Source organism: Lontra canadensis, unplaced genomic scaffold (assembly GCF_010015895.1).
Source record: "Lontra canadensis isolate GAN:19392208 unplaced genomic scaffold, GSC_riverotter_1.0 scaffold7, whole genome shotgun sequence".
Taxonomy (NCBI): domain Eukaryota; kingdom Metazoa; phylum Chordata; class Mammalia; order Carnivora; family Mustelidae; genus Lontra; species Lontra canadensis.
In genome coordinates this window covers 21,074,818-21,145,723 of record NW_022631001.1, presented here as the reverse complement: position 1 = coordinate 21,145,723, position 70,906 = coordinate 21,074,818, and the positions used below count along the sequence as shown (strand labels likewise).

At 42.1% G+C, this 70,906-nt stretch overlaps 3 protein-coding genes and 1 long non-coding RNA gene across 5 annotated transcripts; 2 read left to right on the top strand and 2 right to left on the bottom strand.

Annotated features, from left to right (window-relative positions):
- Window positions 1–9,370: 9,370 nt before the first annotated feature.
- THRSP (thyroid hormone responsive) lies at window positions 9,371–12,011 on the top strand. The gene is made up of 2 exons (XM_032852982.1): window positions 9,371–9,888; window positions 11,344–12,011. The coding sequence occupies exon 1, from the start codon at window positions 9,420–9,422 to the stop codon at window positions 9,867–9,869; it is 450 nt and encodes a 149-aa protein (XP_032708873.1). The 5' UTR covers window positions 9,371–9,419; the 3' UTR covers window positions 9,870–9,888; window positions 11,344–12,011.
- An 868-nt stretch (window positions 12,012–12,879) lies between these two features.
- On the bottom strand, window positions 12,880–22,981 carry NDUFC2 (NADH:ubiquinone oxidoreductase subunit C2). The gene is made up of 3 exons (XM_032852983.1): window positions 22,688–22,981; window positions 15,948–16,091; window positions 12,880–13,061 (listed from the first exon to the last, which is right to left on the bottom strand). Exons 1-3 carry the CDS (start codon window positions 22,854–22,856, stop codon window positions 13,012–13,014), a joined length of 363 nt encoding a protein of 120 aa, XP_032708874.1. The 5' UTR covers window positions 22,857–22,981; the 3' UTR covers window positions 12,880–13,011.
- Window positions 22,982–34,973: 11,992 nt separating this feature from the next.
- On the top strand, window positions 34,974–47,071 carry LOC116865019. Its single transcript, XR_004382145.1, has 3 exons — window positions 34,974–35,036; window positions 39,897–40,033; window positions 46,985–47,071. It is a non-coding gene; the product is annotated as an uncharacterized LOC116865019 (long non-coding RNA).
- On the bottom strand, window positions 39,075–65,009 carry ALG8 (ALG8 alpha-1,3-glucosyltransferase). Of its 2 annotated transcripts, none has more exons than XM_032852979.1 (13): window positions 64,903–65,009; window positions 60,803–60,881; window positions 54,885–55,078; window positions 52,978–53,087; window positions 51,844–51,911; window positions 48,717–48,843; window positions 48,135–48,238; window positions 47,217–47,337; window positions 44,851–44,990; window positions 43,301–43,440; window positions 41,898–41,995; window positions 41,483–41,555; window positions 39,075–39,707 (listed from the first exon to the last, which is right to left on the bottom strand). In XM_032852979.1, the coding sequence occupies exons 1-13, from the start codon at window positions 64,995–64,997 to the stop codon at window positions 39,476–39,478; spliced, it is 1,581 nt and encodes a 526-aa protein (XP_032708870.1). In that variant the 5' UTR covers window positions 64,998–65,009; the 3' UTR covers window positions 39,075–39,475. The 2 variants fall into 2 exon arrangements, with proteins under 2 accessions (XP_032708870.1, XP_032708868.1); XM_032852977.1 differs by lacking the exon at window positions 64,903–65,009 and adding an exon at window positions 62,735–62,987.
- Window positions 65,010–70,906: the final 5,897 nt, after the last annotated feature.

Below are 70,906 nucleotides of genomic sequence, written 5' to 3'. Positions count from 1 at the left end.
GGAGTCCACAGAATCCGTTCGAAAGGGCAATGGCAGGGAAAAAAGAAATCGCCTTTGTGCTTTCACTTGCCGAGTCGACCCCTTTAATACACAGCTACAAAATATTAATGACGCCTATCTTGTGAGTGGGGTCCTGGAACGATGATAAGATTTTCCTCCCACTCTCCCCGCTATCGGCCAACCCTTTCCTATTAAAACGAGGCGGACAATTATCGCCTGGGAACTCGTGCGTTTCCGCTGGCGACGAGTCCCGGCTCGCTGGCAGGGGTTCAGGACCCCCGCAGCTCCGGGCTGCGGAACTGAGGTCCTCGCCTGCCCTGCAGCGCCCCCTGCTGGCGGGGACTGTCGAGGCCGGAGCCCCGCCCAGCCTTCCCCCAGGATCCCGCAGTCTTCGCCGCGAGGCACACCTTCGTGCGCAAAGCCGCCTGACGGGGGCTGTACCCCGGCAGCTAGGAACCGGGCCCGCCTATCCGATAGGGGAGGGAGCTGATCTGGTCGGAAAGTTCGGCCACCGGTGAGCCCGGGCAAAAGGGGGTGAGGTAGGAAGAGGGGAAGCAAGGCTTTGGAAGTTACTGCGGAGTTAGGAGGGTGAGGGCATATTGAGGAGTCATTAGTATTTTTGCTGTTTTGTGTGTCTGTGTGTACTTCTGCCTAGAAAACATTTCCCACGGTTCCTTTTTTTTCTTTTTTTCTTTTTCTTTCTTTTTTTTTTTTTTGAAGAATTTAAGGTATTCAAGTATATCGAGAATGAATATGAAAATATTCATGTACCCATCACTCAGCTTGAAAAATACCACCCAATAATTATAAAGTACTCTTTCACACCACACCGTGGCTCCTTAAATTTATATTTTCATTCCCATGTAAGTTTTTATTTATTGTTTTTGTATGTATTCACAAATATAGATGCAGGAAATCAGAAAAATTGTAATAGATATATGCTTTCTTCGACATATACTGTATAGAATATATGCTATATACGTATCCTTTCAAATACACTATAGTATTGTATAGTATAGTATATATATATATAGTATACAGTGCATATACTGTGTATATAGTGAGTCTGTATGTATAAATATATATATATATATATGGAGAGAGAGAGAAATATTTACCCTCTTGCCACCCTGCTTTTAAGATTGTTCCCGTCTTTCTCTGACTTGCTGACTCCACAAATTGTCATCCCTTCAGGAAGCTTGCCTAAGCACCTCTCCTCTCTGTGCTCTAGTGATTTTTACCCAGCTAGGTAGAAGTGGCCTGCTTAGTTGTCTGTCCTTCTTCCTCACCAGGCTCTGAGCTTCCTGGGGGCTTGGATTATGCATCTGCTCAGCCCAGAGCCTGGCCTTGAGGTGAGTCTCAGATTTGTTGACCTGATGGCAGAGAATTAGGCCAAAAAGGCTAGTTGAGGCCTTGAAAGCCAAGGTGAAACTTTGGACTTTGTCTTGGCTAATGGCTTTCCAGCTGCGCTCTGTGGAGTCTCGGGTTCTCTGGAGGTGACCCGAGGGCTGATGAAAGATGGTCAGGGGGATGAAGCTGTAGCCCCGCTCATCCTTCTTCAGCCAAATCAATTTCTTCTCAACCTGTTTTATTCATTGGGCTTCTGTACAAAGTTTCATTTGAAGAACTAGCATGATAGGTTAAAATAAAATGGACAGGGGTGAGGAGTGTGGTAGGGGCGATGTCCTAATCCTGGCACCTGGGAATGTGTTAGGTTGCGTGGCAAAGAGGGATAAAGGGTACAGATGGAATTAAGATTGTTAATCAGTGGACCTTGAGATAAAAGGATTATCCTGGATTGCCCCTGGTAGGCCTACGGCTGTAACAACAGTTCTAGTAACTAGAAGAGGAAAGACCAGAGAGGGGGCAATATGAGAAGGCTTTTACTGGCTTTGAAACTGGAGGAAGGGGCCACCAACTGAGAAATGCAGGCACCTCTAGAATATGGAAAAGGCAAGAGAATAGATTCTTCCCTAGAGCCTCCAGAAAGGAACACAGCCTGGCTGATGCCTTGATTTTAGGCCAGTGAGACGCATTTTGGACTTCTGACCTCTGGGACTGTGAGACAGTAAATTTGAGTTGCTTTTAAATCACTCAGTTTATGGTGAATTGTTACAGCAGACATAGGAAACTGATACAAGGAATTACTGAAGGTGTTTGAGTTAGAGAGGGGCTGGTCTTACACAGTAGTAAGATTGTGCTGGGAGGGATCATGGAGAAGCTGGAGCAAGAGTCACTATGGATCTCAGGCTGGAAAGAGAAGGAGGCCCCAAAAGATGACGGAAGGTGGATAGAGGGCTGAGAGGCCTGAGAACCCAGAAGGGGTTCATGGGCTGAGTTTTGTGTAGATCTTATGGCCCTTGATTAGTGTCTCCTCCTTTCCCAACACCTGTCCAGGGTGGGCGGGGAGTCCTTCGTCACCTCCTGGACTCTGGCTGGGTCCCAGTCTAGGGGCCAGGCCTGTGCACAGGGTGAGACGTCCCCCCCACAGTAAGGGGTTCTCCTCGAGTTCCTCCATCAGGGGCTGGCCATCTTGGAAGGAGGCAGCTGAGCCAAAACCCCCTGACCCCTGAGCTCTCTGGAGTCCCGGTGTGGCTGTGTGGCGTTGACAGCCTGCCGCCTGAGGGTTTCCCCTAGGAAAAGCGGGTCAGATGAACAAAATGGAAGAAGGAGTGAAGAAATACCTGGGAAGTACGCCCAGGTAGACAGATCCCCACAGTTTTTTCATGCATCCTTTCAGTCAATAAACTAAGGAAACTTTCTTGAGCTCTTGGGGTCCTGGAGTCATAAGGAAGCATTAGACCCGTTTTTTGCCCATAGGGGATCTTTCTTGCCTGCAGGTAGAAGAAAGACAGACATGTTTTGTGTATGAGTGACTAATCTTGTCTGGTCACAGAATTTTTAAATATTATAGCCCTATTGTAAGTGAGATATATAGCTGCGAAGTCCTTCCAGGGAAGTGACTAAAACATGATTAGAAATATAAATTGGAGGGGTGCCTAGGTGGCTCACGTGTAAGTGTCTGCCTTCAGATGAGGTCATGATCTTCAGGTCCTGGGATTGAGCCCCATGTTGGGCTCCTTGTTCAGCGCGGAGCCTGCTTCTCCCTCTAGCCCCTGCCCCTCCGCCTATTTGTACTCTCCTTGTCTCTCTCTCTCTGTCTCTCAAATGAATAAATAAAATCTTTTAAAAAGGAAAAGAAGTATAAATTGGAGTTTCAGTTTTTTGGTCAGTAAAGTAGAGGTCAGGTTGCAGGAACCCTATAACACACCCAACTCTGGTAATCTGGACCTTTGATCTATTCCTAAGGGAGCACTTCTGCCTCTGTCTCTCACCCAGTGAGCCCAGAAGCCCTTAGGCTGACCCCAACCTAGTTGCATCAGTGGGAGGAAGGACTGGGCCTTCCCAGAACTGAAGGAGGTGTGTGACAGGGAGGAAGTTGGGAGTGGAGGCTGGATGGGAAGACCTGCCAGTTTCCGGGGTCTCCTCTGGTCAGCCATGCACACGGAGCCTTTGGAACAGTGAAGTTTGCGGCAGACTCCCCAAACTGTAGCGATGCCTGTATTCTCAAGTAACAGAAAAGGCCCCGGGCCCCTTGGGGTGACCTCAGGTCTCCAGAGAAGGGACCCTGCCACTCCCTCAAAGAGCTCTCTCTTAGCCGGTCAATGGAGTCTTGATTCCTCAAAATCCCCCATTCAGAAGACAGGGGTATTTTTTTTGTTTGTTTTTTTAGGTTTTTTCTTTTCTTTCTTTCTTTTTTTTTTTTTTTTTTGTCTTTAGCTTAGAAGAGTCTCTACTTAGTCCAACTCCTCAGTTTTGCAGTTGGTAAGCTGAGGCCCAGAGAGGTGGAGTGACTGGCTTAAGCTCCCCCAGGGAGTTAGCCGAGTCTTGAAGGGCAATAGTTGATAATCAGTGGCGCTGGTTGTTCCATCTGCCTGGGAGCTAGATCCTCTGGAAACGAGAGCATTCAGGCCTCAGCACAGATATTTCTTCCTGGAGTAATAACCATGTTTGGAGTAAATGCTTGACCCCCTGGCCATGGACATGGCCTGGGAATCTTGTTGAAACGCAGTTTCCAGGGGTGCCTGGGTGCCACAGTTGATGAAGCGTCTGCCTTCGGCTCAGGTCACTATCCCAGGGTCTTGGGATCCAGCCCCTCAGCAGGCTGCTTGCTCAGTGGGGAGCCTGCTTCTCCCTCTGCCTGCTGCTCCCCCTGCTTGCACTCTCTCTCACTGTCTCTCTGGCAAATTAATAAATAAAATCTTAAAAAAAAAAGAAATATAGTTTCTGATTCAGTAGGTCCTGGGGAGGACCTGAGAATCTGCATTCCTGATGAGCTCTCTGGTGATTAGGTGCTGGTGGTTTGCAAACCACACCTGTAGTAACAGGGCTCTAGCTAATTTATTTAATTTAATTCAATTTAATTTAATTTAATTTAATTTAATTTCTAGTACATGTCCCAATGTGATAGTATCATATTTATCTGTGCATACGTTCACTGTGGCTTTCTCCCCACTCGATATAAACTGCCTGAGCGGGGTGCCTGGTCTGCTTTGTGTCTTGTTATAGCTCCAGGCCCAGGACAGTGCAGACACAGGAAGCTCTCAACATATGAGGTCCCCTGCGTGACAAAGGGGGCCAGGTTCTGGAGGGCGGGGACTAAGGTGTCCTGTTTTCTCCGGCCTCCCCCCGTGGCCCAGCAGGGAGCAGGAATGCACCAAAGAGTTTCAGTGTATAACTGCTCTTGACTCTTGATTCCTAGTATTTCTCAATAGGTCAGGACAGAAGTAATAGGGCAAAGAAAAACAGCCTGAGACCCACAGATAACAAATGACGCGTATGTATAAAAGTCATTTATAAATTAGGAAATCTGTCGCAACCTTAGTCTGAGTCCATTCTCTGGCTGCCTGGACCCAAGCCCAGCAGGGTTGCTTGAACACTGGCAGGCCCAGAGCATTACTTGATCATCTTACCCCCTGCACCACATTCACATGGTATTCCTGGCCAGGCCCTTGGGGGCCTCAACCCTAGTCCCTCTGGGGCCGGATCAGTTTATCCAACTTGGGGCATTCAGATCCCCTGAGGGTGAGGCCACTGGCAGCTTTGCAGAGGTCAATCCAGGAAGTGCCTCACTCAGCCTCAGTTTCCCTACCTAAGAGCAGGGAAGAAGGGAAGGGGAGAGGTGGAAGACTGGGGAAACCCAGTGATGCTTGGGGTCTAGTCTAGCTTCTGCTGCCTCTCCCACCATCCCCCCTGGCCAGAACTTCCTTACCAGAAGTGGCCCAGCTGGACTGGATCATCTCCTAACCCTAGGATGTGGCATCTGGAGAGCAGGGGACCTTGCTGAAGCCCCACCACACCCCGTGAAAAGACCCGTGTTCCTTCTTTCCTGTCTTCCTCCATTCCCCTCCCCACTCCTAGAACTTGTCTGAGTTCGGGCTATCCCCTTAGATCCTGTCTGTCCTCTAATCGGAGATGTTGGGCAACACTTCATCCTGGGCCTTCCATCTGCCAGGTAGACTGGAGGCAGTTTCAGTTTGCAGCCTGCTGGCAAGTTGAGGCCAGTCGCCGTCCTTTCCCTCTTCTCCAGGGCTCCTGTTTGTTCTACACTTGTTGACTCTTGTGGCTCATTTTTTCTCCCAATGAAAGATTAGCTCGCTTTCTCCAGTTTTCACTAATACCCACTCACTCACTCACGTCTGTGGCACTCACTCAGTCCCTCTGGATCAGGTCCAGGAATCCATCTGGGAATGGACTGGCCCAAGATGGGATTAGGATACAAACGCAGAGGCAGAATGACACAGAAGGCGCAGTAGCATGTGCTCAGGTGGAATCCCCGGAAGTCTGAGCTGAGGGGCCCTCACAGAGGTCAGCCCCCTTGTTGAACAGACGGGGCAGAGGAGGCCCAGGGAGGCCTCGGTTGGCCCTGGGCCACTGGGTCAAAGATGAAAAAGCTGACACTTGGGGGGCATTTCTGGCCTTCCCACCATGCCAGGGTTGGCTCTCCCAGCCCTGTCCACATGACGCTTTCCAGTCCTGAGCCAGAGACTGGGGGCCTGGGTTCGAAAGGCAGAGTCATGGCCTCAGGGACCTGGACATGGATTCAGAAGGGGTTATACAAGCAGGGCTGAAAGGGCCATCCCTTCAGAGCTCCCAAGCCTTCCCTCTACAGCCATGGACATCGGAGCCCAAGGAGCCTGCTTGCAAGTGGGCCTGCGGCAGCCCCAAACCCAAACCACAGGATCTAATCTCGTGGTCTTTGGCTGTACTCACCACTCAGCCATTTGGGATGTTTGACTACAAAGCAAGCCCCACTTTGCTGAGGAGAAAACATTTTAGGAACATTTATCCTGGGGGGACATGGGTGGCTCACTTTAAGCATCTGCCTTTGGCTCAGGTCATGATCTCAAGGTCCTGGGATCCAGCCCCAAGTCGGGCTCCCTGCTCAATGGAGAGCCTGCTTCTCCCTCTCCCTCTGCCACTCCCCCTGCTTGTTCTCTCTCTGTCTCTCAAATAAATAAATAAAATCTTGAAGAAGAAGAAGAAGAAGAAGGAGAAGAAGAAGAAGGAGAGGGAGAGGAAGCTCAGTGTGGAGTCTGCTTGTCTCTCTCCCTCTGCTCCTCCCCCTGCCTCCACTCCCTCTCTCTCTAAAGTAAATGAACAAAATCTTTAGAAAAAAACAATGTTGGGGCACCTGGGTGGCTCAATGGGTTAAGCCTCGGCCTTCGGATCAGGTCATGGTCTCAGGGTCCTGGAATCGAGCCCTGCATCGGGCTATCTGCTCAGTGGGAGTCTGCTTCTCTCTTCTCTGCCTGCCTCTCTGCTTGCCTCTCTGCCTACTTGTGATCTCTCTCAATGGTGGAGATAATCCTGGGCTCGTGTGTCTTGCTGAGTTTTGCTTGCAGCAAAGTACTGGGACAGCAACCTGCAAAGGACAGGAGTGGGACACGTCTCTCCTCCCTTGAGGAGTGATTCTGGAAAAGAGGCTCACGTTAGCACCACCTACAGTGGTACCTTCTGGATGTCCAGTTGTGGCTGCAGCTGCTCGTGCTCCCTCACCTGCCAGAGTCCTCACTACTGCCTCCTGTCGAGCTAGGGACCGTGTTTTTCAAGGCGACTGGACATCATGACCAAAGACCCCAGAATGTATGGGAAAAGTGAACCTAATGGTCATTATTCAGCTCGTATCTAGGGAGCATTTGCAGCACTGGGCCCTGGGACAGGTTCAAAATGAACTGAAATGTGTGTAGCAGGTTCTGGAATGGAGGAATAAAAGAGGTCTTGGAGAGCAGAATGGACGAAAAAGTTCCAGGAGGCAGGGCGCCTTTACTGAGGTCTTGCAATAGGCCAGATATTTCATAAACATCATCTATAATCTTCAAAATGACCGTGGGTGGGGGTTATTGCTCATCCAAATCTTCTTTGCCTAAGAACTAATAATGTGATTACTTTACCTCCATAGGCCTCAATGTCCTCCTGGGTAAATGGGGAACTCCTACCACATGCCATTGTTGGGAGGATGGAATTCTGTTTTAAGCACTTTGCTTCAAAAAGCAAGCCCTTAATCAATGTCATCACGACTATATCAGAGGAGAAAGCTGAGGCTCAGATAGGAGCAGTGACTGGTCCAGGGCCATAAGGCCATAGGAAGGAAAAGCTGCCCATGTTCTCTGTTTCACCCAGCAATCTTTGACACAGAAGAGGTTAAAGTGGAAGCTTTGGCCTGGACTTGGCTTCCCTCTCTGTGCTGGAGAAGCAGGCCATCTGTTCAATGCAGGATGACCCCAGCTTTCCATTGGCTGTGTGTATGGCCAGTCCACAAAGGGCACTTGGCGAGAGGGACACCCTTGGTTTTCCTCTGAAGAGCCAAGCCGAGCCGCATCATGGCTGAGAAGTTGGACATGTCAGTCCCATTTCCCTCACCTGAGAAGAGGACTACTCGTGTGTTTCTGCCTCATAGGGCTACTATGGGATTGAGCGAGTTAAAGACTGTCAAATGGATTTCAGGCAACCCAGTTGTGTGCTAACATAAACATGGTGAAGGCAGGCGACCTTGGGGTAAATACTTTAATTTGCTGGGGAGGAGCTAAAGGGAGGTAGAGTTCAGTTCACCATAAAGATGAAGTTTCCTATAGCTCTGGCTGTAGGCATGTGAGAGAGCAGACTAGTGGACGATGGTTGGTCAGGAGAGTACAGAAGGGATTCCTGCCCTGGGGTAGGGAGTGAGGGTGGCTTAGGTGAGATAAGATCCCCTCCCTGTGCTCTCCTCCTCCTCTCTCCCCACTGCTGGGGCGGAAGGTCCCTAGCAGGTCTTTCCACCCAAGGTGCTGCAGTGAGCAGGTGTCTGACCCAGAACTTGGAAGACCTTGTTCTCCACTTGACTCTGACATTTGTTGCACAACCATAAGGCTCTCTTTAGGCCTCAATTTCCCTCGTTATCTCATAAACAAATAGAGCAAATGCAGTGTGTCAACTGTGATAATGGGACTGTGCAATGGATTATTGTCTTCCAAGACTTCGAATCAAAGGACTAGGTCAGTGGTGAAGAAGCATTGTAAGAATTCCATTGTTGTGGAATTACAGGTTAAAGTTGAGAGAGACCTGCATTCATCTAGGATCAGCTGGGAACCACACTTTGTGGTTTAGAAAGCATTTTCATGGGCTTTATCTTCTTCGATCCTCTCAACAGCTCAAATTTACAGCTAAGGATATGGCTCTAGTTTACTTGTGTAATTTAGGCAACCTCGTATACCAGTCTAAAGCCCTGACAGGAGGTGGGAGAGGGGAGGGGCTGGGCTGGCATCTCAGCTCCAACGGGGCCATGGGCAAGTTACTCTTAGTGTAGAACTTGATGTGAGGTTAGGTGTTCAATAAGTGTTAGCCAGCAAACAACCAGAAAACATAGCTGGGAAGCGGTGGGATTGGGGCTTCTGGCTCCTGTGTCTGTGCTTGTTGCCCCATACTAAGCTTCTTCATGTCCCTAGTTCATCTCAAAGCCAGGGCACCCTGGGTTGAACAAGTGTACCGCGCATGAGGAGGCAGACAGTGAAGGGGCAGCTGGGTCTGAGATACCCTGAAAGTGTTCATGACTGCCCTGGGGTGAGAGCCCTGGGCACCAAAGGGCAAGGCTTCCCTCTAACTGGCCGGTCCAGTCCATGAATGAGCGGGCAGGCCCTTGCGGAGGCAGTCTCGGAGTGCTGAAATGACAGATGGAGAGCTGGCAGGTCTGTCTTTGGGCAGACGGATCACCTGAGGCAGATACTGGTGCCCAAGCCCTGGGATTGGCCTAAAGAAGGGTTGTGTTGCCCCACCGCTGGGCTTTGGCATCCTGTCCAACTGCTGTCACATCCAGACATAAAAGTAGCCTCGACGTAGTGCTGGGGCAGTGTGCTGGGCTTAGTGAGGAAGCAGCAGCCACCATGGAGGTGCCAACCAAGCTCTACCCCAAGAACTGCCTGCTGACCATCATGGACCGCTACTCGGCCACGGTGCGCAACATGGAGCAGATGGTGATGATCCCCAGCCTCCTGCGGGACGTGCCGCTGAATGGGCAGGGGCAGCAGGCTCAGGACGGGGCCCCTGATTTCTATAAATACTTCATCATGCTCAAGGCCATCCGCGTGGATGTGGACCATGGGCTGCTGCCCCGACAGGAGTGGTGGTCCAAGGTGGCAGGTGGCAGAGCCCATGAGTCCAATCACGAAGATGCAGAGACAGAAGATGAGGAGGAGAGGATCTTGGGGCAGCTGGACCTGGAAGCTCAGTTCCACCTGCACTTTTCCAGCCTTCATCACATCCTCACCAATCTTACCCTGAAAGCTGAGGAGGTGACAAGGAAATACCAGGAGATAATGGGACAGGCCATGTAGGCCTTGGACTCTAGGGAAGGTAATGCTGGTGTTGGTGGGGGTCAGAGTCTGCTGAGGGGCATTCCAGGGGAGACAACTCAGTGGGAGCGGGACAGCCTGGGTCTGAGGCAGGCACCTTCACTGCCAGGTATTAGGGCCATGACTCAGGAGGGTTCAAGGCCAGGCTTGTCTTACTCTCTTGACCAGGCTTGGTGAGTAATGGCCATGAACTGCGGGTTGATAGCAGGAAAGGTGGCCCGTGAATGCATATGTACGTGCATATGTGTGTGCTTACGCATGCGTGCATTTACTAGTTAAGTATGTGAATGCTTGGTCACCAGCCTGGGTTCAAGGTCTGACTCCACCAGTAAGGGCTCGGTTTCATCAGCTCAGTCAGCTCAGTTCTCTGGATTTCCCTTTCTTCACTGAAGAGTAACAGTACTGATAAAAATAACTACTGGCACTTGAGTGATTTTATAGTTTAAAATCACTTGCATATCAGTTTTCGAATGGAACTATCATTCCCTTTAACAGGTGAAAAAACTGGGGGCCTGAGAAGTGAAAGGAGTCCAAGGTTATTCAGGGAACGGCAGAGCTGACCTGTGAATGAGCCCTGGTCTAACTAGAGTTCAATCTCCTTCCTGTGTGCTAGGGGGCTGCCTTCACACCTTAGGATTCTGCAGCCTGGCTGCAGGTGGGGATCGGGGACAGCAGGGTGGAGAGAAACCCTGCTCTCTGGGCCAACTGTACTTCACTTAAAGAACAAACAGGGGTGCCTGAATGGCTGTCTGTTGAGCATGTACCTTCACCTCAGGTCATGATCTCGGGGTCCTGGGATGGAGCCCAGCATCAGGCTTCCTGCTCAGCAGGGAGCCTACTTCTCCTTCTCCCTCTGCTCCTGCTCTCTCTCTCAAATAAATAAACAAATCTTTAAAACAAACTAGAACAAAAATCCAACTTGGTGTCAACTTTTGCAAAAAAGGAGGAAGGAAGGAAAAAAAGGAAGGAAGGAAAGAAGGAAGGAAGATGGGAAGGAAGAAGGGAAGAAGGGATGAAGGAGAAGGGGGAGGGAGGGAGGAAGACGGGAGGAAGGAAGGAGGGAGAGAAGGAAGGAAGGAAAAAATATTCTCTTTGACCAGCCCAACTCCTTCAGAGACAAGAGCAGCAGTTCTGTGCCATGTGTCAGCACATAGGGACCTGGTTTTTGTAGAGGCGATCTGGTATAGCAGAAGTTAAAAAATCTGGGCTCTGCCCCAGTTCTACCACTGACCTCTGTGTGACCTTGGACAACTAGTCCAGCTTTCTTGTCAGTAAAACGTGGAGGTGAAACTAGCTGTTGTCACAGCTCTGATAACCTCATTCTCGCGGTGCTACTGCATGGCCAGATTTCCTACAGCAACGCTACCGTCGAGCTGCTGTGTTATTTTTCCTACTTCAGTGGGTACGTGATAGGGATTGATACTGACTTGGTTTGTTACATTTCTGCTCTCCACAGATCCCTTCAAGTGACAGAAGGCAGACTGTGTGGTGAGGACATGAACACTAGCTCTGAGGCAGATGGGAATGGTGTGGACCTGCAGCTGGATACGAAGGCGCCTTGGTGTCCTGGGATGCTTTCCTGCCTCCCTCAGAGCGCCAGTTTGTGGACTTGGCACCAGGTCACCTTTAGAATGCTTGTTGCTATTCACAACTCCCCTCACTCCTCTCTCCAGCAGGGGTGGTAGCCAGAGGTTCATGAGGAGCTCGGCATTACCTGCCAGTGTGTGGTACCGTAGACCACAAGTTTTCACAGCTGACCAAGTGAAATTCACATCCTTTCTCTGAGCGGTCATTCACATGATCCTGGACGTTATGTAACCCACTGGAGCCTAAAATTCCTCATCTCTAAAATGTGATAGTATCACTGACCTCACAAGATTGTCATGAAAATTTAAAAAGATGAATCAAAAGCCCCTGGCATGTGAGTGCTATTATCAAAGGCTGATTTTTTTCCCCTCTCCCCTTACCCTTGTATTTACTCTAGCCCTTACTTTTTATCCTCCAGGACTAAGGGAGAACAAAGTCCCTTAGGATGAATGGTTCACTCTTGTACCTGCCAAGCATGAATGAACAATACTTTTTATTTGTTGAAGTAGCAATTAAAGAAAAAAAAACTTGCATACATCTTTGCTTCTAAAGTAATTTTTCAGACATGATTTCATTTTTAACAGGGGAGACCCAAGAGAATAGACATGGGACTCATCTGATTTTGCCCAGAAACCATATGCTTATATTCATTCTAATCTGAAATCATGTAGAGAAATAATCTTACTGATCTCCCAAAACTAATCTGATCATAAAATCTGAGCTTGGAAACTTTTTGGACAAATATGTGAATTCAAAAAGTCATTAAGAGTAAGTTTATTGCAGGTAGATGGGGTTTTTCCTTTTAATGACACCAAGTGTGGCTATAGACCATGTTAGCAGCTGAGCCCACTTTCACCAGGGTGGTCCATCTACAAGCAAAGACCCCTCTGCCGTTACAGTCTTCTGTCATCCCAGTCCTGAGCCTCTTCCTTTTAAACTAAATCTATACTGATTACTGCAGAGAGCTCAGAAATACAAACCTGATCATGTCATTCCACTAAAACCATTTTAGTGACTTCCCATCATCTATAGGATCAAGTCCAAATTATTCTGCATGATTCAGAAAAACCTCCATAATCTAGAAATTGGAACTGGAACAGGCAAACCTTTTCTGTAATGGGCCATATATTAAACACTTTCGGTGTTGCAGGCCATAAGGTCTCTGTCACAACCACTCAACTCTACCCTTGTAGCATGGAAGCAGCCACTGACATGGAAACAGAGAAGCATGGCTGTGTTCCAATAAAATGTACTGGCAGTAGAGACGACTTGGCTCACAGGCTATCCCTTGCCAACTCTGAGCTAAACTCCATTTTAAACCTGTCAAATGTCTTAAAACTTGGTGAATGGAAACTGACCATTCTCTGATGAATTATTTTTCTTACGATAAAAAGGAGTCAGAGTGTTCATGATGACCATTTTAATCATAAGGTGTTAAAACACAGATTAACATAAACTTCCCATATCATGGAAACATGCTCCACAAAACTCAGGAATAACTGGTATCGGTGAAACCAAAGGAAGAATTCTGGAGACTTCAACGCACTGGATGGAATTCTTCAAGCAATTCGCCATACGTTTTCTTATCTGTAAAGGGGAAGATCACAAAAAATTTGTTTCAAAATATGTTCTAGAAATCATATTTCCTAAAGAAAAATTAACACTTAATATTTTTGTAGACATAAACTTCTAAGAATTTCCTTATGTTCTTGTCGTTAACCATAGTTTGGTAACCACCGAGACATTCTGTTTCACCGGATGAAGCGTAACTTTGAAAGAATTTGCGGTGACATCCAGATGGCTCCTTGGAGGGGAAAAGCGCTGCCAGTGGTCCTGCTGAAGGAGTAAAGGAAGGAATGAACAGGGAGGGGCACAGGTCAGGTGGGGGGGCCAGGAGTCGAGGTGGTCAGCTTCCAGGTCCAGGCTGGCAGTGCACACCTGTGGGCACAACCTGCCACTAATCCGGTGCTCAGGGACGGAATGAGGCGGCGAGGCTGCACAAGCTCCTGCTGACAGAGGGCACTGGTTTACAGAGGAGGCAGTAAGCCAGAGGCCTGGGACTGAGGACCGCTCTGCCACTGGGTCTCACTCTCGCTCTTAGGAATCAATATTCCCAAGAATCCGACTCCAACATCCAGCAGTTCTGAGTATTCCCCCGTCCCTGATACATGGTTTTGTACTCTATTTGAACTCTTCACTGGTTAAAAAAAGAAGCTGTACCTTTTTGATCCACCATAAGCATCACATATGTGACTGAAGGCTATGGGAATATTAAATAGAATAATAAAATTTTAGAGCTAAACAGGATTAGATACCATCATTCAGTATAAGGAAATTTAAATGCTTAATATCACACATTACACAAATAGGAAAATCTATTTAAGATCTATATATTTACAAGTTCAAAAATTTTCTACATTCATTCACTCACTCATCACATATGAGCACATCTGTCTTATGTATATTTATGTAAAATACAAACAAGAAAACATTTATATTACAATCAAATTTGTAGTTGAAGAGCAGTTAAGTGGGCTGTCCTGAGGAAATTCCTGTTTGTCGTTGGGCCAGGGCTTCTTTGAGATGATGACTGCTGAGCTGGAATTTGCTCAGTGGACAGGCAGAGATGGAGCAGGAAGAGGATCATGAAGGTACAGGGTGTGCACAAAGTGATACCTGGCAGGCTAAGGACACAGTGTTTCATGAGCCAGGACGCAAGTGACAGGAGATGAGGCAGGTGCTTTTTTTTTTTTTTTTTAGACTTTAGTTTTTTGAGAAAGATAGCGACAGAGATAGCAAGCAAGAGCACGAATGGGGAGGAGGGAGAAGCAGGCTCCTTGCTCAGCAGGAAGCTTGATGTGGGGCTGGGATCATGACCTGAGTGGAAGGCAGATGCTTAACTGACTGAGCCACCCAAGCGCCCCGAAGGCAGGGTTCTGTGTAGATCAGGTCAGCTATTACTTATTGCTTACTAGCAGAGGCTCTGTACTGGAGGTTGGGGAAACAGAGATTAATCTAGTCTACTGAGGGACACAGACACATGCATGTCACGTGGTAGATAAAAGGCATGGGCAAAGTCTAGCAGGCAACTAGCTCAGCCTGGGGAAATAAGCCCTCCTCAGAGTCTGGATTTTATCCTAAAAGCTATGGATAGCTACTGTAAGCAATCCTTTTTTGGCATATCCATATTTGTCCAGAGATCATCTCATTCAGTGAGATGAAGGTAAGTGCAATAGTCCAAACAAAAGATTATCAGGACATGAACTGGGGGAGTGGCAACAGGAGAGAAACAGAAGTTTAGAATTGAAAAATACTTAGGAAATAGAAAAGCAAGTCTTTTTTTTTTTTTAAAGAATTTATTTATTTATTTGATAGAGAAAGATCACAAGTAGGCAAAGAGGCAGGCAGAGAGAGAGGAGGAAGCAGGCTCCCTGCTGAGCGGAGAGCCCGATGCGGGACTCGATCCCAGGACCCTGAGATCATGATCTGAGCCGAAGGCAGAGGCTTTAACTCACTGAGCCACCCAGGCACCCTAGAAAAGCAAGTCTTGAAGGTGAATGAGAATTCAAAGAAAGGGTGGAAGATGCTTCCCAGGCTTCTGGATGGAGTAGCAAGTGCCACTCACCCATGCAGAACACAGAACAGGAAGTCTGCACAGGCAGAGGAGACATAAATTCTATTTGCTGCCTGATGGACACAGAGGTAGCTGCCCAGAAACTGGATATACAAATTCAAGAGAACTCCAGTTAGGCAAAGATGTGGGGGTCACCAGAATACTGAAGGTACCTGAAGCCACATGCATGTGTAAGATTAACTAGGGGCAGAGCGCCTGGGTCACTTAGTGGGTTGGGCCTCTGCCTTTGGCTCAGGTCATGGTCTGAGAGTCCTGGGATCTAGCCCTGCACTGGGCTCTCTGCTCAGCATGGAGCCTGCTTCCCCTTCAACCCCTGCCTGCCTCTGCGTACTTGTGATCTCTCTGTCAAATAAATAAAATCTTTGTGTGTGGGGCGCGGGAGATTAACCAGGGGTGCCTGGGTGGCTCAGTCGGTTAAGCCTCTTTGATTTTGGCTCAGGTCATGATCTGAGGGTCCTGGGATAGAGCCCCAAATTGGGTTCTGTGCTCAGCAGGGAATCTGATTCCCTCCTACCCCACCCTTGTGCTCACTCTCTCGTTCTCTCTAAATAAATACATAAATAATTCTTAAAAAAAAAAAAAGAAAAAGACAAAAAAGGGACACCTGGGTTGCTCAGTTGGTTAAGTGTCTGCCTTCGGCTCAGGTCATGATGCTAGAGTCCTGGGATTGAGTCCCACTACCCAGCTCCTTGCTAGACAGAGAGCCTGCTTCTCCCTCTGTCTGCCACTCCCCCTGCTTAATGCTCTGACAAATGAATAAAATCTTAAAAATAAATAAACAAAAATTTTAAAAGATTAAGAAAAAATGAAAGAGGTTTGCTACAGTTAACTTGAAATACCTTTTTCAGGAAAATCCTCTGAATGTGATTTTACATAAGCAAACATATCATGGTCCTTCACAGCATACACATAGTCTTGACGTTTTAAAAGATAATATCCAATAAAGACAAAGGAAGTAACATATAGGAGCTGGCGATGCAAACCTAAAATTCAAACAAATCCCAAAGAAAGCAAAAATCAGTCAGTGTATATTTAAAATCGGTTTTGCAGTTCAGACATACAATTTATTGTTATTTCTTCTATCGTTCTTTAAAAAAAAAAAAAAGCTCTTCTACATGGTTCTTTCGAAAAAACAGCCTTGACCATGATATATCTTCCTAAAGGAATCTGGCAATTATGAAAAGCAACATTAAATCTACAAACATAACTATTAATGGAACCCAAAGTTTTATAAATTCAGGTTTTATAAATTTCCTCAGGAGAAAAGGTGGATTACTACAAAATCCTGAAGACCTGGGCACTGGCCTGGGTGGCTCAGTGGGTTAAGCCGCTGCCTTTGGCTCAGGTCATGATCTCAGGGTCCTGGGATCGAGTCCTGCATCGGGCTCTCTGCTCAGCAGGGAGTCTGCTTCCCCCTCTCTCTCTCTGCCTGCCTCTCTGCCTACTTGTGATCTCTGTCAAATAAATAAATAAAATCTTAAAAAAAAAAAAATCCTGAAGACCTAAACTCACTTGTATTCCAGGACATGTTCAGGGTGTGATGTGACAGAGATGAAGTCCTTACAAATGCTTGAAAAGAAATTTGGTTTGTCTCCATATACCAATTTATATTTGCATATTTACTGGTTACCAAAGAAGCCAGCTACTCTACAAATATATATCAATATATTTTTACCTTCTAAACTTTGTACCATGTGTTATGAATTACCTATTCAAAAACTATATTGAAAAAACCATCCTATAGGGGCACCTGGGTGACTCAGTTGGTTAAGCGCTGCCTTCGGCTCAGGTCAGGATTCCGGGGTCCTGGGATTGAGCCCCACATCAGGCACCCTGCTTAGCAGAGAGCCTACTTCTCTCTCTCCCTCTGCCTGCGGCTCTGCTTACTTGTGCTCTCTCTGTCAAATAAATAAGTAAAATCTTTTAAAAAAATCCTATAATAATGAGACTTGGGAAGATCAAGTCATATGATCTAGGGAAAGCCAAAATTTGAATTCTGAAGGGAGATCCAAAGGTCTGAACTTTATACATAGAAGCATCTTTTTAAGAAGGTAAACTGCAGGTTTGATTTTCTAGCTATGCCCCAGAATTCTAACCCCAGCCCTCTTCTTATCCCACAAGTATTCCTTTGAAGAATTCATTTATTCCTATAGTTTTATCTTCTGTCCACCTACTGGTGACCTGCAAGTGTGTTCAACTCAAACAACCATGCTGAATAACAGATATATACAAATGTTTGACAGGTATGTTCTCCTGAATATCCCCAAATGAACTTCCTTCCCTCCTAGTCATACCTCTTCCTCTTAATTCAGAGAATGATAAGACCATTAACCCAGAAAGTCAAGTCCTGGGTAATAAACACAGTAATCAACAACCCCCCCCACCCCCGCTTTTCCCCACCCTCATCCCTTCATTCAGTCACTGAGTCCTGTCAAGTCCTTGTAAATATTTCCTCACCTCACTTCAGGGAACTCATCTCTCACTTGCACTAACTGCTCTTTCATCTCATTTCCCATTCCACACTTACCCCAGCCTGTCATTAGAGGAGTTTTTACTAAAATACAAACCTAGCTTGTCAGCCCCTTCTTCTTCAATTATACCCAAGAGGGGACCAAACTCCTATATAATGACCTCCCAGGCCCTTCATGGGCTGACTCTTCCATATTCATTTGACATTCCCTGATATGCACACTGTGCCCCAGCAATGCTGAACTACTTTTAATTCCTCATGCAAATAGACTTCCATGCTTTATGACACCCACCAGTTATTTCTTTGCCCAGAGACCTCCTCAAGATTCAATTCAGATTATCACTTCTGCTAAGAAGTCTTCCCAGAACTTTCCTTAATGTTCTTAACAGGGTGAAGTTCTCCCAATTAATACGTAAACTGCTAAAGAAATTATTTCCATCTACTACCATGCAAAGCAAATGCTTAATTCATCTTTGTGACCCAGCATGCAGATAGCACTTAATAAATTTTAATAAATGGATAAATGGCCTTGGGCAAGTCAATTTACTACCTTTAAACAAAGATAATACTTACCATATCATTCTCACAGCAGTATTATATAAACCAAAGGAAAATGCATGTAAAAATATTTTGGAAAAATGTGTAAAACAATAAAAATGCAAAATATTACTATGATCTGTAACTGGATAGGGCCTAGACTCTTGCATTCTCCCTTACCCCAAACAGCCATCTCTTCCCCTAATGGGCCACCTGCAATTCAGCAAACCAAAGTGTGCTGGGTTCTACTGTGTGCCACTAGACTACACAAAGACCTAGACTCTATGCTTAGCCATATCCCTCACAGAAGACTTCCTGAATGTTTCAGATAATGATGTCAGTGTCCCAGCCCTAAAGGCATGCCTGGCCTCTTACCATGTTCCCCTTTCCCTAAGCTCGTCCCTTCCTCTCAATGGTGGTTTCCCTCCTACCACATGCACAACCCCTCCACAATCAATTTCCCTTTTTTTTATTAAGTGAATCTAAACTTGGAAACCATGGTGCTCTTTGCAGAACACCATAAATTATTGACATATTAAACTAGAAATCAATAAATACATTTAATTTGGTGGACTACACTTAGATATCAACTAACTATAAGTTTAAGGCAGGCAAGTGGTACCAACATGGGTTTTGAACTCCAGATGGGGGAAAAGCTTAAGAAAAAAATTCTACTTAATATTTTCTGCTAACTGGAAAAAGATCTATACAATATGATTTCATTTACAGAATATTCCAAAACTAAATACAGCCTGGTACTCTCCATGGCTATAGTTTTGAAAACCCACTGCATTTTTCTCCTTCCCTGCTCCTTTGTCACACCTGTTAAGCTACATGCATAAACGTGTACCAGTTTGTCTTTTAAGTGGATATGCTAGTCAAGTTATAAATTTCTGGGGGGCTGGGACCAGGTTTTAGACTTCCTTGTAATCTATAGATACTTACTTAGTCAACAAATATTTACTGAATACTGCTATATGGTAATCATTAAATTAGACAAACATAGTATATGTAAATAAATGCTGCTGAGACCCATTTCAATAAATTCCTCAATCCAAAGCAACTCAGGGACACCCAGGGAACTCAGGAACTCTGATGCCTAGCCCTAGATTAAGGGCTTTATCTAGTTTTCACAGCCACACAGAGGTAGATATCCTTATTTCATAGATAGGAAACTGAATTCATAGATAGGAAACTGAAGCTCATGGAGATAAGTAACTTGCCCAGAATCAAATGGCTAGTAGGATGGAGGTGGTGTCAAACCCAAAATCATGTGCTCTTGACTATTATGCTCTTCCTCTGGAATAGTCTCTATTCAATCTATACCTCCTCTGTGCTCCCAAAGTGCTCACTGCTCACCTAATTCTATGAAAACACATTCTTTGCCATGCCTACACCCATTATGGACTATTTAGTTGTCTCTCTGACTCGACTAAGAGCTCTTCAAGGTCAGGGACGGTACTCTTTACCCCATATACCCAGTATGTAACACTGCCTGGCACAGAGAAAGAGCTTAGTAAATGCTGAACAAATATATGGTAAACTGTTTGCATAACAACAGCTAAGAAATGGAAACTTTGTCTAGCACCTTCTTTGTATGAGGCATTTTATCTATAGAATCTCAATTCTCACAACAAATATGCAGATTAGTTATTCTCATTTTTTTTTTTTTTAAGATTTATTTATTTGAGAGTGAGAGCAAGAGAGAGCAAGCAAGCGAGCACTGGGTGGGGGGACGGAGGGGAGAGGGAGAGAGTCTTAAGCAGACTCTGCCCCACAGGGCACTCCATCTCACGACCCTGAGATCGCCACCTGAGCTGAAAGCAAGAGTCGCATGCTTAACCAACTGTGCCACCCAAGCGCTCCAATTATTCTCATTTTACAGATGAAGATACTTTTTGCCTCTGAACTGCTTGACCAAGTAACTTGCGCAAGGTGACAGAGATAGGAGACACTGGAGTTAAGCCATTTAGTTTCAAAATGGAGTTCTTTTCATTACAACAAACGATAGGCTTGGGGAAATGTGGAGTGGTGATGAAAAGGGAGAAAACTTCAACTCCCTAAAGACAGAAATAGACAAAGATCATTCCTTTCTGTGGAGAGGGGTCATACTATTTGAGCACTGGAAATCCTGGTATTTGGTGAGCTGGGAGCCGGCCTTCAAGCACGACCTATAGCTGGAAGGTGGCAAAAAGAGGTACAAGTGAGGTGACTTCTGGTTGCCTGAACCACTGTATTAGCTTTCTTCTTAACTGAGCACCTTGGCTCCAATCAGTGCTTTGCACTGACAAAGCTGACCTTCTCCCCGACTTTTTTTTTCAAGATTTATTTATTTATTTGGGGGAGAGAGAGAGAGGGTATGAGAGCAGAGTCAGGGGAGATACAAGAGAGAGAGAGAGAATCTCAAGCAGACTTCTCACTTAGCAGGGAGCTGGGTGCTGGGCTCAATCTCACAACCCTGAGATCATGATCTGAGCAGAAATCAAGAGCTGGTGCTCAAAAGACTACACCATCCAGGTGCCCCAATTTGACCTTCCTTTTAAAATACAAGTCCCGGGGCGCCTGGGTGGCTCAGTGGGTTAAAGCCTCTGCCTTCGGCTCAGGTCATGATCCCAGGGTCCTGGGATGCTCAGCAGGGAGCCTGCTTCCCCTCCTCTCTCTCTGCCTGCCTCTGTCTACTTGTGAGCTCTCTCTCTGTCAAATAAATAAATAAAATCTTGAAAAAAAAAAAAAAAAGTCAAATGCTAAAATACAAGTCCCCCAGGGCCACCTGGATGGCCCAGGTGGTTAAGCATCTGCCTTTGGCTCAGGTCATGGTCCTCGAGTTCCAAGATCAAGCCCCACATTGGGCTCCCTGGTCAGCGGGGAGTCTGCTTCTCCCTCCGTCTGCTGGTCCCCATGTTTGTGTTCTCTCTCTCTCTCAAATAAAAAAAATCTTAAAAAAAAAAAACAAACAAAAAACCCACAATGCCTGGGACACCTGGATGGCTCAGTCCGTAAAGCATCTGCCTTTGGGTGGGGTGGTGATCCAAGGGTCCTAGTATCGAGTCCTGTGTTGGATTCCTTGCTTAGCGGGGAGCCTGCTTCTCCCTATGCCTGTTGCTACCCCTGCTTGTGCGGTCTCTCTTTAACAAATGGATAAATAAAATCTTAAAAAAAAAATAAAACAACAAAAAATAAAACACAAGGCCCAGGGGTGCCTGGGTGGCTCAGTTGGTTAAGTGTCTGATACTGATTTCAGCTCAGGTCAAGATCTTGGGGGTCGCTCTCTCTAAAAATAAATAAATAAAAAATAAAACACAAGGCCTGGGGGTGCCTAGCTGGACCAGTCGGTAGAATGTTCAACTCCTGATCTCAGGGTGGTGAATTCAAGCCCCACATTGGGGCATGAAGCCTACTCAAAAAAACAAACAAAAAAACAAAAGGCCTGATTTCTATTATCTCCTCCCTCTACCCCCCTCCTAACCCCAACAACTCTCAAAAGCTAAAAAGGTTCCCGTCTGCCTAGAGAATACATTGCTATTATCTACCTAAATCTGCCTTATCACCCTACACTGCACACTCTATCATCAAACTTCTCTCAGCTCAGAGGCCCTTGCCTCCGTTTACTTCCATTAGCCTTCCATGGGCCTGGAAGGCTCTCGCCTGGTATTTGCCCGATAAAGCTAAGTTCAAAGACACTTCTTCCAAAGCTTTCCTCCTCTTTTCCCTTTGGAAATCCACTGCCCTCAGCACAGCTACCATTGCAGCAGCTATTTTCCGACAGGAGGCCACTGACACACTACTAGAGAATACAGCCCAGAGGCACCTGGGTGGCTCAGTGGTTAAGCCTCTACCTTTGGCTCAGGTCATGACCCTGGGGTTGTGGGACCCAGGCCCACGACAAGCTCCCTGCTGAGTGGAGAGCCTGCTTCTCCCTCTCCTTCCCGCTGGTGCTCTCTTGCTATCTCTGTCTCCCTTAAACCACTAAATAATAAATGAACAGATAGAATGATTACAGCTCAGTGGTTCATCCTCTCCTACTCAAAGCAAGTCCCCAGACCAGCTGTATCTGGAAGTTTTTTAACAGCAGGCTTCTTTCCAGAACTTCTGAATCAAAATCCGCATATTAACAAGATCCCCAGATTATTAGTATGCACAGCAGGTTTGAGAAGCACTGACTCTGAATACAGACTTGAGGTCTAAAAACAGGCTTGCTACTTAATGTCCATAAGACGTTGGGCAAGATGGGTTAACCCCTGTAAAGCCGTTTCTTCATTCCCCAAAAGTACTTTGAGGACGAAGACTACAGTGCACGTAATGTCAGTAGTGCATGGCACGAAGTATACACTCATTTTTGCACACACCCACTTGTGGGTTAGTGGGCTGCAATGACCTCAGTTTCCCTAAGTCCACTTTGGCCCCACCGGGTTCTGAAGGCCTCAAGGGACGCAGAGGTCCCAAGGAGGCGAGGCGGGGCCTGCTAGGTGAAAAGGCCCGGAATAGCGAAAGCATTTGGGCGTCCTACCAGGGAACCGGCAGGCAGCCCCCGACCCCCTGCCTCCCAGCCGATCCAGCCCGCGTAGCCCTCACCGGCAGACATCACCGGCCTCCGCCGGATCGCGTTATCAAGTAGGCCGGAACAGTAGCCCAAGAAGCCGATGTAGGCGAGCCGCGGGTCGGTCAGCTTGGGCGGGGGGAGGCTCCGGGCCTCATCCGGCAGGAACTGTAAGGGCACTCGGCCCGGCCTTCCGTCCATCATGGTGACGCCGTTCCCACTTGAGGCCTGGCCTCGGACCAACAATTACAAAGAAAACTAGCAGGACCACCGCCTGGCCGCCCGCCGCAAGCTTTCTCCTCCGAGAACGCCGCTGAAGGGCAAAGCGCAGGGCGGTGCAGCACCCAAATGCTTCCCGGTGCACGCTGCTGCCGGGACCCCGCGCACGAGGTTCCGGGCTCCTAAATGGCCCACGCAGCTCCAGCTCCTGCCCGCGCTAATTCTGGCTGGTAGGGTTTGGAGGCTTGATGCCATAGGTTCGGGGCTACCGGAAATGAGCAAAACTGGAAGAAGACTAGTAGATACTGCTTTTTTTGGTTCAACCCCCCCCCCCCCCCCTCGGAATTGCCTCTCCCTTCCCTGACCCTGAATGGTCCTTCTTCCAGAATTTTTCTCTGTATCCAATACCCACAGGTAAGCTTGATAGATTGTTCTAAGAAACATAATTAAATGAAATCTCATAAAAGCTTGTTTGCATTTCCTGGGTTTCCCGCCTTTCACAGATAGACCTTCCAGAACCTAAAATTAAGGTACAGCCAGCAACAAAGAATTCAGAAGACACCAGGACCCGATCATTTAGCCAAACTTGAAAGTTAGCCTGGGTGGCAGCACCCTAAAATTTTTCATCTGTGGGTCTTCAGGTCCTTGCCCGCGGCTGAAGGAAAAAGCTGTTACCTAAAGGTTTGGGGAATGAAAGGAAGAAGGAATTTATAACATTCTACTAAGTGTCCAGTCTCTGCTTGCTTGCCTCCAGTAATGGGGAGCTTCTACCTTTGAAGAGCTCTCTTTAGAAAATCCTTACTAATTTGAGTGAAGATGTCTTTATTAGTGAGAGCAACATTTTATCTAGATGAATGCTGATCAAACCCGAGGTAATTGCAAAGGTATATTTGTACAAGGTATTGAGCTCTAAAGCAGTAGAATATAATATCAGTTAAGGGAGGTTAAAGGATTGGGGGGCCTGGGTGGCTCAGTTGGTTAAACCTCTGCCTTCAGCTTAGGACATGATCTCAGGGTCCTGGGATCAAGTCCAGAGGGTGGCTTCCCCCTCAGCAGAGGGCCTGCTTCTCCCTCTGCCTCTGCTTCTCCTGCTTATGCCCTCTCTCTGTCAAATAAAGAAAATATTTAAGAAGTAAAGAGAGAGTGGTTAAAGGATAGACCTTTTGTGCCTATAAAAAGCACTCCCAGAGCCATAATGTATCAAGTTAGGATTTCCTAAAATAGTGTATATTGGGAGTTTCCTGGAAGGCAGCAAATGTTTCAAAGTTTCACATTCTTTGATCCAGTAACTAGAGGGCTGGGAATCTATCCTATGGAAATAGTATGACATATGAAAAAGCTGTTCTGCAATTAAAGAAAAAACCCACAGTGTTTATTTTAAAATTACATCAAAAAAAGGAAAACCACTAAATATTTTCCACAGTAAGATTATGTAGATTTCGAATATTAGATGAACTCTTAGGCAAACACTTAAAAATATTTAAATGATGTTTACACATTCTTCTCCCCCACAGTCTTCTGAGTCCAATTTGGGGCCTTTTTTTTTTTTTTTTCTAAAACAAAACTTAAAAGACAAAAAATTACAAAGAACAAGATAACAAATATGCATATTCTACCACCTAATATTAACAACCATTAATATTTTGTCATATTTATTTTTTTATTTTTTTAAAGATATATTTATTTCCTTGACAGAGAGAGCACAAGCAAGGGGAGCAGAAGGGGGAAAAGCAGACTCCCCAAGGAGCAGAAAGCCCTGATATGGGGCTTGATTCCAGGACCTGGAGATCATGACCCTAGCCGAAGGCAGACACTTAACCGACTGAGCCACCCAGGAGCCCCTTGTCTTATTTATTTTTAACCTTTTTTAATTTTAATTTTTATTTTTTTAAAAGATTTTATTTATTCATTTGACAGACAGAGATCACAAGTGGGCAGAGAGGCAGGCAGAGAGAGAGAGAGAGAGAGGAGGAAGCAGGCTCCCCGCTGAGCGGAGAGCCCGATGTGGGGCTCTATCCCAGGACCCTAAGATCATGACCTGAGCTGAAGGCAGAGGATTTAAACCACTGAGCCACCCAGGTGCCCCTAACCTTTTTTTAAAAGGAAATAAAACACTATAGATAAAGCTGTATTCCCCTTTCCTTTCTTTCCCAGAGGACCATTATCATGAGTTTAGTGTATATACTTGCAGTTCACTTTTTATATTTTTATATATATTTAGTATTGTGGTATGTGTGTTTTTAATTTTTTTACCTCAATAGTATAATTCATTGTTCTCTTTTCTCTCACTTTTGTCTCTACACGGTCATTCCTTTTTGACTACTATATAATATTCCATCATATAAATGTCGTATTTTATTTATCCATTACCCTTTTGATAGATATTTAGATTGTTTTCAATTCCCTGAAAGTCTCTACTCCAAGCCTATACTCTAATGTCCAGAGAAACTTTTGCATACATGTACCAGGACTAGGAGATGTATAATATTCACAGGAGGAGTAGCCATTTGTAATACTCCCAAACTAGAAACATCCTAAATGTGCATTTGGAACAGAACAGACGATAAATTATGGTATTTTCATAGAAAGGTGTATCTATGTATTAGTATGATGAATCTCAAAAAAGAGAGCCATGTTAAAAAGTGAATAAACGATAAGGGAACCACAGATAAGTTATAGGGGAATATATAATTCCATTTATATAAAGTTCAATATTAGGCAGAAATACATTGTTTAGAGGCACCTGTGGTTCAGTGTGTTAAAGCCTCTGCCTTCAGCTTAGGTCATGATCTCAGGGTCCTGGGATCGAGCCCCGCATCAGGCTCTCTGCTCAGTGGGGAGCCTGCTTCCCCCCGCCCCTGCCTGTCTCTCTGCCTACTTGTGATCTCTGTCTGTCAAATAAATAAATAAAATATTAAAAAAATACATTGTTTAGAGATACACATATTAGTGGTAAAACTGGAAAGAAAAGCAAGAGAAGGATTAACATAAATGTTCAGAATAGTTATCTCTGGAGAAGAAAAAGCACATAGAAGGCGTTTAAGATATTAATACTATTCTACTTCTAAGCTGTGTGGTGTACATTTTATTATTTTTAACTTTACATATGCATTTTACATACTTTTGGACTTATGATATCTTAACGTAATAATAAATTTATGTTACTAAATTAAAATTTTAGCTTTTTATTATGGTTAAAAATACATAACATTAAACTTACCTTCTTAACCATTTTTAAGTGTGTAGTTCAATAGTGTTAAATATATTCACATTGTAGTGCAACATATCTCTAGAACTTCATCCTGCAAAATGGAAATTCTATACCAATTAAACACTAATTCCTTTTCCCTCCTCCCCTCAGCTTTGGCAACCACCCTTCTACTTTCTAGGATTCTGACCTCTGTAGATTCTTCATATGTGTGGAGTTATACAATATTTTCCCTTTTGTGACTGGCTTATTTCACTTACTATAATGTATAACCTTGAGGTTAACCCATGCCATTGCATGCGACAGGATTTTCTTCCTTTTTGAGGCTATATAATATTCTGTCACAAAATACATATACTACAAGATTTTTAAAAAGATATAGGGGCACCTGGGTCGCTCAGTGGGTTAAAGCCTCTGCCTTCGGCTCTGGTCATGATCCCAGGGTCCTGGGATCGGGCCCTGCGTCGGGCTCTCTGCTGGGCAGGGAGCCTGCTTCCCTTCCTCTCTCTCTGCCTCTCTCTCTGCCTACTTGTGATCTCTCTCTCTCTCTGTCAAATAGATAAATAAAATCTTAAAAAAAAAAAAAAGATGTATTTAGGGTACCTGGGTGGCTCAGTGGGTTAAAACCTCTGCCTTCAGCTCAGGTCATGGTCTCAGGGTCCTGGGATCGGGCCCCGCATCAGGCTCTCTGCTCAGCAGGGAGCCTGCTTCCCCTTCTCTCTCTGCCTTCCTTTCTGCTTACTTGTGATCTCTCTCTGTCAAAATAAATAAATTAAAAATTTTTAAAAAGATTTATTTATTTATTAGAGAGAGTGAACACTGCACAAGTAGGGAGATGGGCAAAGGGAGATGGAAAGAAGCAGATGCCCGGCTGAGGCAAAGCCCCACCCACATGGGCCTTGATCTCATAATCCTGAAATCATGACCTGAGCTGAAATCAAGAGTCCGATGCTTAACTGACAGAAACCCCCAGGTGCCTCCTACATCTTCTTTATTCATTCATCTCTCAATGGACATTTGGGTTGCTTCCACCTTTTATCTACTATGATTAGTGCTGCAATGAAAATAGATGTATGCAAATAGCCCAATATCCTGCTTTGAATTCTTTTAGATATATATGCAGAGATGGGATGGCTGAATTATATGGTAATTTTATTTTTTTTTAATTTTTCTGAGGAACTTCTATACTGTTTTCCATAATGGCTGTTCCATTTTACATTCTTATGGTGCCTAAGGGTTCCAAGTTCTCTCTGTCCTTGACAATACTGTTCTTTTGATAATGGCCATCTTATTAAGTGTGAGATATTATCTTATTGTGGTTTTGATTAGTGATGTTGAGCTGCTTTTTTTTTTTAAAAGATTTAATTTATTTATTTGACAGAGAGAGAGATCACAAGCAGAGCAGACAGAAAGGCAGCCAGAGAGAGAGAGGGGAAAGCAGGCTCCCCGCTGAGCAGAGAGCCCGACATGGGGCTCGATCCCAGGACCCTGAGATCACGACCCGAGCTGAAGACAGAGGCTTAACCCATTGAGCCACCTAGGTGCCCCAAGCTTCTTTTCACATACCAACATGTAGGTCGTGTGTCTATCTTCTTTGGAGAATTGTCTATTCAAGTTCTTTGACCATTTAAAAATCAGGTTGTAGACAAATGGCCATCTTGATTACTATTATTTTGTACTGTTTTGAAATCAGAAAGTGTGAGGTCTCCAACTTACTTTTTAAAGATTATTTTGGTAATGTGGTATCAATAATAGATTTTTTTTCGGGGCACCTGGGTGGCTCAGTGGGTTGAAACCTCTGCCTTTGGCTCAGGCCATGGTCTCAGGGTCCTGGGATCGAGCCCCGAGTCGGGCTCTCTGCCTGTCAAAAAAAAAAAAATAAATAAATAAAAATCTTTTAAAAAAATACATTTTTTCCCTTCCTCTCTCTCTCCCCTCCTTCCTCTTTTTTTCTTCATGTGGTCTCCATGCCCAGCATGGAGACCAACCTGGGACTTAAACTCAGGACCCTGAGATCAACACCTGAGCTGACATCAAGAGTTGGATGCTTAACTGACTGAACTACACAGGTACTCCCATTTTTTTTTCTCTGAAATACATTTTTTAAATAGATTTTATTTATTTATTTGACAGAGAGAGATCACAAGTAGACAGAGAGGCAGGCAGAGAGAGAGGGAAGCAGACTCCCCGCTGAGCAGAGAGCCCGATGCAGGGCTCCATCCCACGACCCTGAGATCATGACCTGAGCCGAAGGCAGAGGCTTAACCCACTGAGCCACCCAGGCGCCCCTTAAATACATTTTTTAAAAGATTTTATTTGAGAGAGCGAGAGTATGATTATTTAATGTAAATATAATGCAAATATGATGAGAGGTTATGAGAAGTCTTTCATATGTTTATTGGTCATCTGGGTCTTTTCTTCAGCAAATTGTAGGGTTTTATCCTTGGCCCATTTTTTTCTTTTTTTTTTTTAAATATATTTTTAAAAGATTTTATTTATTTATTTGAGAGAGAAAGAGCACAAGCAGGGGAAGAGCAGGCAGAGGGAGAGGGAGAAGCAGGCTCCCTGCTGAGCAGGGAGCCCAACATGGGTCGCCACCCCAGGACCCTGAGATCCTGACCTGAGCTGAAGGCAGATGCTTAATGGACTGAGCCACCCAGGCGCCCTGCTCATTTTTTTCTTTTGAATTGTTTTTTATTTATTGATTTGTAGAAATTCTTTTATCTGTTCTTTTTTAAAAATTTTTTTTAAAAAGATTTCATTTATTTATTTGACAGACGGAGATCACAAGTAGGCAGAGAGGCAGGCAAGAGAGAGGGGGAAATAGGCACCCCGCTGAGCGGGGAGCCCGATGCAGGGCTTGATCCCAGGACCCTGAGACCATGATCTGAGCTGAAGGCAGAGGCTTTAATCCACTGAGCCACCCAGGCGCCCCTCTTCTATCTGTTCTGATGCTAATCCCTTGTTATGTATGTGGCAGGTAACTTTTCCAAATCTGTTGCTTGCCTTCAAACATTATTTATGGACAATTTTCTTTTCTTTCTTTTTCTTCCTTCCTTCCTTCCTTCCTTCCTTCCTCCCTCCCTCCCTCTCCCTCCCTCCCTCCCTCCCTTTCTTTCTTTCTTTCTTTCTTTCTTTCTTTCTTTCTTTCTTTCCCTTTCTTTCTTTCTTTCTTTCTTTCTTTCTTTCTTTCTTTCTTTCTTTCTTTTGTAACACAGAAGTTTAAAATACTGATTTAGCCAAATATGTCAATCTTCTTCTTATGGTCTATGTTTTTTGTATAAGAAACCTTTATTCTATGATCATGAAGACATGATCCTATATTTTCTTCCCAAGTTTTAGTTTTTCATGTTTAAGTCTTTAATCCATGGATTTTATTTTTGTGTTGAGTGTGTGGAATGTTACATATGAGAACTCGCTCAACACCGTATATTAAATAGTTCATCATTTCCCCACCAATAATCAACTCCAACTCTAATATATATATCATGCTCTCAGAAATGCTATGGTCTATTTATTTTTCTTTTAAAATAAAAAAAATGTCCAGAGGTGCTGCAATATTATTGCAATAAAGAATATAATTGAAGGTGTAAAATGTGATGATTTGAAGGAAGTGTATATTGTGAAATGATTACCACAGAAGGAAGGGTTAACAGCCATGGTCTGTTTCTGAACTCTATTTTGTTTCACCTATTTCTTTGCCAGTCCCTCTACCTATATCACCCTGATAGCTACAACTTTGTAATATTCTGTTACATCTGGTAGGGTGTGTCTCCCACATTACTTTTTCAAACGCTAGCTCACAATAAATATTAGCAGTTATTATTACTATTTGTACAGTTCTATTATTCCTCATGATTTTATAAAATCACCTTGTCTCATTCCCTGGAAAATCTCATTGGGGGTACTGGTTGGAACTGTAATAAATTTATAAACTAATATGAGGAGAATCTATATATTTAAAATGCTGAGGGGCACCTGGTTGGCTCAGTCAGTTAAGCATTGGACTCTTGATTTTGGCTCAGGTCATGATCTCAAGGTTGTGAGATTGAGCCCCTCTGCTTGTCCCTCTCTCTCCCTCTGTTCCTCACACCGCTCATGTACCCCATGTTGGTGCTCTCTCTCTCAAATAAATAAATAAAACCTTAAAAAAGAATGCTAAGCCTTCTCATGCATGGACATTGTATATATTGTATATATTTCTCCATTCATTCTTTTTATATTCCTCATTAAAACATTGTAGTTTTCTCCATAAAATTATTACACATTTTTATTAGTTTGCCTCTAGGTGTGTATAGTTTCTGTTGCTGTTAAGAATGATAGCTTATGGGGCGCCTGGGTGGCTGAGTGGGTTAAGCCGCTGCCTTCGGCTCAGGTCATGATCTCAGGGTCCTGGGATCGAGTCCCACATCGGGCTCTCTGCTCAGCAGGGAACCTGCTTCCTCCTCTCTCTCTGTCTGCCTCTCTGCCTGCTTGTGATCTCTGTCTGTCAAATAAATAAATAAAATATTAAAAAAAAAAAGTTAAAAAAAAAAAGAATGATAGCTTATATTTTATTACCTTTTCTAATCATTAATTAGGATGTTTCTCTTATGTCCAGCATCTTGCTAAACTCTTAATTAGTTTAGGGGCACCTGGGTGGCTCAGTTGGTTAAACATATGTCTTCAGCTTAAGTCATGATCCCCGTATCCTGGGATGGAGACCTTTGTTGGGCTCCCTGTCAGCAGGGAGTCTGCTTTTCTTTCTCCTTCTGTCCCTCTTCCCTACCCAACTTGTTCTCTCATTCAAATAAATAAATAAAATCTTTAAAAAAACCCTCTTCTTTGTTCTACCATTTTTTGCTTGATTCTCTTGGTTTCCCTACATCCTTTTTAACCCTTGCCTGCTGCCATTGCCAAACTTTGATTTTGCCAATCTGTTGGTAGAAATGCTATTTCATTATTGTTTTCTTTCCTTGATTATTAGTAAAGTTGAATATCTTTTCATATTTATTGACTCTTCCAGGTTCCTCTTCTGAATTAGTTGATTCTGAATTGGTAGAAATGCTATTTCATTATTGTTTTCTTTCCTTGATTATTAGTAAAGTTGAATATCTTTTCATATTTATTGACTCTTCCAGGTTCTTCTTCTGAATTAGTTGTTCTGAATTAGTTGAATATTAATCAACTAATTATCTTTTACTTAATTAGATAATTTTTCCTTAATTAGTTAATTTTTACTTTAGTTAATTATCTTTTACTCATTTTTCTTTTCGATCATCTTTTTTACTGGCTGATCTCCAGTAATTCCACAGATACTCTCAACACAAATGAAATTTACTGTTTTTATGTAGTCAGATATATTCATATCCCCCTGTTGTCATTGTGCTTTGTGTGTCTTGTCTAGGAAATCTTGTTCACCCATGACAATGTCTTTCTGTTCTCACCTTCAATTAAATTGCTCTAATGAGAAAACCAATGATCCCATGATACCACACCCCTTCTTAACAGTTTTACTCAACATCTTACCGGCGTTAGACTCAGTTGTCATTTCCATACTTTTGATGAACACTCTCTTCCTTTAGCTTCCAGGACAGCATGCACTCCTAATTCTTCTCTTGCTTCACTGGCTTCATTTTATCAGTTTCTTCGATGTCTTTTTTCTTTTTCTTTTTAGCTTGCAAATGTTAGATTTCCTCAAGACTTGTCCTGGGTCCTCTTCTTTTTACTATCTATTCTCTTTCCTCAGGTGACATATCTACTCCCTTGGCCTTAATTATCATGTATATATTGATGACTCCAACTTGTATTACTCAAGCCCAACTCAGTTTCCTGAGCTCAAATGATGCATCTGTTATCCTGCTTAGAGTCTCTACCAGGATATCTTACTACCATCTCAAATTAAGTATGTCCAAAAATAAGTCTTCACACTGAGAAAATTTTTAAAAAATTTACAAGTATAAGGAACAATATAACAAATACTCATATTTTTACCATTGTAACATATTGTTGTATATACCTCAAATCATTATGTCTTGATGTGTATACGTACATGCACACATTTGTATATTCTCCTTCACAAAATATGTAAATAATATAATACGGAGCTAAAATTTTTTTTTTAAAGATTTTATTTATTTATTTGACAGGCAGAGATCTCAAGTAGACAGAGAGAGAGAGGAGGAAGCAGGCTCCCCGCTGAGCAGAGAGCCCGATGTGGGGCCTGATCCCAGGACCCTGAGATCATGACCTGAGCCGAAGGCAGAGGCTTTAACCCACTGAGCCACCCAGACGCCCCTGGAGCTAAAATTCTTGACCTCAATCCTCAGTCCCAGTCTCTTTCCTTCCTTCCTAGAGACAACCATGATCCTGAATTCCATATGTATATTAGTGTCCATATTAATACATTTGCAGTAATAAATAAATGAATTCATGAATAATATAAAACAATTTGTGGTGTGTGGTTTTAAATCTTTAGATATTGTGTATAAATTACCTCCTTAAGTTCATGTTCAAGAGTTTCTTAAGGGTCTGTATTTAGAAGTAGAACTGCTGAGCTTCAAAATATATGAATTTTCAATTTTATTAGATACCACCAAATTCCTTTATAAAAAGACTGATTCAGTTTCCATTTCCATCCACAATATATGTGAAAGTAGCAATGTTTTCTATTGTTAGACTTTAATTTTTGCCTATCTGATGGTGAAAAATGGGATCTCAATCTTGTTTTAATTTGCATTTCCCTATTTTCCAGTGAAAATAGTTATTTTCCATTTGGGTTCCATTTAGGTTTCCTTCTGTTTGGTTGCCTATTCATAAATTTTGATTATTTTCTTTAGAATTGTCTCTTAAAAATTATTTGTAGAAACTTCTTATTTGAGGTAATATGAATCCTTTGTTTTATATATTATTAAAATCTCTCCCCTAATCTGTTGTCTGTCTTTTAACTGTGTTTATAAGGCCATCTATTGTACAGAAGTCGCAGAAGTAAAATTCTAATGTAGTAAATTTTATCAATCTAATTTTTATGCTTTGTGTCTTCAAAAAAATCTTTCCAGAGGTGCCTGGGTGGTTCAGTTGGTTAGGTGGTTAAGTGTCAGCCTTTGGCTCAGGTCATGATCCTGGGGTCCTAGGACTGAGCCCCGAGTCTGGGATCCCTACTCAGTGGAGAGTCTGCTTCTACCTCTCCCTCTGCCCCTCCCTCTGCTCATGCTCTCTCTCTCTAATAAATAAATAAATAAAATCTTAAAATAATAATAAAAAAAATCTTTCCAAACCAAGGTCCTAGTTTTTCTTTTTACAATTTCCAAAACAAAGCTCATGTACCACCTTATCATCTTCTGGCTTCTTCTGCATTTTTCCCATCTTAGCAAATGGTGCCACCAACCATCCAGATGCAACCAACACACGAAATACAGGGGCCATAAGGGGTCCGTCCTTACCCCCAAGCCCAACAGTGAATCCATTTTCATTTCAAACTCCTGTCAATTCCAACTCCAAGCCCACATACTTCTCTGTCACCCTTCTATCACTCTTCTGTCAAACTCCATAGTCTTGCACCCAGGTAATTCTTCACAAGTGGAATGAGTTTCAAGAAATATATATTGACTTACGGGTCAATAAGAAAAAGTGAAAAATCTAATAGGAAAAGTGGCAAAAGAATATAAAATTTTCAGAAGAGAAAATACAAATGGCTCTTAAACACGTGAAAAGATTCTAATCTCTCCAGTAAGAGAAGTGTAAATGAGTATGACTCAGACATCATGGGCAAAGATCAAAGTTTGTGGGAGAAACCACCATCCTCATGCATTGCCTAAGGAACATGAACCGGCACAATTTCTTTTCTTTTCTTTTTTCCTTTCTTTTTAAGTTGCTTTATGCCCAACATGGGGTTTGAACTCATGATCCTGAGATCAAGAATAGAATGCTGTACCAGCTGAGCCAGCAAGGTGCCCCCAACTGGTTGCTTTTTATGACTAATTTGGTAATAACAAATATTCAAACAATTTTTATTTATTTAAATTTTATTTTATTTAAAATCAATTAATTAACATAGAGTATATTATTAGCTTCAGAGGTAGAGTTCAGTGATTCATCAGTTGTATAGAACACCCAGTGTTCATCACATCACGTGCCCTCCCCAATGCCCATCACCCAGCTACCACATCCCCCTTCCCACCTTCTCTCCAGCAACCTTCAGGTTGTTTCTTATGGTTGAGTCTCTTTTGGTTGATTTCCCTCTCTGATTTCATCTTGTGCTATTTTTCCCTCCCTTCCCCTATGGTCCTCTGAGCTGTTTTTTATATTGCACATATGAGCAAGATCATATGATATTTGTCTTTCTCTGATTGACTTATTTTGCTTAGCATAATACCCTCTAGTTCCATATACACCGTTGCAATCAGCCAAATTTTATTTTTTATTTTTCAAAGATTTTATTTATTTATTTGAGAGAGACAGAGAGAGAACACAAGCAGGAGGAGCAGCAGGAAGAGGGAGAGGGAGAAGCAGACTCTCTGCTTAGTAGGGAGCCTGATATGGGGCTCAATCCCAGGATGCTGGGATCATGACCTGAACTAAAGGCAGTTGCTTAACTAACTGAGCCACCCAGGCGCCCCAACCAAATTTTAAATGCACATAGCTTTCAACCCAGGAATTAGTTCTAGAAATTTAATCCTATGACATGTGCAATCCTAGCACATCTGCAGAAAGAAGTATCACTATTATTGCAGTATTTATACAAGCAAATATACTGGAAACAACTTAAAGGTCCACTAAAACTTGTTAAATAAATTATGGACCATCTATACAATGGATACCTTAATGGACAGACTCTAAAGCCCCCAATTATCTCTGCCTCCTGGTACTCATGCCAAGTGTAATCCCCTCCCTTCCCGTGTAGGTGGGAGATGTGACTTCCAACATACGGAATGGAGCAAAGGTGACCGGGTGTCACTTCCATGATTATATCACGTAAGGTAATGTACATCTGTCTTGCTACCTTGCTTACTTTGATGAGGCCTACTGCTAGGTTGTGCGTTACCTTCTGGAGAGTCATATGTGGCAGGGAACTGAGGGTAGCCTCCACCCAACAGTCAGCAAGAAACTGAGGGCATCAGTTCTGTAATCCACAAAGAACTGTATTCTGCCAACAACTGTGTGGGCATGAAAGTGCATCTGTTCCCAGTCAAACCTTGAGATGAGAACACAGCTCCAAGTGACACCTTGACTGCAGCCTGTGAGAGACCCCGAAGCAGAGGACCCAGTAGGCTGCACCTGGACTGTCGACCTACAGATTTTGAGATGAGGAAGGTGCTGTTTTCAGGCACGAAGTTTGTTATGCTGCAGTAGATAACTGAAGAAGGTATTATGTGGCTCTGAGTATTATTTGTGTGTATATAAACACTTGTTTGGGCATTGAGTTTGGCTGGCATCTCCAGAATGATACACAAAATGCTGAGAGCAATGGTTGCCCTCTTGGTAGGGGAACTAGGTGGCTGCGGACCCTCTGAATTTTGCTCCATGTTCATGAAAATGAAATTCGGGAATTTTAAACCCTTTCATTCCCACTGTAGTCAAAATAAACTTTAATTCCTTACAATGGCTTAAAAAGACCCTACAGGACTTGGGCTTTGCCTACTTCTCTAACTTGGACCCATGCCACTCTTCCTGGCTTTCATGACTGTCCAGCCACAAGAATATAAATTCCTTGAAACCAGGAATATGTCTCTCTCTTAGCTTTTGATCCCTAGCACCTAGCATAGTATAAAACATTCAGTAGGAATTCAGGGAATTAAAAAAAAAAAGATTTTATTTATTATTTATTTGACAGAGAGAGACACAGCAAGAGAGGGAACACAACTAGGGCGAGTGGGAGAGGGAGAAGCAGGCTTCCCGCTGAGCAGGGTCCCGACGTGGGGCTCCATCCCAGGACACTGGGATCATGACTTGAGCCAAAGGCAGACGCTTGATAATGACTGAGCCATCCGGACGCCCCACAATGAATTCTTTTCTTTGAAGGAATAATGAATGAATTTGATTCCCAAAGTTTTAGGAAAGGTAAAAGAGGGAATGCCTCGCAGAATACCTGGCACTCAACAGAAGGGGACACAATTATGGGATTTTTCCTTTTGTGAATCACCGAAGGGCTATCATAAATGGGAGTAAACCTCACTATGTATTGCTCCAGAGACTAACTGGTTAAAGTCAGAGGAAGGAAAACATGAATCCAGCACTAACTGCCCTAAGAAGCATGGGAGAGGCTGTTTTATGAAGGGGTGAACACCTCCACACTGCCTATTTATTCTGTCAGGAAAACTGTAAAAAATGAATGTGGCCCGAGTGAACTTCTGAGAACCTTTCTAGGATTCTAAAGTTATGTGATTCTGGACATAGGAGTATCTTGGGTCCTGTCCCTTTTGTAGTTGTTTTATATATACAAGCATATTGTTTTTCTTTCTGACTCCAGAGACCAAAACAAAAAACTGGTACATTTATTGACCTTTCTATACAATAAGGATGCTGAATATGGGACTTCATTGTGAGATACTAATGGCTGTATTGATTCAAGTTTTTGAGGTCTATAAATTTGTTCTAATCTCAGACTATGCCATTAGCATAGTAGCCTGCTTTTTTGGTGCACAAGAAAGGGGATAGAGAGGTCAAAAGATTTGCTTTTTACCACAATCGTGCTGGAAATATAATTCCATCAAACTACTCAAGACTAACATCTTTTTCAAAGGCCATATTTTATTGGAATGCTTTTCTGTCCCATTAACTGCAAACAGCCATATGGGGTATATATCTATGTAGGGGGCATCTCCCTGACACTGAAGGGCTTCCTTCTCAAGGAGCAGCTTTCAGGCGGAAGACATTAACAAGGAAACTTCCCAGTTTCAGGCTGGGAAGGCAGCGTATCTCTCCTTTGCTCCCTTCCAGTTCTGGCTCTACCCCTCTGCTTAGGGAAAAGACACTGTGACCAAGAATACCAAGTCCCTCCCACCTTTCTTTTCTTTTATCTTGTTAAATGTTGGCACACTACATATAAAGAGCAGGTAAAAAATGAGTTATTTATATATCTTATTTAAATTTTGATAGTAACCTTAGCTTGTTCTTGACATTGCTTAATTCTAGATTTCAGAACATTTTGAAGCAGCACTTTGGTTTATTTAGCAACTGCTGAAACCTAGGAATTTGTTCTTGAAAATCAGCCACATCTCACAAAATCTAAATACGTGAACATAATGTATCATACTTGGGACTCATGGGCTGTAGGCAGAAGTCTGGGTTCTAGTCTATGTTGGCACCAACAACCTACTGTTGTCTCTGGAGCCATTTCCCTCCTGACCTGATAATGTAAGAGGGAATGTATTTAAAGGGAATGTATTTGGACTTTGAACTTTTTGGTCAAACAAAAATTTATGTGAAGCCTAATATATGAAATAGATCAAAGCATATTTGCTTTGGTAGAAGATGGGACAGGGCCCAGAGCTTCTCAGGCAACTCTCAAGAACATCCCAGGCTCTGCAGAACATTCTGGAAATCTCTGCACCAGATAAGCTCCTCCAGTTCTGACTTCACAGAACCACCTACAAAGTACAGTTAAATTTGGCCTTGTGGAGATGTGTCCAAATGTAACTTCTAGTTGGTTTTTGTTGTTGTTGTTGTTGTTTTTGTTTTTGGCTTGCACACCAACTGGCCAAGATGTGAACTATACTGAGTCTCTTAATGTTAGTATTAGTAAATACTTGGATTTTAATCATGGCCTGTGTTGTGTGCTTCATTCATTCAACTGTGTCAAAAATGGGCTATTAGGGCAAGTGTGATTTCTGCTTTCAAACTTCCAATGGCTCCAGGGGAACAGGTAAACAGGTTAATGGTAGAAGGAGACTTCCCAGCATGGGAGCGCCCATGGTGAGGGTACTCAATTCCGGGGGTTGGGGGAGAGATCAATTCTGGGGGGTGGGGGAGAGACAGGAGAGGAAAGTATTCATAAAAATAACAGGTGATATTTATTGAACATTCCTGTGTCAGGCAGGGTTCTGATTTTTTGGGTGATCATTTTAGAGACAAGGACATAGAGGCAAAGGATGGCTAAATAACTTGGCTACAGACAGAAAATGATGGAGGCAGGGTTTTCAGTCAGGCTATATGACTCCAGGGCTCCTACTCTTAATCACTACACTGTACTACCAGTCTATTAATAGATATGGTAGTGGTTATGTTTGATCTTGAAGAAGTGTGTACAATCAGATGACAGGGTAGAAAAGTCAGCTGAGAGAGAGCGAGCACACAGAAGGAGAATGAGTGAAAGAAAGCAGAGGTACAAAACAGCATGGCACTCTGGCAATTTTCAGTTGTTAGGATAGTTGGAGCCCAAAGTGTGAGGGGGACTGTGGGCCTATGCTTCTCTCTCCCTTTGGCAAATGCCCTATTTTTATCTCTGCAATGAGACTCAAAGGAAGTCTCAGAGTTGAGTGAATTTAAGGGAGAGTATATAGCTGGATTAGCATCCCAGGCTGCCATTGGTCTTGGACTCTGAGCTTCTTAGGGGATAATGGGTAAATAAAGTGGGTGAAAGGTCCTGGTGATGGCTAGATAAACAGCTGAATTTGAACCTGCAGCAGGTATTAGGCAGACTGGGGTCCTGGATAAAAAGTGTGTATGAAGTCCTCTAGTGGAAGGCCAGGCTGCAAAGACTACTTAAGTTTGTTCACATGAGGAAAGTTTAAGAAGTGGCAGCCTTATCAAAACCACAGAGGTTGCTGTTAGAATGAACAAACTGGACAAGATGTCCTTAAATCAGTATAAGTGTAGATGCAGTTTATAGCCTCTGCTGACAGGCCAAACCAGTTCATTAAATATTCCCCCCAGCTTTCTGAGTACTGTCATTGTATAATTCCAACAACAACAACAACCAAAACTCCTGAAACAAGGTGTATAGAATGGGGACAGTACATCATCTGCTTGCACGCATGCCAACAGCAAAGTGTAGGAGCTGGTAATGATCCCACACCTTTTTTGTTCAGAAATACAAAATGGCATTTTATTTACACTTCCCTTAGCACATGATTCTAATTACACTTTATAGCCTGACCTGGTCCTCACAGGGTACAAATAATCATGCCGTTGGTCAACTCCTTGCATGCCTTGAGCGAGCATAGCAGTCCGATGATCTCAGACAATTTTACAGGGCAAGGCAAGATTCATTTCAAAGTGTTTCATTGCTTTTGGAGGACAAATGGCTTTCACCATGGTGACAATCAGGTTGCTAGGCTGGGCAAGGCCAAGTTTAGGAGAATGGTCCTCCAAACAGAGCAACTGAAATGAATGGTTCATGCCACCAGCAACTTTCTTCAAGTTCTGATTAATTTCCCATGAAATAACTGTTTGGAATACATCCAACCAGTTCTTTTATTCATTGTTTCTTTGTCTTGCCGACAGGAGGGTCAGTCAATACTGAAACATACAGTTTGAACCAAGCATATGTGATGCCCACTGCACAATACACTGAGGTCAGTAACAAAGGGATAAAGGGGTACTTCAGCTTCCAGGAGGTGAAAGGGAATACGAACTCACAGAAGACTTCCAGAGGCCCCAGGCCGAGGAGGTAGAAAGTTTCCATCCAATTAAAAAGAGGCCTTTCTTTTCTGAAGAGAAAAGGAGAGAAAGGCCTGAGTTTAAATGTGTCACTCTGGTGTAGCAAACATTTCTCAGTTAAAGCTTCCCACTTGCACTGTCCTGATGTGCAGAATAGTCAAAGCCAGAGTCCAAAGAATGCATTAAATTTCACATTTAGAAAAAACTGATAATGATATTGCACTGCATTATCTCAACAGTCCAAATGCAGCCAATCACCAGCCACCTACGCCATCACCTGGCGGAAGTGGCTGAGGGAATCAGCTGTGCACCTGGAAGAGGAAAGGCAGCTGCTGGGATACTGGAGTCAGAATATGGTCAACAGTATAAATGGATGGTTTGTAAAATGTTTTTGTTTTGATACAATCACATACAATTTGCTATTTAACCATTTTTAAGTATATACTTCAGTACCATTAAGTAGATTGACAATGGTGCTACCGTAACCACTAGCCACTTTCAAAATATTGTCACCCCAACAGAACTTCTGGAAACATTAAGCAATAATCACTGTCCGTTCCTCCTCCCCGACTCCTACTCTGTAGCCTCTAATTTACTTTTTTTCTCTGGGAATTTGCCTATTCTAGATAGTTCATACAATCTCTGTCTGCTCCTGTGGATAATGCTGCAATGAACATTGGTATACAAAGATCTGTGTCCCTATTTCCAGTTCTTTTGGGTATGTACCTAAGAGTCCAGTTGCTGGGTCATATGGTCATAACTGGGTTTTAATGTAATTAAGTATATGAGGTTCATGGACACAATCAGATATGAATCATAGGGAAGCTTTAAAAAATTATACAGGGGCGCCTGGGAGGCTCAGTTGGTTAAGCCTTGGTTTTAGCTCAGGTTATGATCTCAGGGTTGTGAGATTGAGCCCATGTCAGGCTCTGCACTCAGCAGGGAGTCTGCTTGAGATTCTCTCCCTCTCCTTCTGCCCCTCTCCCTGCTCGTGAACGCTCTCTTTCAAATAATAAATTAAATCTTAAAAAAATATATATATATACACCGGGCTCACCCATTCCCCAACCCCCCTCCCAAAGGAAGGCACGGATTGCATGGAGCACTTGGTGTCATAAGCAAACAATGACTCATGGAACACTACACCAAAAACTAATGATGTACTATATGGTGACTAACATAACATAATAAAAAAAAATATACAGATAATGTTATGTTAAGGTTTTTTTTAAATTTTTTTTTTAAGATTTTATTTATTTATTTGACAGACAGAGATCACAAGTAGGCAGAGAGGCAGGCATAGAGAGAGAGAGAGGGGGAAGCAGGCTCCCCGCTGAGCAGAGAGCCCGATGCGGGGCTCGATCCCAGGACCCTGAGATCATGACCTGAGCCGAAGGCAGAGGCTTTAACCCACTGAGCCACCCAGGCGCCCCTGTTATATTAAGTTTAAAAGAAAAGAATTCTACCCATAATTCTCTAACAAGAATTTTTACATGTATTTTAGCTTTATGCATCTATATTTATGTGGTTTTACTCATAATGCGTATTTTACATTCCAATTTTTAGTTTTCCTATAAGGTTTTAATTTCAGCTCGGTAGTCCCTCCTGAAATATACCTTAAAATAAAGACACGAACTATGTTGTCATGTCAGAGTGATAGGATTATGGGTAATTTCTCCCTAAAAAAAAAAATTGACCAATTTTTTGTAATGCTGTTCTATTATTTTTACAACTTAACAAATATTTTTAAAAGGCTTAGCTGACCATTTAAGAGGAAATCTTTCACAAGAGCAAACATAATTTTAAATGTACTTTTTTGGATTACCTGAATAGAGTCTTCAGCGAGGAAATACTATAGATGGTAAATAGTAACATGAGTAAGATTTTAATGGGAAGTTCTGTTAAAAGAATAAAGAAAAAATACAGATGATAATTCAGTTGAGAAGAAAATGATTTGTGATACATAAGGCAATATAATAAGCACACTGACACAGCTATATAGTGCTAGCTAAGGTTTTTGAGTTTAATTGTGCATTTTTGTGATATCTAAAGATACTGAGGATTAGGGACAAATTCGAGGTTTTATTTAAGACAGTGGATGAGCTCACTCCTTCCAAGAGATTTTAAAGTTGTTTAACTCAGATAGTATTGATCTTCAGGCCCTGATGAAAAGGGCATGGCAATCAAATCTCTAAATCTCTCTCTCTCTAAAAAAGAAAAAAAAAAAAAAAGCTATTTACCTGGTGCAGTGAAGAGCAGAGGGAAGAGGGAATAATGTCCTGTTGTGCTCAGAATCAGAAAAATTGAAGCATCTCCTGCTTTTCCCACAGACAGAAGGCTAAAAATAAAAATTCTTACAATAATTCCTTAAAACAACTGAAACTTGGGCACTTACAGATAACCTGAATAAACTAAGAACAAGTTGCATCTATCATTATTTCTAGAACTGACTTAAGCATAAGATAACACACTGATCTTTGCTACAGGTTCAATTCAATTGAGAATACTAATGTAGTGGGAAAATTTATGAAGAATGTACCACAGTGAACTGGGGCGTATTCATAAAGAGTCTTGCTTCCCTGAGTAATTGCCTTCTCCAGAGAAAGTGATGTTGTGGGATTGGGAGCTGCCTTGTGGTGGTAGCCAGGGAAAGAGGACTGAGGAGTTTCTAACCCTATAGCTCTTCTATGGGGTGGTGCCCTGTGCCTGATGGTGCTTAGTATGAATTCTAACCAAAGATATTAGCAGTTTTGCCCTATTTCTTAATTTGGAAACTCCACGTTGGTGAATGAATCCAGACAAGCCATGTACTGATGTGACAAATTTGCTTAAGGTTCCTTCAGAGCTTAACTGATTTCTTACAGGATTTGAGAGAAATCTCAAGAAAAAAAGGATAATTATATTACCATCTATCAGGTTGTAGTTTTATACAAAATGGACACTATTGCATTGAAATTTTTTTTTAAAGCATGGTACATTGAAAAGATCATAGGAATCGGCATTATAACATCAGGTTTAAGTCCTAACTGTGCTACTTGCTAGCTATGTGGCTTTAGGTAAGTCACTTAAACTCTCTGGGCTCCAGTTTCTGTAGATGTTAAGACAGAATGATATCCACTTACCCTAATTACCTTACAGGTTGTTGTGAGGCTCAAAAGAAAAAAATACAAAAAAGCCCCCACAAAATACCCCCCTTCAAAAAGCACCCCAAGAAAAGTTCTGCAAAATGCGAAGTGCTATACAAACGTTAGATTTCATTCCATAATAGCCTCGATACTGACTTTGACTAACAACACTTAGCAAGAAACTGTGGAACCTTATTTTCACAGATGTGATGACACCAAAGCCCACGTTTTTCTATACTATGCTGCCATTCAATATCCAGATCTAACAGCCCAGTATCCTGGTTCTTAATCACTATAGTACCTCTTAACAAAAAAATGCAGAAATGGTACATGCAATTTCACAGGTCCAGGGATCCCAAGTTAAGCATCCCTGTCCTGTCCTAGTATAAATCTGTTCCTGTACATCTTTGCCTTTGCCTATCCCACAGGACATGCCAAGAAGGGACAGATCAAACAGAAAACAATAGGGTCACTGGGAAATCTGCCAGAAATGCCAGCTGACTGAATTATCTGCTTACCTCATTGGGAGAACTGCGAGGAGTATGGCTTTTTCGTGGACGTGCCACCCAAAGAGGAAGGAGCTTAAGGCACAAAGAATTAGACATCGGAGAAAGCCTCTAGGCCCTTGAGGTTTAAACCAAAGACAGAAAACAGAGGGCTAGAAACAACAGGCAAAGATAAAACTTCAATATCATTCAAAATAGGCTTTACAAAAAGTCTTCAGACGAATACAATTTATATCATCTCTGAAAATTCATTACTTTGTGAACACTACAACAAAAGTTATAAAAAAAAAAACTACTCAGAAACAAAGGCTTTTGGAAATACATATTTAAGTCATTAAAGTAATTCTGTTCATCAGAATTAGTAAATAAAATTAAGTTCTAGGATATCCAGTAACCCCCTTATTACATCTTCAGAATTAGTTAATTAGTAGCCACTGAACCTATTAGGTCAAACTACAAAAGTTCATAAACATTTTGGGGCTAATAATAAATTAGATTTTGCCATACTAATAAAGACATACCTACTTCTGTGGGCTAGAGTGTAATTTATAACAAAACTATGGGGGCAGCTGGGTGGCTCAGTCGGTTAAGTGTCTGCATTCAGCTCAAGTCATGATCACAGGGTCCTGGGATAGAGCCTTGCACTGAGCTCCTTGCTTGGCAGGAAGCCTGCTTCTCCCTTTCCCTCTGCTTGCCACTCCCCATCCTTGTGCGAGTGTTCTCCCATTCTCTCTTTCTCTCTCTGTCAAATGGGTACATAAAATCTTTAAAAAAAAAAAAAAACAAGAAAACTATGGCCTTCCACATGTAGCTTATGAGGCTGAGGTTTTAAAAAAAGCTTTTACCTTAGAACATAGGAACAAGCAGGCCAGCAAAGCTTAATTACTAACCAGTACTGCCATTTAATTAACTGGGGTCAGGTGTCTTGCTGGGTTTGATCATTTAGAAACCAAAATTAAAGCTGAGTGTAATTATAGGTAGGATTGAGTTATTTATATTGAATGCCACCAAAATTATATCATGAAATTGAGAGCATTGTGATCGCTAAGCTATCATGAAAACATCTATGAAGGAAGACTCTAACAGCATCTGGCTCACGTTAGATTCAATGTCTGACACTCAAACAGCTATTGTTGACTCTCTTAACTCACGGTTATCATCAAGACAAAAATATCCCTGCAGTCCAGCCAACTTCCAATTTTTGACTAGTCACAATGAAAACAACACCAGAAACCCAAGGTCCCCACTACACACATTTCCCTCTTTATCCACAGTGCAGTCCTCGCCCCCTTCTCCCTGGGCTTTTCTTTTTTCCTCATCTGAGGGTGGACAGATGACCTGACAGCCATAGTGAGGGATCTTTCTCACAGAGGTTTTACTGGTAATCTTTCCTTAAGGTGTTCTGTTACTCTAAGAATAGAAATGAAATGCCTCAATCTGAAAAAGCATCACAGCCACGGTATCTGTCCTACAGCTGGAAAAACTTGGAAGCTGAAATTAACCAGCCACACAAAAGAAAAGCACAGAAAACTCAAGAAATGAGTATGTGGGTGAATTCTTACCAGTATAGCCATCAGAGTGCAGATGAGGGTGGCCAAGGGAGTCACTGAAGGAAGGACTGTGTGTTGGAATTGCTGAACCAAACCACTTGTCATTGAGGCCTTCGGAATTTTGTTGGAATCAAGAAGTTTCAATTTCAAACCTACGGAATATGTAGATACTTTATTTTTATTGATAGTGTACAATATTTCACCACTGAACTCCTTGAAAAAAAGCTACTAAATCTTATTGCTACTTCAAGGTCAAGATATTTTAATTCAATTCTGTACTATTCTACCTAAAATGGCTCTGGTTTTGCAATGACACAATGCAAAGCAGCTGTGTGTATTAGAATAGGGAATTCGTGCAGCTTAGAAGGAACTTTGCTGGCAGGCAGCATGACTAGCAATCTGCTCTCACCTCTAAAATGAGCAGGCTTTTAAAATGCAGGTCTGACCATGTCACACGCCAGCTTGGAATCCTTCAAAATCCATATTCCCAAGCATGGCAGAGAATGTCTTCCATGACCTAGCTCCTTCCTACCTCTCCAGCTTCATCTCCGCTTCATTAAATGTGTCGTGGCCACAACCAACTGACATAGGATTCTCCACACTTGTCCCTTTTGCTTAGAATGGCCTACTCAATTAGCAAAGTTAACTCCTAATTCACTCCCTCATCTGAGAAAGCTTTTAAATAAAAAAGTAGAGCTGATTTTCCTGTGGCTAGAGATACACATGTGGACCTTCTACACATCTCTAAATGGTGTTGACTCCACTGCACTGTATCTGGTTATGTGCTCATTTCCTCCACTATTGGGTTTCATAAAGGCAGAAATGATGATTAATCTATTTCTATCCCCAGTACACAGGGGCTCAAGGAATACTTGTTAAATGAAATAAGTCTGAGGATGATGATGCAAACCCCATCCCAAACAAGCTAATAGGACAGACAGTCTGAGCACCTGCATGGCCCTGTCTAATACCACTGAAAATCACTGAAACGTGGAAATGTGTAGACTACCAAAATATTTTGTATTCATTAATGTCTTTCCTTTTCCCTTCAGTCTGATGATTCTCCTTAAAGCTAGTAACTATCTCGCTGCCACTGACTTTCCAGGTTAAGACATCTTTGAGGAAACAGATAAAAAAGATAACGTACAGCATAGTTTCCTGACTCAGACAAGGAAAGTGACCCTTGAATCTCATACTGCGCTGGTTGTTTAAGGTTTCTGAAATATAAATGTTAAGAAATTCTTGTAAGGATCCATGTACATCAAGGCTGGATTCACAGTGGGTGAGGGATAATCCCATATTATGATTTCCCACAAGTATGTACCAAAAACAGTAATGGCAGCTATTGTGTGCAGAGTTTTGCAGCCATTATTTTCAGGCCCCTGAGGCACAGAGAGATGTGTAACTTGTCCCAAGTCACACAAGTGATAAGTTGTAGAATTAAACCCAGGTCTGTCTGGCTCCAAAGCCCCCTACTATGAACAACGTAGCATTTCCTTATTATTGTGTTTCTTACAACATGGTGCATGTGGACAGTCACTTCTATTATCCCATTGGCTTGAACAATGCCACACAGCCAGTAATTTATACCGGTGGGCTTCCAAAAAACTCACCAGACTAGAGGAGGCGTTGACAAAGTCTAGCCTAAGGGTCAAATCTCCAGCGTGTGACTTACTTTTGCACCAGCCCCGAAGCTTTGAAGTTTTTATATTTTCCAAGGTTGTAAAACAAAAACACTTTATGTGGTCTGCAAAGCCTAAACTATTTACTATCTGGCTCATTAGAGACAAAGTTTGCTGACCTTTCTCTTGATCGTACCATTTCCCTATATAGCTAGGCTATATTCACAAACTACTGTGGATTATTCCAGAATGAATTATTTTCAGCAGAACCATCTCAAGATTAAATCGTTTGTTTGGTTTTTATCACAATCCAAACTTAAAAGGCTAGCTTAGTTTTCTCATTTCTTCTCATCTCGGCATGGCTATCATTTTCCTTACTGGTTTAATACCCAGAGTCACATTCTTCTTTCCTTCTGCACATGTTAAGTTTAAAAGTGGGATTAACTGCTGAATAATGTCTTACTTAAGGCAAAAATTACCTTTAAAAAATGTCTACTTAAAAATGTCTTTATTTTTTTCCCAAGGAAAGGATCAACAAGGTCATGGCCACAACAGCTTTTGTAAGGAGCATAGTCTGTCTACTTCCCTAAAGCCTTAGTCCTTAAGCTGCTCCCCTGTTCATTCTGAAACCTGGAACACACAGCTACAGAACAAACACTTCAGCCATATTCCAAACACAAAGCAGTGTTTTCCATTTCTCAGTGTGACTTGTCCTTTCCAAATTCATTGTCTATGTAATAAGGCTTGCTACTATACCGATGACGGAGAGCACTTTGTCCAAAGCATTGTACAAAGCCCAGAAGTTTGGAGCCCAATATGCATGGCAGAGGCCCCTCTTGAAAGGGAAGAGTCGGGACAAGACTTGAGGCAGCTGGTTCTGTAGAAAAAAGATTCAACAGTGACCAATCTTCTCTGACTCAAAAAGAGAACTAGGGAGCTATGTGACATGGTGAGTGGAAAGTTATGTCTGAGTTCCAGTCTTTGTTCCTTCAAGTAGTTATGTGATCCTGAGCAGTTGTCAGAACTTCCTCTTATCTAACCTCATCTGTTGATGGGGGACAAGACAATTCTGAATACCAATCCACTGCTGTTATGAGAGAAGCATCATAAGGGAAGAATTTATGAGGTGCAGAAGAGGACAGTGTGCAACTTATCCAAGTCTACTGACAAGAGGGTGACCCCAAGGAAGATTTTAGAAAGGATGCGATGTTTTTCAGTTTTATCAGGAATTAAAATTAATTAGTAGAATTCAGGGTATGGGAAGAAGGGAGCAATTTTAAAAAATATCTGTTGAACATATGTAATATTCTAGGCACTTTGAATGTTTGCTGTCAGGGAATGTAAAAACACCACGAGTACTGATTTGGGGGTTACAAATAAATTACAGCAAGTAGGGAAATGAGCAAATGCGGAAATCTGTGAATGATGATTATCGATTCTGAGTGTGTGTGTCTATGTGGAAGACATACTTCAACATATAAAAATATACATGCATATCTGATTATGAACAAAGAATACCATTCTATCTTTGGGGAGTCATAGCGGAGAAGAGTAAGAAAAAAGTAGTTTTGTTTATTTTATACATTCTTGGCTTTATTATTTTTTTCTAAACAACAAAGCAGCAACAACAAAACACATACTACTCTATTAAAAAAAAAAAAAAAAAAGACTTACCAAGGCTAGGAAAGGACCCAATGAAAGAGCGGAAACTAGGAAAACAACCAGTCCCAGGGAAATAAGACGGACAAAGCTGAAACTGTTCCACCGGACAGACCCATCTACAGAAAAGCAACATTAACCATTACTAGGAGCATGGACCACCATAACTTAATAATGTGCTAAAACTAGGAGTATCCCCTGATAGTATACCAATCTTTACGAAGTGGAAGAGCACAGAAAAGTCAGAATGGGTAAAGGGTTTGTAGGATCAGTTAATTGAGAGGTATCTCAGGCATGCCTGGGTGGCTCAGTTGGTTAAGTGTCTGCCTCCGGCTCAGGTGGTGATTCTGGGGTCCTGGGATCCAGCCTGGCATTGGGCTCCCTGCTCAGTGGGGAGTCTGCCTCTCCCTCTCCCTCTGACACTCTCCCTACTTGTGCTCTCCTACTCTGTTAAATAAATAAATAAATCTTAAAAAAAAAAAAAAACTACAACAGTCACGAGGTATCTGTTGTGCCTCATAAAACCCTCTCATGAAGCAAATTACCAAGCTAATAAAAAAATAAAATAAAGGTTTTGCTATCATCACTGAAACTTGCCTGGTTTATTTGCAGTGAAACAGTAAGACCGTAGCAGGTATACACCATAAGCTGGTGCTACGTAGAGGTAGATGTGCTTGAAGTGTAGAAGAACAGCAAAGAGAAATGCTCCTTCCATATGCCTTTTCTAGGAGATTTAAAAGGGAAATATCACTTTAAAATTCAGGGTAAACTAAATGTAGTAATATAGTATCCTGGTTGGATCCTGAAACAGAAAAAGAACATTAGTAGAAAAACTGGTGAAATCTGAATGTACCAAATGTTGGATTTTTAGCCTTTTATTTTAAAGTTTTAATTTTAATTCCAGTTAACATGCAGTGTTATATTAGTTTCAGGTGTACAATATAGTTAAGTGTCTGCCTTCTGCTCAGGTCATGATCCCAGAGTCCTGGGATTGAGCCCTGCTTCAGGTACCCTGCTTAGTGGGAAGCCCGCTTCTCCCTCTCCCACTCCCCCTGCTTGTGTTCCCTCTCTGCTGTCTCTCTGTCTCTGGCCAATAAATAAAATCTTAAAAAAACCCACAAAACAACAGAAAAACCCAACAACCATAAGAGACTCTTAATCATAGGATACAAACTGAGGATGACTGGAGGGGAGGGTGTTGGAAGGATGGGTTAACTGGGTGATGGACATTAAGGAGGGCACGTGATGTAATGAGCACTGGGTATCATACAAGACTGATGAACCATAGGCCTGTACCTCTGAAACCAACAATATATTGTATGTTAATTGACTGAATTTAAATTTAAAAAATGTTTAAAATTAAAAAAATGTGTAAGTCACAGTAATAAAAGATAGAGAATATTCTCTAAAATATCGAGAATATAGCCAGTGGTGTTGTAATAATGTATGGTGACAGATGGGAGCTTCGGTGATATTCTTGTGGTAAGAATTCCCTAAGGTACAGAGTTGCTGAATCACTATGCTGTATACCTGAAACTAATGTAACACTGTCAACTATGTCTCAATAAAAATATAATAATTTAGGGGCGCCTGGGTGGCTCAGTGGTTAAAGCCTCTGCCTTTGGCTCAGGTCATGATCCCAGGGTCCCCTGGGATTGAGCCCCGCATCGGGCTCTCTGCTCAGCAGCCTGCATACCTTCCTCTCTCTCTGCCTGCCTCTCCGCCTACTTGTGATCTGTCTGTCAAATAAATAAAAAAAAATCTTTAATTTAAAGATCCATTAAAAATATAAGATATAACAACAAAAATTACACATTTTAAAATATATATTCTGAACTACCTAGTGAACAAAATACTGCGTCTGGGATGTGTTTCAAAATAATCCTGTGTATGTGTATGTGTGCAGATCACCCTACTATTTTCCCTACTTTTGTGTATGATTTAAATTTGCTATAATAAAAAGTTTTTAAAATTCAGGCAAATATTCTACATGCAATATAAGGTGAAAACAGGCAAGTGATCCCAGTTAGTTTTTATACTGAGCCAGTTCGTTACTGCAACAAGTATTCATTCAATACTAAGCTTGATGCTGCGGTACAGGACACATCATGACAACACATTACCAATTCCCCTTATCTAAAGCCCTGAGAATTCAGTGCCCCCCTTATAGTTTTACAACAGATGGACTTGATTTCCAGAGAGAAGGTGGGAAGGAGAGTACGAAAGAAAACATATGATGTTATGTTACCAAAGAAGCATTTCAATCTGCTGTTACAGATCAGGTGATGTATAGAACTGTCAGGCTGAAGATATCAAGTACAGTACTTGACCCTAACAAACTAAAGGTAGTTGATTTAAAACAAATAAACAAAAAAATCCCAGGTTGACTATAACTAAATAAATCTGCTTTCTACCTACCTCACAGGAATCTGGGGATCAAATGAGATAATGTTCCTGTGGTTCAGCAAGGAGACTGCAAAAGGGACCATGAAAGACCAGGTTCCTTCTCTCACTCTCTCATTGGGTGTGGGCTTGAACAGATGAGTGAGGAATGATAAGGAAAGAGAATGGAGGGCTTTCGGATCTCTCATCACCCATTTTATCAGTTATGTAAGATTCAGAGAAGGTCTAGCTGGTTCTATAGCTAAACTTTATTTGCTCAACAATCACTGAATGCCAATGATGTTTTCTACGTACTGTGTAGCTTTTTATGGTTAAAAGAAAAAATGTATCCAGACATTAATAGTTGACAAAGAACTTTAAAACAGATTATCAAATTTGATCTTTCCAAAGTCCCCACGAGGTAGGAAGCCCCATTTTAAGTAGGCTCTGCATCTAGTGTGGAGCCCAATGTGGGGCTTGAATGCAACCCTGCGATCAAGACCTGAGTTGAGATCAAGAGTCAGATGCTCAACCAACTGAGCCACCCAGGTGCCCCAGTAGGGAGCCCGGTTTTACAAATAATATAATAAGGGGGTACGTTTCATTTTATGGATGCAACAACTGAGGCTGAGGGGGTTAAATGACTTGCTTTGGGTTAATGGTTCCCAAACCTGACTGTGAATCAAAATTCTCTATTGAGTCCGAAACCCTGATGGCTAAGGATTCTGATTCAGAGTATGGAGGGGTAGACCAGAAATCCAAACTTCTGATTTCTTCCTCTACAAAGGGGAGGGTAATAATTATAATAACTTCACAGAATAGCTGTGAGGTTTACTCAATAAGATATATATAATGTACCTAACCGAAAGCGGCCAAAGCATTTGTGTGAGCCCTGTCTGAGTCATACAGTTTATTAGGGTCAGTCAGGATTTCAACTCAAGTCTTCTGATTCCAAATCCCATACTTTCTGTTACACGATGCTAGCCTACATCTAATGGTGAAAGCCCACCATCAGTGATCATATTGTAAAAACTGAAGATTTCATTCCTAGATAAATGATTCCAACCAAACATAGTACCTCAAGTTTATTTCAGGACTGCCACCCTCTAACAAGTTTTTAGAGTCTACGTGTAAGAGGAAGAAAGTTATCAAGAGAGGAGATGGGATTTGCGAAACACTCAATGAAAGTGTCTACAGCTTGGTAACGACAAGTGTCTATAACGCTTGGCAATTCAAAACAACTGGTCAAATAAGTCTGTCCATCACCCATTACACTGTTAACCTTATAAGCTCAAAGTCAGCCCTAAGGAGCAAAAATCTCATCAGCCTATTTTGCCTTTACCTGAAATAATCGTGCAACGGAGAGTAGCATTAATCCAAATAAAAAACCATTGTACTGGAAATGAATATCTGAGCTTAGGTTAAGGAAAGATAACCGAGGATACCAAATTCAAATTGAACTGGGTCAGCGGACTGAGTATAAAAATGCAAATGCTTTCCTAATGGGCAAACTAAAAACAAAAATATTCCTCCCAGTTTGGACTTCTCATAAATGTGTTTCTCATAAACAGAGTCAAATCACAGACAAACTCTAATAACATATATATAGTGTCAAAGATTATATAGGGCATAAAGAAATTTACATTTAAGAAGAAAACCAGGAAACTTTCCAATGTTTTTTCTACCTTAAAGACCCAGCAGCGATGGGGGAAGTTTTTTGGTTTTGTTTTTTAGGATTAGGGATGAGAAAGTAAGGGCCTAAAAGCCACTGAAGGCTGCTAGCATGTGGCAGGCCCTTGGTTAGAGTACCTATACTCAATCTTACACAGTAAGCCTCCCAATGAGCCCGTGAGGAAGTTAGAGCTTGGAGCCATTAACGCACATATGGCCTAAAGCTACTGTGATGCCATAGCTAAGAAATGAGTCCAGGTCAGACTTGAACCAAAGTCTGGGTGTTTTCCTTACATGTGGCTACCTTTATGAAAATTATAAAACATCAGGCTTCTATCATTAAGATTTTAGTTTCATTCAAACCTTCTGGATTTAAGAACTTTGCCTGTTAATATGTGGTAAGCCAAAATGGCAGAAAAGCATGAAGGCCTGTCTGTTCCCATATGCAATGCTGAGGGAGGCCCTTTCCTAGAGAAGGTATTTGGAATAATGTGTTATAAAACTATTTAAGATAAACATATTAATCTAAAGACAGTCAACAAATCCCAGTATATTGCTTTACTTACTGGTGGTTTAACTGGTTCTTGAACATCATTAACTTTTCAGAGACAAAGTGCTCTAACAATCAGAATCTGGTAGAATTGCAGAACCCACAGAAACCATAGTTTGGGGAACCCAATGACCCATCCCACATCCATTTACAAAAGCAGCTCATATTTCAGAATCATCATTGTAGAAATAATTAATCTTATACTTAGTTATATCAGAATAAGTAAGGGAATAGCACAGAAAATGTCAAGGATACGGTCCACAATTAGCAACCCGAAGTTCCATAGCAGTAACACTGATAGGATAAACTTTGGCTTCTCTGTAAGTTCTTTACCTGCTTTTTTCCCATCAATGCATTTACAACACCTACATTGAAACAGCAGGAAGGAAGCAGAAACACCTTTCATCTTCATTAGAACATCACAATACTATTACAAAGTACACTATGATACACTCAGATACATTTTACTAGCTGTTCCTGATAAACTGTCCATGCTGTTCTTGACTGCTTAAAAAGGTGACAGCAGAAGCAAAGACCTCAGGGCCAATTCCATGTCTTTCTCAGCTATGCTGATTGGAAACAAAGTCTTCATTTAATAACAAGAAAAATTTAAAAACAGCCACTATAAACCCAAAAGGATTTTGAAAACTGAGAGGGCATACACTATTTCAGTCCTTGAGTAAAAAATTCAGACCATACCTAAGACTAATATAACAATGTAACATTGTGTGTCAACTGTACTAAAAAAAATGCAGACCAAGATGATCTAGCACTCTAAATATGTATATTTATATAATAAATATTAAATATTTATATTTATATTATATATATAGCAGTCAAAAATAGTGCTATTAACTTACAGCTCCTGATTGTCCAAATAATTTTAAAAACAATTTATTAAAAATGTGTATCACTTAAAGGACAAGATCTATTATTAAGTGACAATAGCAGATGACAAAAAATTATGATACTGTTTTTACTTTATAAAATTATATTCAGACACAGAAGAGAGGCTGAAATAATAGGCACCACAATGCTAACAGTGATAGCTGTAAGTGGAGAAGTATGGATCATTTTTGTTATGTATACGTGTACATTTGTTTTTCAAAACTGACACAGATATATAATCCTATACAAAGATTTTTTAAAATGTATTTTTCATTTGAATATTGGCAAATCCTAAAAACAGAATTCTAAGCCAAAAAAACAAAACAAAACAAAAAAAAACCCAGACAATAAAGTTGTAATTAAAGAGGGGTTAACAAAAGGTGACCTGCTTTTCCTCCATGGAGTCTGTTTCCTCATCAACAGAGACAGCAACCTTATAGGGTAAGTGAAAAAATTAAGTAAATTACTATCTATACTTGGTGCCTAGTTCTAGGAATTAGTACATAGATCTCAACAATTTATATCTTACTTAACGGCTCCCTCTACATTCCAGATGGAAATTAATTCTACTCCTCCTCTTTCTGCCTATATATACACTTTCCCTGGAAGCTTGAATTCAAAGGTTTTGAGTTTAAAGGACTACACCACAAATTGAATTCCCTTTCAATTCTTGCTAGGTGATAAACAGACTGAAAGTTAAGGTGTCAAACAGGAAATACTCCATGATAATGATCAGGGATTAAAACATTCCCAAGGGACTCTTTCCTGAATGGGCAAGGGTTCAGGGCTTCACAAAGAGAAATGATTCATTTGTGACAAGGTTCACTGAAGGGACACAGTGTGGTCAGCACAATGCATGTGTGTACACGAGTGTGTGTGTGCTACATGTATGTGTGTGTATCCTAAACAATAGGGTAGGTCACAGAAGCCTCTGGGGGCATTTGGAAAGGAAAGGAAAGCATACGGAACCATTCTAGGCAGGAGAAATGGTTATGGAACTCTACTTGGGACTACTTTTCACAATGTTCACAATCTCCTGTTCCGCCTCTGCCTTGTAACCCCACCTTATCTCACATTTCCTTCCACAAGACTCAGCTAGACTGTTTACTGTGATTACTCACTGCATAGTTTAAAACACAAATAGAGTTTGGGACTGTTCAAGCATTCGCTATTATATGAACTTCATTTCCCCCAAATGAGGAACCAGTTAATACTACTTAATACTATATCATGTTCTCAACACCTTTCATACAAAATGACATTCTCAGACTTACTCGTGGATGGCATACACAAAGAGTACATCTGTAAAGATGACAGAAAATCTCTGGAAAAGTAAGGTCCTTGAGCTGGAGTAATTCAGATTATGGACATTCAGCATCTCTTGATCAAAATACTTGGCAACATGTGACAGGGCATACTCAAACCATGCAAAAAAAGGCGGGTAATCCAAGGTCCACTCTGAAGTTGCCTGTGGTGAAAATCGAAGAGAGAACGTATCCTAAAACAACTGAATAAATGAAGTGTGTGTAAAGATTGAAAATCTCGTTCTCTAGTCTTTAAGAAAGATATGAAACGAAATCGCATTTAAAATATGACCTGCCTGGCTCAACTGGAAGAGTGTGTGACTCTTGATTTTGGGGTTGTGAGTTTGAGCTGCAAGTGTGATGCAGAGATTACTAAAAAAAAAAATAAACTTTAAAAAATGACCTAGGCGCCTGGGTGGCTCAGTGGGTTAAAGCCTCTGCCTTCAGCTCAGGTCATGGTCCCAGGATTCTGGGATCGAGCCCTACATCGGGCTCTCTGCTTGGTGGGAAGCCTGCTACCCTTCCTCTCTCTCTCTCTGCCTGCCTCTCTGCCTATTTGTGATCTCTGTCTGTCAAAAAAATAAATAAAATCTTAAAAAAAAAGACCTAAATTAATAGAATAATTCCTATGTAAGACTGAGCAGAAACCAAACCTGCTTCCTAAGTTTTTTTTTTTTTTAAAGATTTTATTTATCTATTTGACAAAGAGAGAAAGAGCACAAGCAGGCAGAGTGGCAGGGAGAGGGAGTGGGAGAAGCAAGTTCCCCACTGAGCAAGGAGCCCAACGCAGGACTTGATCCCAGATCCCTGAGATCATGCCCTGAGCAGAAGGCAGCCACTTAACCAACTGAGCCACCCAGGCGTCCCAGCTTCCTAAGTTATTTAATATGGTCTTCGATCTCCTTAAGTAGAATCAACTATATTTGAAAGGAAATTATGAAATTTGCAAGAATAAACTTGGTTGTGATCTGATGCTACTCATCTAAATATAAAAAGGGAGCTACAGCATAACAAATGATTCACTAGCTTGGGTTCAAGTTCTGTCTCAGACTTATTTTTCCTATTTGTAAAATAGGTATTACAAGGGCTAAGTGACATAATACATACGAAATACAGTTAAAAAGCAAAATGCAGGGGCGCCTGGGTGGCTCAGTGGGTTAAGCCGCTGCCTTCGGCTCAGGTCATGATCTCCGGGTCCTGGGATCGAGTCCTGCATCGGGCTCTCTGCTCAGCGGGGAGACTGCTTCCCTCTCTCTCTCTCTCTCTCTCTGCCTGCCTCTCTGTCTACTTGTGATCTCTCTCTGTCAAATAAATAAATAAAATCTTAAAAAAAAAAAAAGCAAAATGCAACACAAATGCTATTTATCTTTTGTTCTAGTAGGTTATGAGATACTGAGGTTAAGACAGCAAATGCCATTCTTTGCCATTTCTGTATTCTGAATATTTAGTAAGTGCCTGATATATTAAGTATTAAATAATCATTAGTTAAGTGGATGAGCAAACGAAAATGCACAGCATGTGAAATACAGAATACACGAAAATGAAGTATATAATTTCAGATACTATATTTTCTAGATTTCTTTTAAGTCTCGGTTTCTTTATCCGAACAACAGGGATGGTAGTATGTACCTCATGGGTTATAGCATTAAGTTTTACATACACGTATAAAATACTACTTATATAGCACTGAGCCAGATACAAGCTCAGTATCAATAAATATTATTTACTATCATTTTAAAAACTATTACTGTCACCATAGGATGTTCCTAAAACTAAACCTGGACCTTGCACCTCCAAGAGTTCAGACCGTAATCATCTCCTTACTCTGCACTTATTGCTCTTTTCAATGGGAAATTCCTCTCCTTCTGGAATTGCGCTGAATGTTTACCGGGCACTAACTGGGTACCCACAGAGACTACTGTTTAGAGTTGTTCTGTGGTATAAAGTGAGGTGAAAGAGACTCACCTCTGAGTTTTATTTATTTTAGTAGTTTATTTATTTCTTTAAATAAAGCTCTTTGTCTGTGGTAAGGATAAATGACAACTTTAGGTCCATATAAGAAGTAGCCTAACTACTCCCCCTGCAGGTATAAAAATGTAGAAGCCTCAGAAGAGGCAAACTCAGAGGCTCTCAGTCTAGGGCACTCAAGCTACGAACCTACCCATTAAGCTCTCACTCATGAGAGGTTCCTTCCTTAATCCCAAGTTTCTAATGTGGACTGTAAACGAGATGAGCTATTAAACTGTAAATAGAAAAATTAGAAAATTCTATCATTTAATCTCATTTTTTTTAGTGCCTATTTTTTACAGTGTATTAATAAAGCAGTACTTTTATAACTTATAAATAATCTCACATTGAATAGTAAATGCTCAAAAATGCTTTTTTGCTAGGATAAAGATACTTAAGAAACAAGTTTAGAAATTACTGTTCCAGGTAATTTTAAGAAGGTCCACATCAACTTGGATTTTATTAACATCAGCAGTGCCCAGCTATAGTTTCTATGTCAGAGTTCACTCTACATTTAAAGAGCCATTTACCCTATAGGAACAGTAAAAGGTTCATTCCTACTTTATCTTATTGACACGTTTATTACTTTAAATAAAATGAGGACCAGGAGGTGTTGAAAAAAATTGGGAAGGACACGTGCTGCCTGGGATATGGTCATTTTTTCCAAAACAAAGTATCCCTGTCCTTTCTTTACTATTCTCAATCCCACACCACTCAGAGGCTCTCTCTATATTGTCCCTATTTCCCACACAAAGACTTTCCAAATCTAGCCCGAAGGTTCTCTTGACCTCAAGGATTTCTATCTAGGGCCATTTTCTTAAATAACTTTTGGGAATTAAGTGAATCTATTAGTTATCATCTTCTCCCAAGTGAACAGTTCCATCACTTAACTAATACCTGGTGAAGGTGGAACTCAAATCTGGATCTCCTGACTCCAAATCCACGAGTTCAGTAAGCTACTACAACAGAGCTGTAGAGAACAAGATGGAGTCACTCATGTCAAGCACTGACTCATGCATAGCAGTGTGGTAAGCGGCCAAGGGCATTGCAACTAAGACCAGATAACATGAAGCCAGCACAGGCTGATGACAGCCAGAACTGATAACCAGCAGAACCAGAAGACGCCTGCAAAGACCCAAGACTGATAAGACTCCCTTAAAAAGGGAGGGCTTCTCTGACCTTCTCCTCGCTCATGCTCTCTCTCACTGTCTCTCTCTCCAATAAATAAATAAAAAATAAATAAATAAAATTAAAAAAAAATTAAAAGGGAGGGCTTTTGCAGCAAATTGTCACTCTCCAGACATTGAATGCGGTGAAAAAAGGTCAGTGTCTGAGGAGTCTGATGGTTTGCTGCAAAAGTCCTCCCTTTTTAAAGGAGTCTTATCAGTCTTGGGTCTTTGCAGGCGTCTTCTGGTTCTACTGGTTATCAGTTCTGGCTGTCCTCAGCCTGTGTTGGCTCTTCACGATATGGTCTTAGCTGCAACGCCCTTGGCTGCTTACCACACTGCTGTACACGAGGGACTCTATCTTGCTCTCTCCAAGAGCTGTATCTTCAAATATAGAAACATCCAACCTCTTCATATGAAGATTGAAAACAATTGTGTTCATTCCATAAATATTTATTATGTGTCTTTTTGGTGTCTTTCCCAGTCAGTGGACCAATCAATTTAAGCTGAAGCCAGAGCAGAAAGGCACAGTTGGAAGTCACAGTTAAGCAGTCTGCTGCTCACATGTTCACTCTCCTTAGTATGGCAGAGACCCTTCCAGACCTGACCACATGTACCTCTCCAGCCTTATCTCCTATTGTGAGCTTCTTTTCACAGAGAATCAAGCCTTGCCCACAACTGAGTTTTGCTCCTGTTGGCTTTCGTTGTTATTTTTGAGGACAGCAGGAAGAATAAATAAGCATACCATTACTAGAATATCTTTTTTTTTTTTTTTTTTTGAGTAAGCTCTATGCGCCCAATGTGGGGCTTAAACTCACTACCCCGAGATCAAGAGTTGCACACTCTAGTGACTGAGCCAGCCAGGTGCCCCAAGAGCATCTTTTACGTAAGTCTCTTTTACCTAAAATAAACTGATAAAGAAGACAGTTCTGGCCTAAATACAGTTTTAGGAGTCCTAAGATACACATAGTGGTGAAAGTTATAGAAGTAAAGGAGAGAGAAAACCCAGAAAGACTTACAGAATTAAAAGAACAAGGACCACGAAGAGAACCCTAGAGAGTACCAGCTTTTGAAAGGGTGTGCAGGTGAGGAAGAGTTAGCAAAGGAAACAAAGAGGGAATGGTCAGAGAGAAAGGGGAGATAGGGGCTGCCTTTTCATTTATAGTCCAGGGGTCATTATATGAATAGGGCTAATTATTTTTTTTTAAAGATTTTATTTATTTATTTGACAGAGAGAGAGGGATCACAAGCAGGCAGAGAGGCAGGCAGAGAGAGAGGGGGAAGCAGGCTCCGGGCTGAGCAGAGAGCCCGACTCAGGGCTTGATCCCAGGAACCTGAGACCATGACCTGAGCCGAAGGCAGAGGCTTAACCCACTGAGCCACCCAGGTGCCCCAAATAGGGCTAATTGTTAATAACACTTAATGTTTACTGAGCTCTTCTGTTCCAAGACTGTGCTAAGTATTGTAAGCATTATATTTACTTCACTCTAACACTTATTATCATTAACAGGTAGGGATGTTGAGGCTTTGAGAGGTCAAGCGGTGTGCCCATGGTCACCCAGCATGGACATTATGTGGCAGAGCTGCAAGTCACACAGAGCAGTCTGGAACCACAGCCCAAGCTCTTGACCACTATGTCACATATAATGTCTTCTAATTGGTCTGCATACATAAAGACTGAAATATTTCAAATATTTTGCTTTAAAGTGATACTTACAGATCCTTAATATTCCTACCAAATACTTGTAGTGTTATTATGTGAGAAGGAACTTAATCCCTTAGGTCAATTGTTCTTAAGCTATTAAGGACCTTTCTGATCTGAACAAAAAAAACCCCAAAAAGCAAGAACGAAGTCACAGAAAACTTTAGATTGTCTTAAAAAACATCTCCCTATAGCAGAGTGCTGTTTTTGATCAAGACGCGTCTGAAGTGAGGTCTGTTTTTCATGAAATATCATATGCAATTTAGTAATTCACACCAGAAATAAAAATAAATAGTATTTTTAATAAATAATAGAAGAGAATGCTTTGTATATTACCAGAAGCCTCCAAATTACATTTGATTATTCCTTTTCTCATAAATCACTAAATACTGGGGACAGACAGGACCTTAGAAATAATTCATTCCAGGGGCGCCTGGGTGGCTCAGTGGGTTAAAGCCTCTGCCTTCGGCTCAGGTCATGATCCCAGGGTCTTGGGATCGAGCCCCACGTCGGGCTCTCTGCTCAGCGGGGAGCCTGCTTCCTCCTCTCTCTTTGCCTGCCTCTCTGCCTACTTGTGATCTCTGTCTGTCAAATAAATAAATAAAACCTTTAATAAAAAAAAAAAAAAAAAAAAAGAAATAATTCATTCCAAATCCTTATGTGCCAGATGAGAAACTAAAGCTCAGAGAAATGAAATATATTTTCTATGCTGTGGCACAGCCAGGTCCAGAATCCAATTTTCCTTCCTTCTCAATCCCAAATTCTTTCAAAAAGGGTGTGGCAAATATTATAATTCCCAATTTATAGTCTGGGAAACTCACTTTGAAGTAAAGGGATTCCCTAAGAGTGCCACAGGACAGGGCAGAGGAAAAAAAAAATCTTTATGAAGATTAATTAGACCTGTAATCACACACACTTCTTTTTGAAAACTGTTTTAATATCAGTAATACTTATATAATACCACACATCATCATAAAGATAAGCCACCAAAAAAAAAGAAAATTAAAACTTACCTCATAATACCACTGTGATACAGGTAAACTGTGAGTTATAGCAAGCCAGTTTCGGTGTACTTCAAAATCTGTGGAATGGCTACTCAAAACAATCAGATGAGTGAAATGAGATTTTTGTCACATTTATTAATTTCAAGTTTCCTTCTCTTTTTTTCTTTTCTTTTTTTTTTTTACAGTAGGCTCCATACCTAGCCAACTTGGGGCTTAAACTCCCAACCCTGAAATCAGGAGACTCCAGCTGAGATCAAGAGCTAGATGCTCAACTGACTGAGCTACCCAGGCACCCCTCGATTTCAGATTTCTAAAATTATGCTTTTTTTTATTTTTATTTATTTTTAAAAATATTTTTATTTATTTATTTGACAGAGATCACAAGTAGGCAGAGAAGCAGGCAGAGAGAGAGGAGGAAGCAGGCTCTCTGTGGAGCAGAGAGCCCGATGCGGGGCTTGATCCCAAGACCCTAGGATCATGACCCGAACCGAAGGCAGAGGCTTTAACCCACTGAGCCACCCAGGTGGCCCTAAAATTATGCTTTTAAATGAACCAACACTCTTATATAGTCATAGCTTATGATCCTATAAAAACACAAACAGGCATTATATAATCCTGAAACAGCTCACTTATCTGAAGGCCAGACTTCCTTCTGGAAAAGCTGGGGATCTATATGTAAGTGAAAAGAAAGGTTCCTGGAGTTATCTAAAGGGCTGACCAAAAGCTCATACTTTTTCATAAGGGAGGTCCTCTGGCTATTGTTCAGAGGTGACTTACTTTTGTTTACAAAGAATTCTAACAAAAGTCATTATCTGGAAAATGTTTCACACACCAGCTAGATCTTCAAGGATAAGTAGGAGTTCATCAAACAGAGAAGGTGGGAAAAGGCCCCTGCCCTGCCTTTCCCATGTCTCCAAATTCCTCACTATATACAAATAGAGTCAAGCATCTCCCTTGCAAGGGAAGAAACATGTTCTCTTCCACCCTTCTAAATTCTGTAGCTGGCCTAAGAATGAAACTGACATAAGACAGAATAACAGGAGGAAAAAAGCCAATTTTAATAACACATATGTATCGAAGCTCCAAAAATAGATATAAGAAAGATAGGAGACTTAGAAGGCAGCCAAATGACTGAGGTTTATACATGACCCTGAGCTGAGGAAAGAGATGGGGGGCCTGGGCCTTCAAATGGGAGGAAGGCAATTCACTGGAAGCCAGAAGAGGATGTTTGGTGCCCTGCCAGCAGAAGAGTCTCTCAGGTGAAAAAGTGATCTCGAGTGGTAACAGCTCTCTTCCCAATACAGGCCCCTTTTCTAATGTATATTTTCCTTGCAAAAGAGTAACTCCGGGGCGCCTGAGTGGCTCAGAGGGTTAGGCCTCTGCCTTCCGCTTGGATCATGGTCTCAGGGTCCTGGGATCAAGCCCCGCATCGGGCTCTCTGCTTAGTGGGAAGCCCGCTTCCCCCTTTCTCTCTGCCTGCTGCTCTGCCTACTTGTGATCTCTCTGTGTCAAATAAATGAATAAAATCTTTAAAAAAATTATTAAAAAAAAAAAGTAACTCCTACTCTGCCACCAGAGCTTCTCCAGTGCCTGCCATTTCTCCAAATAATCAGCCCCAAATAATCCTGAAGCCAGAGACTTATTTTGGGGTGGCATATTCTGCACCCTTTTCCCCTCTTCAGAATAATTTTTTTCCCATTTGTCCACTCTGTACTGCCCCTCCACGTCTCGAATAGCTCCTGATACATGGATGGGCTCAACACATTCTTGCTGAGTTAACTCTCATCAAAGTCAACCATTAGTTCTGCAGCAAAACTCGATGAACACTTCCCAATGTTTTATACAACCTTTCCAGTGACAACTCTCCTGATTTTCCTAACCAACTGCTTCTATGTCTCTTTCATGGCTTTCCACTCTAACATTTATCAAGTAAATGCTCATGTTCCCCTAGGTTCAGTTCTTGATCCTCTTCTTATGCAATTTATTCTGTCCTGGACAATCCTATTCACACTTATTGTGTCCATTATCAACTGTATAATGGTAACTCCCACACCACAATACAAGCTTGATCTCTTTCCTGAGTTCTAGAGATAGACACCCCCAAATTCCTATGGACAATGTCACCTTAATTTCCCACGGAATCTTCTAAATCACAATTCAAAATTGATTTCATGACTTAGGAATTCCATGTCTAAGCATACACAGTACTCAAAAGAAATGCATTTACCGGGGCGCCTGGGTGCCTCAGTGGGTTAAAGCCTCTGCCTTTGGCTCAGGTCATGATCCCAGGGTCCTGTGATCGAGCCCCGCATCGGGCTCTCTGCTCAGCAGGGAGGAGCCTGCTTCCTCCTCTCTCTCTCTCTCTCTGCCTGCCTCTCTGCCTGCTTGTAATCTATCAAATAAATAAATAAAAGTCTTAAAAAAAAAAAGAAATGCATTTACCTATGTTTACCAAAAGATATGTACTGGGCTTGTCTTCAGGCCTTCAACTACATGTCAATTCCTCAGAGACTTTCCCTGACACCCAATCTAAAGTAAGTCCCCCTAGTTATTAGTCCTCTGATAGAATCCCATTCTTTTCCTTTGTAATGCTTTTAATACAAGTGTAGTTATGTAATTACATATTTGCATTGATTTGTTTCTGGAACTATTATCCTACAAAACCACACCCTTTACGGGGTTAGTGATCATATCCATTTTGCCCTCCCTTGTAGTGTCTAGCTACAGTACCTGATATGTAAAAAGCAGTTTACAAACATTTTGTTGACTACATTTACATTTATCCTGTAGCTTCCCTCTCACATGCCTGGGTTTTACAATTTGAGAAGCAGAGAATTAACTACAACTACATACATCCTTAATCTTGGACTAACAACCCTGAAGACATATCTCTAGGCTTAAGTAACTAAAGCAAGTCACTAAAGCACGTAACTTTGAATGTACAGATTTACAGTTAAAAAAAATTCCCTTTCACTCTGATTTGAGAGAAATTTCTTACATTGTATTAAGATTTTTCCAATTTGCTTTTACAATGGGAAGATGTTTCTTATTTACTTAACTCCTTCTTTTTCTAAGTCTCTGTAAGTCATTTTGCTAAACTTATACACACTTCATTGCTTCTGTAATTTCATATACCCAGTAGTATGAATGTACACTCTATACATAAAGTTCTTCCTTCCATATCCAACAGGATATCACCAAGAACTTGAACCAAAGGATACCAGTAAACCAAAACCTAAACTGGTAAGGGGTAGGGAGACCTAAAGGGAAGGGAGAAAAGGAATGAAGGGAAAAAAATCACTGCATAAGAGTTAGGAAGAATGAATAGATGGTGGATGCTAATATTAATAACTATTGAATACCCACAGTATACACATTAGTTGGTGGTTGCTTCCTTACTGGTTTCCATGCTTTGTGAGACTTGCCCCTCCATTTTTCAAATAGTCTAAACTTGTGTGATCTGGCTACTACCCACCTCATCCTGTGCCAGTCCCCTCCTCCCTTAACGCTCTTCAGCCACAGTGGCCACTTTCTATTCCCAGAATGCTCTAAGTTCTCTCCCACGACGGGGCCTTCACACTTACTCTCTCCGATGCCTGAACTGCTTTCTACATTGCTGATTCTCTTTCATCCTTCAAATTTTAACTTAAACACCACCTCCTGAAAGAGTAAAGCCTTGGCCTGTAGTCACTCTATTTCCTTCATAGATCCTATCACACATTGAAACTATCGTTTTTGTCTATTTGCCCCCACGAATTCTATCGAGGGCAAGAACAGGAAGTGTCTTTCTCACCACTGCACCTCCAAGACTTAGCGCCTAGCCAGCAGGCAACTGATAAATACCGTCAAATGAATGGTGGAGGTGGGTGTTCTTAATCTGCGCGCTAAGGATGAGGGCCCAGGGCTTATACACTTAAGTCAAGACAGCGCCAAGCCTGAAACCAGCCATCCAGGGCTGTGATCAAGTTCTCAGGTCAAATAACAATCAATCGGCGGAGCGGGAAGCAGAGCAGCGCCCATATGACTTCTAAGTTTCCTCTCCTCCTACCACCCACGGGCATCCACGCTTCTCATTCCCGCTTTGACCAACCGCGGTGCGCGTCCCTTACTAGGTGGGGATGAGAAGGCATTTGAGGAGAGTCACCCCGAACGCCAAAGCCGAAAACCAATTTCCATCACCAGTCGCAATTCTGACAGCAGCCATTACTTCAGCGCCCCGCGCTTTCAACCAACGGGATCTGCATCCGGGCTTCCGCGCATGCGGGGAAGGCCGTCTGAGAGAAGGCTCCCGGGCCGCTGCGCGCATGCGCGCAGCCACTCCGCCTGCGGGACTCCGGAGCTCTGGCATTTAAACCTAGAGCTTACTGTACTTTTACCGCCCGGCCTCTCACTCGGGCTCCGCAGGGTATGCCTGCGTCTGCGTGGGTCTCAGGGCGACGAGTTAAGTTTCGGTAGCTACTTTATATTTCCTTTTAAGTATTTGCTGGGCGTCTGCTCTGGCGTTTCCTGCATTTTGCTTGGCAGAACCTAGCGTTGGTGCCTGGGCGAGAAAGAACCGTGTTTCGTACTAGTGACACAGTGGAGAAGACAGCATTGTAACCCGAGAGTTACAGGAGACAAAAACACCCGAGAGTGCTGGAGGTGCCTAATCCCGGCACCCGAACAGAATTGTTAGCTCCAGGTAGAGAACGATGTGAGCAAAGATACAGAGGTGAAAAACGTTCTGTGCTCCTAGAAACTCCGAAGTAGGCTCTAGGTGAAGCACCTGTCTCAATGGAACCTATTCTAGAAGCAGGCAAGAGTCTAGTGCTTGTCGCGCAATGTATAAATGACTTGGGGATCTTGTGAAGATTCAGGTTCTGATTCAGTAGGCCTAACAAACTCCCAGATCATGCCAGTGCTGCTGGTGCGTGGGCCGTAAGGGTCAAGGCAGAGGAATGGAGTTAGCCTGCATCATGTACTGTCCGACTTTGGACGTGACTAATCTCTCTAAATCTCAGTTTCCTTTTCTGTAAACAGGAGATAAAAAATGGTGTCTCCCGCATCAAGTGGTTGTGAGGATTAAATGAGAATGCACAGAAATAGCTTGATAAGATGCCCGGACAGAATAACGTTTCAATAAATAATGTTTCAGAGACGTTAATTACCTTGTTGAAAGATGCACAGCATGTAGGTGACAGGTGTCACTCTCCTCATAGGAGCTTACGCCTTCCTACATCTTCAAGTGCTACCTACCTGAATGTGACACTGAAATGTGTATCTCAATCCCAGCCCTCATCTTTCACCTCCAGACCCTTATAGCCATTTGCTAACAACTGACCTCTCTTAAATGTTTTAAAGGCAATTTGCATTAGTCTCCTATTCCTGTTATAACACATCGCCACAAGCAAAGCACAAGTTTAAAACAGTACAAATTTATATTCTTATGACTCTAGAGATCAGAAGACTAAAATCAGTCTCAATAGGCTAATGTCAAGGTGTCATTAGGTTTGGTTCCTTCTGGAGGCCCTGAGGGGAGAATCTTTTCTTTCTCAGCTTCTAGAAGTTGTCTGCATTCCCTGGTGTCTTCCTCACATAACTGTAACCTCTTCTGTATTGTCACATCTGTTGCTTTTCTGGAGTCAAATCTCCCTGTGCTTCCCTCTTGTAAGAACACATGTGATTACATCCAAGGCCCACCTGGATAATCCAAGATAATCTCCCCATCTCAATATTTAATATAATCATTTCTGCAGAGTTCCTTTTTCCATATGCAGTAATATTCACAGGTTCTAAGGATTCAGTTTACCATATACCTCAAGCTCAATAAATCCCAAACTGAACTCATGATGTTGATATCATTCAGAATGATATCAACTGTCCAGTTGTTCACCTCTCCAACCCTGTACCTGAAAACTCACTGTGAATTGATTATCTCAACATCCATTCCCAATCCCCTTCTCCCTTTTCCATTTTTTCTAAAGGGAATAGAAAAGTTAAGCAGTTGATCTTCCAGCTTTCCTGGCAGCTAAGAGCGGCCTGATGACACAGTTATGTCAGGTAAGACTTCAGCGGAAATCTGCTGGGGATAGGAGGTGGTGGTTTGGGAAAGGTTTTCCTTTCTTGATAAAAGAGACAGTTGTCTTGAATTTTGCCCCTTTTCCCAATTCTTCCTGCCTTGGACTTGATCATGGGGCTTGGAGCTGCTTTCGTTTGCGAGGAAAAAGATCTTCATGTTGGCCCTGGTGTCAGTGAAATGCTTAACAAATCCCTCCTACCTCTGGAATTTTTATTATTGTGTTATTGTCTAAAGAAACTTATTATCTGAGGAAATGCATACATACATGCATGTACACACACCACCTTTACGCGCTCAAGCCACTGTTGGTCAGGTTGTCGGTCATTCCACAAAAGTATTCCTAACTGCTATTGCCAAGTCCTGTCTTTTTGACCTTCCTGTCTCTCACATGCATTCCCTCCTCCTCACCCTTCTTCACTCTACCTCATTGGTCTGCTTTCAGGCTCTAGTACATGCACATTCCCTCCTGTCATTGTGCCTTTACACATCTGTTCTCTTATCTGGAATATTCTTTTTTTAATATTATTTATTATTTATTTGACAGAAAAAGAGAGAGAGAGAGCGAGCACAAGAAGGGGGAGTGGAAGGTAGAGGCAGAGGGAGAAACAGTCTGCCCGCTGAGCAAGGAGCCTAATGTGGGGCTCAATCCCAGGACCCCAGGATCATGACCTGAGCTGAAGGCAGGTGCTTAACCAACTGAGCCACCCAGGCACCCCTCTTTTTTTTTTTTTAAGATTTTATTTATTTCAGCAAGAGAGAGAATAAGCGAGAGAGCAATAGCAGAGGCAGAGGCAGAGGGAGAAACAGACCCCCACTAGGCAGGGAGCCTGATGTGGGGCTTGATCCCAGGACCCTGGGTTCATGACCTGAGTCAAAAGCAGATGTTTAACCAACTGAACCACCCAGGCACCCCTGGAATATTCTTCCTTTTCCCCATTAAAAAACAAAATTCAACTCAGTAAATTTAGAGATCTTATGCAATGATTCATGAATCAGCAGCATCCAGTCTAGCAGATTGAGAAGAACTCTGAAGAGCTGTACAAAACGAAAGAGGCAGGGAGGAGCAGGAACAAGAAGTTGTATTAGGCAAAAAAGCAGGTTGGTTATTGCTTTGGATTGGGTTACTTTCCTTTAGGGAATGGCGGGGGTCTATCAGGCAGATTAACTAGTGCCGATTAGGCAATTCCTGATTTACCAGTTTAGGATTCTATTTCTGGGAGAGCTGACAGGAATGAGTCCTGGTTTAGTGGTGTGGTGTTTAGCATAAGTGACTCCATCTTGGGCCTACTGTCTTGTTTCTACATCGTTTAAGGCTAGTTAACTATCTGTCCTTTAGCCCTTGGATTAAGTACCTCTTCCCCAGGGAAACCTTTCCTGGTCTCAACTTGTTCTACCGCATACACCAGTCAGCTGAGTGGAATTTTACATTTATTTATGTGGTTATTTAATACACCTACCAGGTAATCACTCTGTAGAGACAGGGAGCTTGTCTGTTTTTGTTGTTGTTGTTTTTAATTTTATTTTTTATAAACATATAATATATTTTTATCCCCAGGGGTACAGGTCTGTGAATCGCCAGGTTTACACACTTCACAGCACTCACCATAGCACATACCCTCCCCAATGTCCATAACCCCACCCCCCCTCTCCCAAGCCCCCTCCCCCCATCAACCCTCATTTTTTTTTTTGAGATTAAGAGTCACTTATGGTTTGTCTCCCTCCCAATCCCATCTTGTTTCATTTACTCTTCTCCTACCCCCTTAACCCCCCATGTTCCATCTCCTCTCCCTCATATCAGCGAGATCATATGATAGTTGTCTTTCTCCGATTGACTTATTTCGCTAAGCATGATACACTCTAGTTCCATCCACGTCGTCGCAAATGGCAATATTTCATTTCTTTTGATGGCTGAATAGTATTCCATTGTGTATATATACCACATCTTCTTTATCCATTCGTCTGTTGATGGACATCTAGGTTCTTTCCATAGTTTGGCTATTGTAGACATTGCTGCTATAAACATTCGGGTTCACGTGCCCCTTCGGATCACTACGTTTGTATCTTTAGGGTAAATACCCAGCAGTGCAATTGCTGGGTCATAGGGTAGTTCTATTTTCAACATTTTGAGGAACCTCCGTGCTGTTTTCCAGAGTGGTTGCACCAGCTTGCATTCCCACCAACAGTGTAGGAGGGTTCCCCTTTCTCCGCATCCTCACCAGCATCTGTCATTTCCGGACTTGTTAATTTTAGCCATTCTTACTGGTGTGAGGTGATATCTCATTGTGGTTTTGATTTGTATTTCCCTGATGCCGAGTGATATGGAGCACTTTTTCATGTGTCTGTTGGCCATCTGGAAACAGTTAACAAAACCAAAAGACAACTGACAGAATGGGAGAAGATATTTGCAAATGACATATCAGATAAAGGGCTAGTGTCCAAAATCTATAAAGAACTTAACAAACTCAACACCCAAAGAACAAATAATCCAATCAAGAAATGGGCAGAAGACATGAACAGACATTTCTGCAAAGCTTGTCTGTTTTTACTCTCTATTTTAGCAGAAGCAGTTGGCACAACCTATGCACTTAGTATTTGTTGAATGTGTGAGTGTCTGAAACAGGATTCTAATTCAAGTCTCTCCTACTCCTGAGTCCCTGCTTTTTTCCTATGGTACACCATCCAGATTGTGTAGATCTGGGACATGGGGAGAAATTGCTGAAAAGGGCCAATCTCAGTTTCATAGTGTCTTCAGGCTGCAAAAACTGATCAGATAGAACAATACACAACTTGGTGAAGAAGTTTTTGATAAACGACATGACCTGACCTCTCTTTTTTAAGGAGTTAATTCAGTCTGCTCTCTGTTTTGGTGCTTTGCTGGTGTCTGGAAGCTCTCGTGACCCATATAACAAGCTTCTCTCTAAGAGGGAGGAGCTCAAATTTTGGCTATCCCACAGACTATGGTAACCCTGTGGGTTCTGAGTGCCTAGAGACATGGTTTTATTTTTTTATTTTAAAAAATATTGTAGGGCGCCTGGGTGTCTCAGTGGGTTAAAGCCTCTGCCTTTGGCTCAGGTCATGATCCCAGGGTCCTGGGATCCAGCCCCACATCGGGCTCTCTGCTCGGCAGAGAGCCTGCTTCCTCCTCTCTCCCTGCCTGCCTCTCTGCCTACTTGTGATCTCTCTGTCAAATAAATAAATAAAATCTTTTAAAAATATATTGTATTGATTTTTGTCATGATAGGTGTATTCTTTAATCATCATCCCTTATTTCCCCCATCCCCAAACCTACCTCCCCCTGGTAAACATCAATTTGTTCTCTAGAGTTAAGAGTTTGTTTCTTGGTTTGTCTCTCTTTTTTTTTTTCTTTGCTTATTTGTTTAAGTTCCACATATGAGTGAGACCATAAAGTATTTGTCTTGCTCTAATTTATTTTGCTCATAATTATGTGCCCTGGCTCTTTCCATGCTGTTGCAAATGGCAAAGTTTCATTCCTTTTTACGGCTGGTTAATATTCCATTATATATATCCACATCTTTATCCATTCATCTATCAATGTACACTCGGCCTGCTTCTATAGTTTGGGTATTGTAAATAATGCTGCAATAAACATAGGGGTGCATGTGTCCCTTTGCATTTTGGGAATAAATACCCAGTAGTACACTTGCTGGATCAAAAGATAGTTCCATTTTTAACTTTCTGAGGAACATCTATACTTTTTTTTCACAGTGGCTGGACCATTTTGCATTCCCACGAACAGTGACAAGTGTTGCTTTTTTTCCACATCCTTGTCAATACTTATTGTTTCCTGTGCTATTGATTTTAGCCATTCTGACAGGTGTGAAGTGATATGTCATTGTAGTTTTGATTTGCATTTCTTTGATGGTTAGTGATGTTGAGCACCTTTTCATGTGTCTGTTGGCCATCTGGATGTCTTCTTTGGAGAAATGTCTATGTCTGTTGCCCATTTTTTAATTGAGTTGTTTTTTTGGGTATTGAGTTACATCAGTTCTTTTTATATTTTGGATACTAACCCTTTATTGGATACGTCATTTGCA

What these genes read in the sequence shown, in the direction of transcription:
- ALG8 (XM_032852979.1), bottom strand. Translation starts at nt 64,997, where the DNA reads ATGGCTGCTGTCAGAATTGCGACTGGTGATGGAAATTGGTTTTCGGCT. An exon ending in TTTGTGTATGCCATCCACGA is followed by an intron (nt 53,088 to 54,884) that starts GTAAGTCTGAGA and finishes GTTTCAATGTAG; the next exon opens with GTGTTGTAAATGCATTGATG. An exon ending in CTCGCAGTTCTCCCAATGAG is followed by an intron (nt 41,996 to 43,300) that starts GTAAGCAGATAA and finishes TTTTATTTTTAG; the next exon opens with CCTTCTGTCTGTGGGAAAAG.
- NDUFC2 (XM_032852983.1), bottom strand. Translation starts at nt 22,856, where the DNA reads ATGATGGACGGAAGGCCGGGCCGAGTGCCCTTACAGTTCCTGCCGGAT. An exon ending in GAGGCCGGTGATGTCTGCCG is followed by an intron (nt 16,092 to 22,687) that starts GTGAGGGCTACG and finishes TTTGAATTTTAG; the next exon opens with GTTTGCATCGCCAGCTCCTA. An exon ending in AGAGGATTTTCCTGAAAAAG is followed by an intron (nt 13,062 to 15,947) that starts GTATTTCAAGTT and finishes TCCCCTTTACAG; the next exon opens with ATAAGAAAACGTATGGCGAA.
- THRSP (XM_032852982.1), top strand. Translation starts at nt 9,420, where the DNA reads ATGGAGGTGCCAACCAAGCTCTACCCCAAGAACTGCCTGCTGACCATC.